Source organism: Patella vulgata, chromosome 3 (genome assembly GCF_932274485.2).
Source record: "Patella vulgata chromosome 3, xgPatVulg1.2, whole genome shotgun sequence".
NCBI classification, from domain to species: Eukaryota; Metazoa; Mollusca; class Gastropoda; family Patellidae; genus Patella; species Patella vulgata.
In genome coordinates, this window is record NC_065881.2 from 41,587,114 (window position 1) to 41,648,061 (window position 60,948).

Sequence of the window (60,948 nt, forward strand, 5' to 3'; positions counted from 1 at the left end):
ATATCCTTTGCCTTGGATTAAGAATTATTATAATACTATAAGACTATTCAAATACAAACATGCAACAAACAAATTAACAATCATCATTTGACCATATCAAAATCTTGATACCTATTAGGCATTCTTCTCAATCTAGTAGGACGTAAATTACATTCACGTTCTGACTTATGTAAATCGGTAGAAGATTGATTACTATCTTGATTAGGTATACTATCTTGATGTACATTTTCACTAACATCACTCTGATCTAACACAGTATTACTGCTATCATTTTGACCAGTTGTCTTTTCAACAATAATATCATCAAAATCAAACACTCTATTATTTTTAGACTCAGAGCTTGTAGAACTTTCACCATTATTGAAATCATTAGTACTTTGATTCAACTTATCAATAAACTTTTTAACATGCGTAGAATTTCTCTTATACCTCACACCTTGTTCATTTTCTACAGTTACATTATTACCATGTTTAGATATGACATGATATGGATTAGCTTCAAAGTTTGCCATTAACTTATTCTCAGGCTTTTGTTTCAATAAAACTAAATCACCCTCTTTAACATTACTTTCACAAGCTTTTCTCTTACAGTCAGTATATATTTTCCCTTTCCCTTTACGCTCGGAATCATAATCCCTAACGGCTAAATCATCAGGGGAATAATCAAAATCATCCAATGCTGGCAATTTTGTTCTAAGTTTACGTTTAAACATTAATTCTGCAGGGCTAACACCAGTAGTACTATGAGGTGTGGTTCTATACATCATAAGATATTTACTTAATTCCTCATGCCACTCTCGCTGTTCAATTTGTGCAATTTTCAATCGCTTAAGCAATGAACGATTCTGTCGCTCAACCTCGCCATTTGCCTGAGGCCATATTGGTGTGGTGCGCCTATGCTTAATATCATTACATTCTAAATAATCCTTAAATTGGTCACTAATAAATTGAGGACCGTTATCAGTGGTAATAGATAATGGTAACCCATGCATAAGAAACATTCTCTTAAGACTAGCGATAATTTTATCAGATGTTGTGGACTTAATCCATTCCACTTCAATATAACGACTATAATAATCTACAACAACAAATAAATGATCACCTGAAGGTAAAGATGGGGTCATCAAATCTGCTGCTATATGTTGCCAAGGTCCATTAGGTAAATCAGTAGTTTTCAATGGTTCCGGAGATTGTGTTACGCTAACAATTAGACATGACTTACATGATTTACAAAAATTATCTACATCTTGATCTAGACCTGGCCACCAAACCTTAGATCTTAAATGTCTCTTCATGACAACAATACCAGGATGCCCTTCGTGTGATAATGCTAAGACAGTATCTCTTAATTTGTTAGGAACAAGAATTCTAGTACCTCTTAATATTAAATATCCTATTACACAAAGTTCATTTCTAATTGCTAAATAAGATTTATTCTTAAGCTTATGCCATTCACCAGTTTTAATACAATCTCTTAAATTTAACAATTCTTCGTCCTTAGAAGCAATGCGTTCAATTTCACGAGTAGATAGTGCTTTTGGTGTAGACATTTCTGCAACAAATTTAACATAATAATGATCTTCAGTTGAGCTATTCTTAGAATTATGGTTTTGAGTTAACCTTGATAGACAATCAGCAATATTGTCTGAGCCCTTAATATAATGAACATTATATGTATAAGATTGGAGTCTTAATACCCAACGTTCTATCCTTGCGCTTGGCTTATATCGCTTGGAATAAATAAATTCAAGAGGCTTATGATCAGTTAGCAAATCAAAATTGGTACCATATAAATACATATGAAAACGTTCACATGCCCAAACTATACCCAACGCTTCTTTCTCAGTTTGTGAATATTTCTTTTAGACTTCGGTAAGTGATCTACTTGCATAACAAATAACCCTATGTTCACCTTGCTGTTCTTGAATCAAAATTCCGCCTAAACCCACAGGACTAGCATCAGTAATAACAAAAGTTCTATCATGCCTATTAAAATAACCTAATGTACATGCACATGCCAAAGATTGCTTTAAATTATTAAACGAATCTTCCTGTTCATATTCCAAAACAAAAGGTTCATTTCTCTTAGTTAATTTTCTCAAAGGTTCTGCAATAATTGATAAGTTTTTAATGTAACAGGCACTATAATTAACAAGACCTAAGAATGAACGCACCTCTGAAGCACTCTGAGGTCGTCTCGCTTCAGTCACAGCTTCAATTTTAGATTTTGTAGGGCCTACACCTCGCGCTGATAACAAATGTCCCATAAATTCTAATTGTGGCATATTAAATTTACATTTCCCTTTATTCAAGGTAAGTCCCAGTTCCTCGATTCTTTGTAGAAGTTTTTCAAGTCTCTCGTTGTGTTCTTTTTCTGTTTTACCATGCACAATAATATCGTCAAAAATGTTCCTAACTCCTTCCATGCCTTGGAGAGCTTGTTGAATAACCCGTTGATACATTTCTGGAGCACACGATATCCCAAACATTAATCTTTTGTATCTATAAAGTCCCATATGTGTTACAAACGTCGTTATCGGCCTTGAATCCTTGTGTAATTCTATCTGGTGGAACGCAGATAAAATATCAAGCTTACTAAATACAGTACTTACTAAATCGTGTAAAATTTCGTCCACCGACAGTATCAGGTATCTCTCTCTAATAATTGCGGTGTTTGCCTGTCTCATGTCAATACACAATCTAATTTCTCCATTAGATTTAGGTACAACGATACATGGAGAAATCCACGGTGTTGGGCCTTGAACTTTTTCGATAACGTCTAAACGGTCGAGTTCTTTTATTTTAGCTTCCAGTTTCGGACTAATGTTAAATCCCTCTCTTCTCAACGGTTGTGCCACAGGTTTCACTGTGTTATCAATTGGTAACATTAACTGAAAGTTTTTAAGTTTGCCCAAAACCCCAAAACATGACTTGTATTTATCAAAAATGTCAACCTTTCCCCTCACAGAGTGAACATAATTAAGTTGTAACACATTCAGTTCTATGGCTGTGTCTCTTCCCAATAAAGTCTGACCCTTTTCTTTTATTACATAAATTGTTGCTTCGGTTGATTTATTTCCAACTCTCAACAAAGTTGTAAAACACCCAATCACTGTCAATGGTTGGTCACTTTCAAACGGATAAAGTTTCTTATTTGAAAATGATTCTCGACACTTAATCTTCTTATGTTTTAATTGCTCCCAATGTTCTTGATCCATAACATTACAACTAGCACCTGAATCCGGAATCATTTCAACACTTGGAACGTTGCCAATATCAACTAAAACTTTCGGCTGTTTATTATCCTCAAAACTAAATATATAATTATCTTCTTCGCATACTCTTAAATATCGAAATTCGTCTGCCATTCTATCTTCTCTGTCTCTTTCTTTTTCCGACTGAACGAATTTTAATCGGTATTTGTTTTTCGTGTCTTCGGAATGATTCCTGTATTTATAGTTGCAACAACCTTGACCTGAAAAATTGGGTCTTGCACCAGATTGCTGGTAGCGTGGTCGTCCACGTGTCGGCGGTGGGGTCGATTTTGACCTAGTTTTACAACAGCTAGCATAATGACCATAGTCATGGCACTTATCACATTTACAGTGTATCGCTGGACAAGTTCCATCACTCTGTTTGTGTCCCATATTACCGCATCTGTAACACTTCATTTCAAAATTATTAGGTCTATAGTTCGATCCAAGTGGACGTCTTCCAAAATTCCCTCTAGATCTATACAAAATTCGATTTATTTCGGTCTTTCCGCCATTTGCAGGTTTATCAAAATTTTCCACTTGTCTCTGGGTTGCTTCCATTGTGCTGGCAAGTGTTTGTAGGTCAGTCAAACGTAAGCCTTGCCCTCGTTCCAAACATTTCCTCCATAAATCGTGCGACGTGCACATTGGAATAACTTGATCCCGAATTTCTTCTTCAACGTGGTCGAAGCCACAGGCGTCGCCACGCAAACGTAATCGAGTTACAAATTGGTCCACGGTTTTGTTAGGAAATTGATAAAGTTTCCTAAACAAATGTCTTTCATACGGCATGTTTATTTGTGGAGTAAAATAGCCATCCAATAATCTCAAAGCCACGGCGTATACGTTGTCGTCTTCTCCTGGATCGGGAACATCAAAGGTGAAAAAAATGTCTTGCATCTGTATACCACCACAGTGCAATAATAACAATTTCTTCTGTGCATTGCTACGAATTCCTTTCCCATCAATAAAAAGTTCAAAAGCACGCTTCCACTTGCGCCATCTTGTCCCCACGGACGTTGGATCCCCCGAACAATCAAAATTTGGAATTCCACCAATTTCTGTGGGAATATAGTCTGCCATACTTCGTCTTTTCCGTGAAAATTTACCTCGTCGCCAATTGTTATATCTCCCCGGTCATATATCTCAAGGATTGCATCGGATTTAACTCAGATTAAAATACACACATACGAATCTAATCAAATGAAATGAAATGAAATGGGGTTTAACGTCCTACTGTTCTGCTCCTAACCTGGGCTAATGAAGACGGGACGAATCTAATCAAACACGTTTTATTAATCTCTTGTATACACGCAACTCTAATTAACAATAGAGGGGTACAACAATTGAATTAGTGATCACGTGATTAATAAGTAACCTTATAAAGAATACATACATATTCATCAGACACTACAGGCAGTTTCGTTTTAATTTTTCTAGTCTCTATCTATCATCCAGAAAAATATTCACCCAGACCCCAGTTGACGATTTAAAATGCGGGCCAAGCCAACAGTGAGTCTGATGTCCCCCGCCGAAATCCCAAAATAAATAGATGACACATATTAATTAATCGCACATTTATTTCTTTCAAAAGTATCGAGCAATCAAACTATACACTTTCTATCCGACAGAATCAAGATTATCTTGTCCCAAAGCATCGGCCAACGGAATTGATTAGTTCTGCTTAGCTTTAGCTCGAAATGTTAATCATTGAACTCAGTCAAGACATTCACCTAATGAACATCTACACAAAGTTTAAACATTCTACCACAATTAAAAGCAGAGTTGTTATGTTCCAAAGTCTTGACCAATCAAATTGCTTATTGCTCCTTAGCCTAAGCAGAAAATTCTCATTATCGAACTTAGTTAAGGTAATGATATAATGAATCTATACTTGGAGTTTCATCACTCTCACTTAATTATAACCAAAGTTATCGTGCCCCAAAGCATCAACCAATCAAATTGCTTATCTCTGCTTACCCTAAGCAGAAAATGTTCATTTTCGAACTCCATCAAGGTATTGACCTACTAAACACCTACACCAAGTTTGAACATTCTAGCTCAATTAAAAAAAAGAGAATTTATTGTGTCCCAAAAAGTGTGACAGACAGACAGATGGACGGACAAACAGACAGGCAGATGGACGAGCCCAATTGAATAGTCCCCTGCTTTCTTCGAAAGGCAGAGGACAAAAAGTAAATACATCTAGATTGCAAATACTGTCAAAAGTTAAAAGAATGACAAAGTGGAGGAGTTTGAATTTCTCAATATACATGTAAGCTTACTGTTAATCTGATTACAATTATATCATATAGTATAGAAAGTGTATCAAGTGTATCTATACTAAAAGGAGAATCAAATCAAATGTGACAGATATTTAAACATTTACCGAAGTTAATATTGATTAACATAAAAATATGCCACTTCTTCTTGTATTTATATTTGATTAGATATTAAGAAATCTCTTCTTTCGTAACCCATCATATCAGAAATATGGATATTACAAGATATGTCCATATTCAAAATTAGTTTCAAGATGCCAAACAAATGATGAGATCAATATTTCAAAGGCAACAGGGTTAATTTACATGATGTGTTTATTGAGACATTGATGACCATTGAACAGACCTAATGACATTAGAAACACCTATCTTATTTCTTACATGTATTCTATGACATTCATTTGAAGGCCATAGGCAGATAGTCATGGAAACATAGTACATCGCTTGTAGACTAATTATAAGAATTGCCAGAATGAAATATAATATTTTTACTACATAAAATTCAACAAGCCAATTAATCATTCTAACATATTTAAACAGATGTTTCCGGGAGTACCATTGACATTTTTCGCTAAAATATCAAATTTCTGACGGCTTAATCCACCGCTACTCAGACTGATAATTCAAAAACCAAAATACCAACACTAGAAAATTTCCAAGCCCATTAATAAATTTTTGCCAACAACTGCACAAGTGGTTGCCACGCAAGATATGCCCACATTTTAAAAGAGATGGACAGAGAACAAGCAAAAAAAAGCAAGAACATGTTTTGAAAAAAAAAAGCGATTTTTCGTACAATCAGGGACCATAACCCAGAAGTTACTGTCTGTTATGCATATATATCGAAAGTAACCAAGATCTATGCATGGGATATATACATACATCTTAAGTTTCATCAAAATCAGATAAGTTACTGTCTGTTATGCATATATATCGAAAGTAACCAAGATCTATGCATGGGATATATACATACATCTTAAGTTTCATCAAAATCAGATAAACGTTAATTGTGACCTCTGAAAGGTTCACAACCTTGGTATTATATACTTTGACACTATTTGCGTACAAGGAGTAGCCACTTTGTCAGGCAGTTTTGTTTTGATTTTCCCGAAATTCATACTTCGAAACCTTCCTTATGGTGTAACAGTGATATTTTAAATGTTTTTTAAAATTGGATAAAAATTGTGACCTCTAAAGGGTCCACAAGCTTATTGCATACGTTAATTACGTTATAATGTCCAAACTTGATAATCTTTAATCTATGAAGTCGTTGACTAGAGAAAAATGCTAAAAACTTAAGGTAGGTGGAAGTAATCTGTGTAAAAACTGTTTTCTCGAGGATGTAAAGATGCTAGGCGGATCAGTGAGTAATCATGAATAAATTTAAGTCACTTATTTGTTCAATCTTTAAACTACTGTTTACACAATGTCATTTTAAAAGTACTTGTTACCATAATATTAAGTAATTTAAACTCCTCTACCTTTTCGAATTATCCCTGTACGTACGCTAAGACAACATGTCTGCGATATCACCCTCGGTGGAAGCGGATATGTTAAATACTAATAGAGAAAGAAGAAGATTTGGTCAGCTGAAAAACTACATGAATTGAATAATGTCTTTTAAAATTACCCATGATCAATTGCATAATTGCAAGATCCCAAATTTGAGCAATCTGATTAAAATACAGATCTTTATTTCGTTTTGTTTTTTTATACTTTCGATGGCCTACAATACATGAAGATCTGACAAGTTATATTTAATAAATAGATCCATGGAGTCCAACCACATCTACGTTGGCAGAATGTTTGCAAATGTAGTAGGGTATATTTGGTTGTCAATTATATATATAGTATTTAGAAGTAGCCTCTTTCATCCTGTGTTTGATCTTAATTTATTTAGTCATTCAGTTAATTCAGTTCTTTAATAGTCTTGTTCAACTAGACACTTCACATAGCTTGTAGTCTTGCTTTTCCATGTCATCTGTAGTTTCTACCTTATTTGGAGTGAGTATAGTACTCTGTAACTTAGCTACTGTCCTAACATCCTGTTTCACTGTTAGTCACTTTTTCTTACATCTCCATCTTGGACATAGGCGTACGTGGCCGAACTTGTTTGGGGGGGGCCAGCATATTTTCCTGACAAATATATTTCTTTTGAGTCCGTGGAGCTGCAGACGGGTTTTTCAGGCATTTCGAATACTTTCTAGTAATTTGGAGTGGGTAGTAAATTATGTCAGTTGCAGCATAAAAACTGGTAAAAAGTCATCTTTAAAATACAAGCTCTATTACTACGAAAACAAGAACAAGTCGAACAATTTACTTTTGCCACATTTTTCATTTTATGAGACTTCACATTTTTTATCCAGATCTCAGATGTATAGAAAACTTGTATATACTACAACTTTACAATTAACAACTTAATTAAATCCAATGTGAATATATCAATATAATATCCTAACGGTCTGAATAAGTCCAAAATATATATTGTCAATATTAATATAGCGTCCAAATCTTGTGTAGATGAATAATTCAACAGCCTCAACATTCAACAGTGAGTGAATTTAAGACAATGCGCCCTTGTCTTTCTTGAAATCTCACGTACCATGGCGCTCGGACCATACGCCATTCTTCGGAAAAGATTGAGAAATTGTTGAAAATTTGAAAAATGATTTTTTTTTTAGTTACTAGAAAAAAATAGTATACTAAGTTACTAAAAATGATATATATCATATTATGATTTTAAACGCAATTGCGCGAAAATAAAAAAACGCCATGGAGTGGTTTCAATTAGTACCGATTATCAACTGGTATTGGCCAGAAAGTGCAATGCACTACTATCTATAAGTGGGGGGTTTCAGTGGTATCTATCAATATCTATATCTCCTCCTCTGGCATCGACAGGTAGCATATGAAGTGTATATGGATAGGGAAGGCATAAACAGAGGGTTTATACTGCTTTTCAGCTGCTCACTTCTATCACTGGGCTCGTCCAGTGCATGGAGTTGGGTGCCAGTACACAGGAACACAGTACTCAAGAACTGAGAAAGGCCATGTGTACGTGCTACTTCTATTCAGATGGCGTATGTGTTCACCATTGACTGGACTGCTTTCTTTCCGCTTCCATATTATTAAAAATATTCAAAACCCGACAGACGGCGCGACGCTTCCCGACAAACTGAGCATTCATTACCAACAAGACCATAGCCTTCCCCGACAAGGCCATACCCCTATCCCCACCCCATTTTCAAAAACTCCTCGGCTAATGACCAGTCTCACAATTCTGAGCTCTTTTCAGATTTCTATTTTTTTTCATGAAAATATTTTGGGGGGCTATATCCTTTTGTATATATATTTGCTAATTTAGTCATTTTATTATTTCAGTGCTCTTCTACTTGTTCTTCTTTTGTAAATAATTACCTGTTTTGTTCCTGTGTGCGTGTTCTGTGTATTGTAAATAAACTGTTCAGCTGTGTTCCTGTCCTGTCTCTTTTGGTTTAACCCATGACCTGGAAAGGTGGATATTCTGTCCGTCAATCCTGTTACTTCAGAATATTATGATGGTAAATGATACCATGAGATTTCATATTAAAGATTGTAGAGTTTATTTCCAGAATATCATTATGGCAAACTCTGAACTCCAGTTGGGAATGGCATCACCGTAAAAGTCCTGGCCCCGAGTTCACTAAACATTCTCAGACTTACAGTAGCTAAGTCTCTAACTCAATATCATCCAAAGTCTTACACGTTGAAAACACGAATTATTTGTCAATTCAAATCAACATTGATGTTGTTATCTTACCGGGAAAAGGTAGGCTTCTGATATCCAATATTTAAGACAAAATAAACATTTTACCATTGGTACATGAATCATGTACCATAGTGTGTTTAATCATCATTTGTAACAAGTGACCAGAAAGAGCGAGGCTAGACATATTCCACAACTTTTGTCATACGGCGACGAAATAACTTATCTGGAGAGCATGCGTAATAGACTGGAATAACCAGACGCTAGAAATTTCTATTCGAAATTAGAGTCAAAACGGAAACAATTGAATGTAAATCAGTTCATATACAATCAGATTACATTATTATTTGCGTTGCGACCCATTTTGGTAAATTTCTAGGTCCCAAATATTAGCGATTTTACAAGATATGGATAGAGAAGAAGCTAAAAACAAACGTGATTTTTTACAATCAGGGGCAATAATCCAGAAAGTTATGGCCTGAAATGTGCTAATATCAAAAGGGACAGAGATCTTTGGGATATAAAGATATGTTTTAAGTTTTATCAAAATCAGATAAAAATTGTGACCTCAAGAGTGTCCACAATCTTCATATTACACACTTCTAAACAATTTGCGTACAAAGAGCGGCCATTTTGTCGGTCAGTTTCATTACGATTTTCCTGAAATACGAATTCAACCATCATTATGATGGAATGGTGATGTATTTAAACGGTTTCAAAATCAGAAAAAAATTGACCTCTAGAGAATCCGCAAGCTAAAAATGCGATTTTTCGAACAATCAAGGGCCATATTCAAGGAAGTTATGTTCTGGTATCCGCGATTATCAAAAGGAACCAAGATCTTAGTGTGTAATGGTGATATATTCACACATTTTTTTTTTTTAAATCAGATAAACTAAAAACGTGATTTGTTGTTCAATCAAGAGCCATAATTCAGGAAGTTATGATCCGATATGCGCGAATATAGAAAGCAACCAATATCTTTGGGTTATTAACATGTATTTCAAGTTTCATCGAAATCAGATCAAAATTGTGACCTCTAGAGGGTCCACAACCTTGATTTACCAGATGTTTACACTATTTGCATATGAGGGACAGCCATTTTGTCCGGCAGTTTTAGCCTGATTTTCACTCAACAAACATTACAGAGTAACGGTGATATATTCGAACGCTTTTTTTAAATCAAATAATAATTGTGACCTCTAGAGGGACAACAAGCTAAAAACGCGATTCTGCATACAATCAGAGGCCATAATTCAGGAAGTTACGATTCGATATGCGTGAATATTGAAAGGAACCAAGATCTTTGGGTTATAAACTTGCATTTTAAGTTTCATCAAAATCGGATAATAGAGCGACCACAAGCTGAAAACGCAATTTTTCATACAATCAGGAGCCATAATTCGGGAAGTTATGATTCGATATGTACGAAAATAGAAAGGAACCAAGATATTTGGGCTATAAATATGCAGTTCTAGTTTCATCAAAATCAGATGAAAATTGTGACCTCCAGAGAGTCCACAACCCTGATACACAATATTGTGACACTATTTGCGAACGAGGGGCGGCCATTTTGTCCGTGAGTTTCCGTCCGATTTTTACGAAATTCGAACTCAACCACCCTTAGGGTGTAACAGTGATTTATTGTAATGTTTTTTTAAATCGGATAAAAACTGTGACCTCTATGGGATCCACAAGCTAAAAACGTGATTTTTCGTACAATCAGGGGCCGTAATTCAGGAAGTTATGGTACGATATGCGTGAATATCAATAGGAACCGAGATCTGTGGGTTATAAACATATATTTCAAGTTTAAACCAAATCGGATAAAAATTGTGACCTCTACAGTGTTCACAAGCTAAAATCTTGATTTTTCTTACAAGTTACAGTCTGATACATGCCAATATCGAAAGGAACCAAGATCTTAGGGTGATAAACCTATATTTCAAGTTTCTTTGAAATCGGATCAAAATTGTGACCTGTAGAGTGTTCACAAACAATTGTGGAGGGACGGACAGGGGCGACGACAATATACGTCCACATGAAAATGTGGGTGTATAAAAACAAAGTACTTGATTGATTAAGCGCTCCCCACAGCGAAGCGAGAAGTAGATAAAAATTATACTATTTTTCCCCAAATCAGAATTATTATCTAAGAGTAAGAAATGCGCTCAAACAATCTAGCCCAAATATGAAAGAAATGAAAATCAACACAATCTGTTTGATATGAGGCGATTATCGACTCTGTCAACCAGCCGGTGTCTTACTTATGATAAGGTTACCTTACCTAGGGAGTTACTAACTGAAACTTCCCCGATGAATGATACGCGCCCAGTTTTATAGTCGATGCATGCAAGCAAGTAGACAAATTGATGAGTTTGGGTGACTGGTATGAAATCCTTTATGCACATCGGGCGACACTATCACATCAACAATTGAACATATCATTAGTATCTTTTATTTAATGCTGTATTTCTGATTTCTTAAGGTCTGCAGAATACTGATCATCCTAAGATGCTCAAAGCTTTTACAATCATAATATCAAATTCCCAGACATAATATGTCAAATCACAAGTCTTAAAAAATTTATGTTTCTGGTAACACATTCCATGATTTCATTGTGGATACAGAAAAGGCTTGATCTCCACCATGTTTCAGTTTTGAGTGTTTTTTCTGCAAGAAGATTAAGTGAAGCTAATCTCAGATTTCAATTTGAATTATAGTTTGTGATCATCTCGTTGATGTAATATGGTGCTTGGTTGTGGAGTGCCTTGTATGTCATCATTTTAATTTTGAATATGATCCGATATTTACCTGGCAACAAATGCAGGCTCCTTAGAAATGGTTTCACATGGTCATATTTCTTCTTTCTCGCCACTAGTTTTGGTGCACAGTTTAGGACAGTTAGGAGTTTGTTTAGAAGAGAATCAGGAAGACCATAACAGGCATCAGCATAGTCCAGCTTGGACAATATTAAACGTCTCACTATTGACAAGGTTGCCGCCCCAGTTATGTAAGTTCAAATGTGATGATCAATCTGGCTTAATTTTTTTTTTTTAAACCATATTTTTTATTCAGGTTGACTGAATGGGATTGATGGCTTAATTGATGATAGCATGAATGTGTTACCGTATTAATATGTTCAGATAAAGTCAGAGAATTGTCCAATATGAGACAAATATTCCAAGCTGAAGTTATTTCAGTTATGGTCTCGGATCCAATTTTGATAGACAACAAATGTCTTGGTCAATTATTTCACACCACAAAAAATTTTAATCAATTATTTTTGATGAAATACGTGAACAGTCCGACAATGGTTGACAACTGCTTTGTTCAATCTACAAGTGTTTTATTATTATTATTTTGTTGTTTACTCATTTCTTCCAATGCATTGTCTTGCAGGATACATTTTTCTTTGCTCATTACAATGTTTAAGAAAGATAACAACATCAATATTGATTGAAATGAACCAATGTTGAATTCTAATTCGTGTTTTGAACTAAAAATTTATGGGAAATATTGAGTTGGAGGTTCTTGATTGAGAAGCATTTATATAACATTGCTTTGTTAACAGTTCGATGTATTGTAAACATAAACTCTTTGTCACTGTCTTTACCTCTGGCTCCAAAAACAGGATATGCTACTGCGTATGTACACATATAATTCTGAGATTATTTCCTCAAATCTTTGTTTTGTCTGGCCAGTATAATACTTTAAAACATTTTAACTCTCAAATCTAATTTAGTAACCAATATATTTCTAAAGTACTCAAATTTCAAAGTGTCTGTTGTCTGGAGATATTCATTAAAACAGACACATACAAAATACATTAGCATGGTACGAAATTGTCCCCCTTCTTCAGTTTAATTGTACCAATTGTTATGGATAGTCAGACTCTAAATATTGAGTAAATAAATATCCATGTCCCTGAGGAATTTATTTGAAAATGAAAGAGCCTATAACTAATATTTAACCTAATTAAGAAAATTGAGAATATAAAATGTCAAATAATATTAAAAGAGCATTCTCACTAAGAAAATATTGCAAGTTGGGTAATGTAGTAAATGTACTGTCTTTGGCAATAACAATGGAACTATATGTTTGTGTTCTTATTAAATATATACAGTTTGTATGTATTTGAGAAAATTTTGCGAAAATTGTTCAGAAACTGTACTCTTAAACATACATTATGCAAGAGCTAAATCTGCCTATTACAGGTCTTTCTTTAGGCCTGAAATGTTATCTAAATTATTAATAAGACATTAATTAACTTATCCAGACCATAATCAACTTTCGATGTGATCGCTAGCCTGCAATGTTTAATGGATTAATGTTTTTTATTGTACCGACTTTAGTAATGATGATCCAGGATAAACCGAAAATTCAATCGCTAAAATCTTGGTTCAGAGTGGATCAATTTGACTGAAATTTTCAGCAAATTCCATTTACCTTATCTAGTTTTTAACTATTATAGTGAGAATTGCCAGCTCTTTATCTAATCTCCCATAATGTATCTTTAAGTGTTGCGCAAGTGGTTTTTGAAACCTGTCAAAAAGCTTTACTTGGTCTCAGTGACACAGATGTGAGAAACAACACTATGTCAGTATTTACGCTACATTTAAAGTTACAATAAGATAAATTATTTGTCAATTATTCTTAATACTTGATTTCCCGTTTAATCCCTTTTATTGTTTATTCAAAATACAAAATGGAACTCCAGTTGTATTAAATCAATTACATGACATGATAATACTTAATTGTTTCTTTGTGAATCGATAGCTTTCGATGTGACAAAACATCGCTTCCTATCCTTTTTTGATTTTCAATCAAAAGCCTTTCCATGGTTAAAAATACACTTCAATCCACAGTTTCAACTCCTGAAGAACAATTGATCATCTACTTCCTGTCATTTATACAATGCATTTTACATTTGGCAATCAGTCTAGGTCTTCCATCAATTTGAATGTCAACTTAGTGCACTTCTAGGGTTAAGGAAGAAAGAATATCGTAAAACATAACCTGAACAGTATGTTTTTTTGGAAGTAGAGTTTCAAGTTTCAGCCTTTTTACAGATTCACATAAAATGAAATGAAATGGGGTTTAAAGTCTTACTTTTCTGCACCGACTGGGCTAATGAAGATGGAATACACATGCAGTGTTCTATGAGGGAAATTTTGCTCAGGCAGTGGCACTACAGTCTACTCTTATCAAAGTCCAACTGTCAAGGGTTCTTTTATGTTCACGCCAATGTGAATATGGGACCTCAATTTTTTTGTCCCAATACTGAAATCGAACGCAGGAGCTCCAGGTTAGCAAGTCAATGTCTTACTCACAGAGCAACCACAGCTCTGTACAGATTCACATAAAATTATTAAAAGGTTTTTTTGCACTCCGTCTTGGAGAACACAACCCCAAAACAAATCAAAATATAATTAGATTGCATTAAAGATATGTGCTTATTAGAACTATCAAACAAGTACTCGAAGAACTTCATGCTTTTGAGGATGAAATAATCGTTGAGCTGAATCAAAACCCATCTATCTGGCCAGACACAGATCCAATCGAGCCCCAACTGAGCTTTTGTGGATTTATTGAGTGATGTCTTCTCTCCGGACTTTAGGGATGTGATACCATGGATCAATCATGTGTATACTGTTAGTACCTTGTTTAATTGGTGCCAATAAAGGTTAATATTTGACATGCCCACGTTTTCTTCCGGGATACTAGAAATCCTGATTTTCAGATAATGCTTACCGGGAACAAAACTAATTGCTATTCATTAACTCTATTTTTTTTATAGAACTTGTCTTTAGGTGGTATGTTAATAGGATTGACATGTCAAGTTACTGACTGAATTCAACTTCAGCTGCTATCTATAACTGACAATTTAATCCATCTTAATCTTTAGGTGGTTATTATTATATACTGTAGAATTGTATGAAAATACTATATAACTTGAATATATTTGGGATGAAGACATTGATCAATTAACAGTTGTACAGGATATAATGCTATATAAATTATCTTTAATTCTTGTCCTACTGTCTTGTACAAGGAAATAAAATAAATAACTTGAAAATCCCCCTCTCATCCTAGCGCCCGATGGGCGTGATGGATGAGAAGGTTTATATGAATATATAGTCTGAGGGCTCGAGGATTTATATTGCATATTTCTCATTATTCTTTCAAACCATGCACACTCATTCAAACTTTAAAGGCTAAAAATAGCTCACCGAATCAGTGTGTATAAACACGTGACCACGCTCTATATAAACGATCACAACACTTTCAGTATTGTCTTTTTTAAAGATTTGTTGACAGCCGAATATAGCACAGGGAGGGCTCAAGGGAGGGAAGATAAATCCTCGAGCCCTCAGGCTATATATTCATAAAATCCTTCTCATCCATCACGTCCTTCGGGCGCTAGGATGAGAGGGGGATTATATTCCATATATGCCCTTTGGGCATCTCGGATTTATATTGCATAGTTTAAAGGGTTGTCAACAAAGGAAATAACAACTAAAACAAATTAGTAGTTCATTTATTATTTATTCCGCAGCCAGCATACAAGATAAACAATTTTCGCACATACTGGTGGTAAAACCTGGCAAATATATATCCATATTTCCTGTTTGCAGCCTTCAAAATGTCTGAATGTGAACAACCACCATTAAATGTCGAAGAAGTTGATGCCCCTCTAATTGAGTGGGCTTTAAAAATAGAAGTATCAACACCAGTTAACTTTAATATTTGTCTTAAACACCTAGCAGAAGTTCCTGGAGCTACAGCCTTCTTCGTATAAAAGGAAAACAAATCCTTGACTGGATTTACGGTATTCTGCTGTTGTACGGATAAACTGTCTCGAAGTAAAACAAGGACAGATTCTGACATCTTAAAAACTTGGAATTTTAACCCTGAATAACGGTGTTAAAGGTTGAGAAGTTTTCGAAACCTTATTTACTCTCAAGGTTATAACAGAGCCTGAATCATATAAAGCATTAAGGTAAAAGTCTGTTAAAATTTGACATCTCTGAGCTGTAGCTAAAGCCAACAAACCAACTGGTTTTATATGTCAGTATTCTCAAAGATAAATTTTTCAATGGATACAGCATACCCAAATAATTTACTAATATTGAAACATTCCAAGTAAACAGATATTTATGGAGTTACAGAGAATCAAATAATGTTTTTTACCCTATAAGGAAATTGTTTAGACATATCTCCTAAGAAATTTATAAAACTACAGATGGTTGAAATGAATTAATTTGTTGTCCACAACACCAAAAATTCCATCTTCTCCAGCTAGGCCAATGCATACTGTTCGTAGTAGATGGCCGGCAAGAATTAAGGATGATATTAGCAGATTGCTTTGATATTCCTCTATTATAGAAGGATTGCCAGGTATCCTGCATCCTGTTAGATATAGATTCTTCCCTCGAGGGAATGTAAAGCACCATTGTGGCTTAAACATAAAAAGGTTCTTGCGAACAGGTAACCGAACTGGGTCGGCTGTGAGCATTGATAGTAAAATTGGATACCATACAGGAGTTGACCAGCCTGGAATGATTATGGCTGCTTGATCTACTGTTTTGAAATACCTTTGCCAGAACCATTGATACATAAATAGAAAAAGCATTGCATGCTAGAAAAAAGGTCTGGATGTCAAGAAACATTTTTTGTAAATGTCTATTAAGTCTGGAAGCAAACAGATCAACATCATGTATGAAAAAATGATTACAAATCTTTGTAAAGATATATTCGTTTAGCTTAATTCCGTTGATCTAGAAAATATTCTAGACAAAATGTCCATCAATACCTTAGATTTACCAACAACATGTTTGGCTGACAAAAAGATTCCTTTTTTCAAAGACCACAGTCAAACTTCTTTAGACAATTCAAAAAGATTACCAATATAACCACCCTGATTATTTATATAAGTAATACAAAAGTATTATCAGACTGGATACAAATGTGAATAAAAAAACAAATATGACCACAGACAGAACATTGAATATTACTCAAACTTCTAAATAATTTATATAGTTTCCTTGCTCTTAAAGATTTCAACGGCCATTGCTTTGGAAATTACCCCTGTGGGCACCCCATCCATATGGGAAAGCATCTGATGTTATGAACCATTTATACATGTATACTAGGTGGATGAATATAAAACCCATTATATATATAAACCTTAGATATCCACCATTCTATTTCCAAAAACATTGCCTGAATATGAATGATATCATTATCATAGCTGAAGATACAGTGTGACAGAAATATATTTTTCTGTTTGTCTAAATAATTAATAAAAATTATGCAAGTATAATAGCAGTTCTACTAAAGGAACACTGACCAATAAATGATGGCTCATATGAATTAACAAATTTGAACTAAACAAAATTTCCTCAGCCATTATTATTTATTTTAGAAACTCTCTCATATGTCAACAAGCTTGATAACTTTCTGTATTAATTATGAAGCCTAAAATACTTTCTGTATTAATTATGAAGCCAAAACTAAAAAAGCCTGTAGCAGATAAAGAATCATCTATAAAGTATGTACATAATGTTCTGTTTCCTGAGCCAAGCAAACAAAGGTTTGAGAATTTTTGTAAAGATACATGTATGTGTAACCGTAGAAAGACCAAAAGGTAAACATGTAAACACATAAACTTGATCTCGCCATTTGAAACGTAGATAAATTCGATGATCAAGACAAACAGGAATTGAAAAATAAGTCTCTTTAATATCAATGGATGTTAAAAAATCGTTTAATAGCCTTAGGGCAATTGCCAGTGTTTCCTGCTTAAAAATTATTATTTTTTTTTTATAATAATAATAATAATATAACTGTATGCTAATGATACAGAATCGATGGCTTTCTTACATATCATTTAAATGACTTCCTCATCCATTAAAGACATCTGTTTATGATTAAAAGGCAGGCTATTTGGAATAGCCTTCTGAATATATGAGCTGAAATAAAGTCAATCTTATAACCACTAATGATATTCACTGATCTGAGGTTATAGTGGCCCAGTAATATATAAATTTGAAATTTGTCCAGTATAAAATATTTATTACTTTTCAATGTCTAGTGGTAGTTTTGGCGAGGTAATCTGCCTCTCGCCCTGCCCCAGTTGGAGATGACAGCCCCTGAAGGGCCTGCCGGAACATTCCAACGGACAAAGTGTCACCAACAGGCCTTGTTGTTAAATATATTGGGTGCTACCTTTTGCTGCGATATTTCCCAAGAAATAATCTATGCTTCAGAGACAACTCTAAATGGGCCTTACCTAAGGTTATGATAGAATCTACAATAGAGGACTACCTCAGGGTCAATATTTTTATTTAAAAGATGTATCAGTGGGCATAAACCCAGACATAACTGTTTTAGAACCTCCTGAAGATAACAATCCTGAGCTGCTTAGGGCAGGGCATGACAAATATCCTGGTCCAACAAAGGTGGTAACAATCTCTTGCATTTACCGGTAACTGATAGAGGATAGTAGAATGTCAATTACTTTTTCTCAACCCTTTTTATTGGTAGCTTGGTTGATCACAGAATCATTAAAGACATCATCACCCTAAAAGATTTTGGGGATGTCAAACTTAGTTTCTTGTGTTTACTCCATGAATTCATCATACAAACTTTGAGGATCCATGATATCTAAACCTGATCCATTATTAGTTACTTAAAAATGTTATTGTATACTTTTTATCTTCATGATGTACTGATACCGCATCTTCAAAACCATGTGATGCAGGTCTATTAGCCGACCTAACAGACTGATGAACATCAATTACCATCAAGACTTTGATTTTAAGATGGATTGTTATATTAAATCAGTGAAGATTGGACGTCAAGGAAACCTGGTTTTGAAGAAACTCAAATTCATTTTTATCTACTAAAATGCCACCACCTGAAAATATTGCTTGCATTATGATTTAAGACAGCAGGGGCTGTAACGGCTCATTTTGTCGTAACGACATTATTTGTTGCAGGCTTATTAATAACACCCTTTTTATTAGATCTACTTATATACTTATTATTACTACTAGTATAAGGGTAATCCTGTTTACTATTGTTAATATTATGTTAATAATTAGTACCGGTAATAATGCAAAATAATATTACTTGCACTATGAATATGATTCAAGCCTATAGCAGGGGCCGTAACGGCTCATTTGTCGTAACGACATTATTTGTTGCAGGCTTATTAATAACAACCTTTTTATTAGATCTACTTATATACTTTTTATTACTACTAGTATAAGGGTAACCCTCTTTATTATTGTTAATATTAGGTTAATAATCAGTGCCGGAAATAATGCAAATTAATATTACTTTCACTATGATTCAAGCTTATACTATAGCAGGGGCCGTAACGGCTTATTTTGTCGTAGATCTACTTATATACTTATTATTACTACTATTATAAGGGTAACCCTCTTTATTATTGTTAATATTAGGTTAATAATCAGTGCCGGAAATAATGCAAATTAATATTACTTTCACTATGATTCAAGCCTATACTATAGCAGGGGCCGTAACGGCTTATTTTGTCGTGACGACATTATTTGTTGCAGGCTTATTAATAACAACTTTTTTATTTGATCTACTTATATACTTATTATTACTACTAATATAAGGGTAACCCTTTTTATTATTGTTAATATTATGTTAATAATCAGTACCGGTAATATAATGTTAACATTACGATAATCATTATCATTATGAATATGATCATATATCAATCAAATTCTGTTGACTCAACACAATTGGTCAATTGAATTGGATAAAGTTACAAACCAACTATATTATTGGCGTTTAATTCTCGTTTATGAGATTTAAAGGCCTTAACATTACGATCATCATTATCATTATGAATATGATCATATATCAATCAAATTCTGTTGACTCAACACAATTGGTGAATTGAATTGGATAATGTCCGTTATTACGCTCGTTTTTACCTATGGGTATGTTAAAAATGTTATTATCGAGTTCGGAATCGGAAGTAGGCCTATACCTCCATCATCGGACTGCTGTTGTAAACATCCGGTTTATTCTCGATTGTCCCACTCACGGGGAATATATTATAATCTCTTGTCTAAAAAAGCTGTATAATTACGACATTTAAATCTAGCAAGTTTGCGGTTACATTATGATCATTTAAAAGATCTGTCTTGCAGAATCCCTCAAAATCGCTTTCCTCCATATAAAGAGTGAAATAAAGTCAACACTTCGTGATGACCGCGACTAAAAACAAACAAACAACCGGTGAATCAGCGATTCTACCTCATGTCATACCTGTCGATGAAAACGAAGGTAGATAATATAAATGGACCTTAAAACTATTAAAGATTGCTACAAAAAAAACGAAAACACCCGTTCATTATTTTCCATATTTAATGTGGCTTAAAGTTTATGTCACTAACATTCCTCAATAATTACCCATTGTTTTTCAAATAAACGAAATCAGGTAATTAAAATTACCTGTCTTCGTTTATGTAAAAAATAATGATAGCAAAATGTCTATGATAAAGTTTAAAGATTCTGAACCATATGTGCAGAACATATCCTATACAAGTTGGCTAATGTCCAACCGGTAATCTGTCTTGATTGACTTCTTTAATCTACGCGGTTTCTTTTATATCTTAATCCTGAAAAAAATTAACAAATATCGTTGTATTCTTATTACGGACATTTTGCTTTCACTTTCTGTCGTATAAACGAAGACGTAATTGTTTAAGAATATTACTGATGTGAATTTGAAGCAGTTACAGTACGCTTTCAATGTATTTTTTTAGGAATATTACTGATAATGAAAATGAATATGAAAAATAGCGAGGTGCACCTATCTTCGTTATTGTTTTTGTATTCAGAACACGATATGCTATATAAGATATAAAATATTTGTAGTTGAAGTTACAGTACGCTTTCAATGTAATTTTTTAGGGATATTACTGATAATAAAAATGAATATGAAAAATAGCAAGGTGCACCTATTTTAATTGTTTTTTTTTGTATTCAGAACATGATATGCTACATTACATATAAAATATTTGTAGTTGAAGTATATTAAAGGGAAAGTAAGCTTATTGATCCGATAGTCTGAAGCTGATAAACTATGGAAGGATAACATTGCCAATATTATTTCAATGTTCATGGTGCAAAATACATATGTCAGCAGTTCAAAATACGTATTTTAGTTTTACAATTTACAATTTCCATTGCTCCACAATAGCAATATCACGGTGTTAAAATATAGAGTACACTTTTCAATAATACAAAATAGACCTACAGTTTAATAGTTACTTTGCATTATAGAAAAATTCATAACACAACTTAGGCTATTAGAACATATACTGTTACGTATCATTTCTCTTTTCAAATATTTAAATAATTTTCTGGCACATTTATATTTGTGTTCCCCATCCCAATAGCAACTAAAAATCACAATGCCATCGTATCGGTGTGAAAATGTCATTTATTAAATGAATATATAAATGACGTCAAAGTTATAGAATAACATTATATACAAGAATTTACATTAAATAACAAAATGAATCACATATCAACTAATTGCTGGGGTAAATAATCCGCCGGAGGTGTACTGAGTGGGGGAGGGTGAAAATCGTAACAATACACAGCATTTATCAATTTTAAACTATATCTTCCACAACAAATTACATATACGTCTAGGTGGTTGGCAGAGCGTTGAAACAATGATTAAAAAGGAGGGAAATCTTAATCAGCTCATTAACATAATAACAATTCTGCAGTAATTAAAATAAAACATTATGATTGGATAAAAACACAAAATACATTATTTACAATAATGATCATTTGTGTTCCCCATTCTAATAGCCACTAAAAATCACAATGCCATCAAATCGGTGTGAAAATGTCATTTATTAAATGAATATATAAATGACGTCAAAAATTATAGAATAACATACACGAATTTACATTAAATAACAAAATAAATCACATATCAACTAATTGTTGGGCTAAATAATCCACCAAAAATCCGCCAAACAGAGACCAGTCTGAGATGACATCACAGTCTAGGATATCTGGGAATAAATATGCAAAGTTCCAAAGATGAACCATTCAGAATTGCAGTCTGTAGACGATAAATACAAAAAATGGGATGTTCCTTAGGATAGAAGGAATAAGTATGCAAAGTTTCAAGGTGATACGTTAAGAAATGCTGTCCATAGAGGACACATAAATACAAGAAATGGACGTGGCTCTGCCATGCGGGGTCCTGCATGCACCAAAAACAATAGAGATCATCCTTAGGGTATAAGGAATTCATATGAAATTTTTTCAAGACGATCGATTAAGAATTGTGGCCTGTAGGCGACACACAGACACACAAAAAGAAAATGGGTGTGGCTCTGCCCTTGGGGGTTGGGCATGCACCCTAAATGATAGGGATCTTTCTTAGGGTACAAAAAATAAGTATGCAAAGTTTTGAGATGATACGTTGAGAAATGCTGCCTGTAGACGACAAACAAACAAATACAAGAAATGGGCGTGGATCTGCCCCTGGGGATCGGGCATGCACCAAAAACAATAGGGATCTATTAGTTGGAAGGTAGTAGAATCACCTGGAAGAAAGCCACTTTGAAGTGCTGTTAGTATTGAATTGTACTTGGGTCCTAAATCCTAAAGCATCAACCAATCAAATTGCTTATCTCTGCTTACCCGACGCAGAAAATGCCCATCCTCGAACTTCATCAAGGCACTGGCCAAATAAACTCCTACAGCAAGTTTGAATGTTTTAGCTCAATTAGATGGAGAGTTTATATATTGTGCTCCAAAGTCTTGGCCAATCAAATTGCTTATTGCTCTGCTTACCTCTGAGCAAAAAAAATGCTCATTATCAAACTTAGTCATGGTATTGATGTAATAAAACTATACACCACTTTTCATCACTCTCACTTAATTAGAACTAAAGTTATCGTGTCCCAAAGCATTAACCAACCAAATTGCTTATCTCTGCTTACACTAAGCAGAAAATGCTCATCTTTGAACTCCATCAAGGCATTGACCTAATAAACACCTACACCAAGTTTGAACATTCTAGCTCAATTAGAAGGAGTATTATTGTGTCCCAAAAAGTGTTACGGACAGACAGACAGACAGATGAACGGACGGACGGACGGACAGACACATTTTTATAGTCCCCTGGTTTCTTTGAAAGGCGGGGGACAATAATAATTGTGACCTCTAGTGGGACCACAAGCTAAAAACGTGATTTTTCGTACAATCCGAGGACATAATTCAGGAGGTTTACGATCCGATATGCGAGAATATCTAAAAGAACCAAGATCCTTAGGTTAAAAACATGCATTTCCCGCTTAATCAAAATTGGGTGAAAATTGTGACCTCTAGCATGTCCACAAGCTAAAAATATGATTTTTCATACAATCAGGTGCCATAATCAATGAAGTTATGGTCCGATAGATGCCAATATCGAAAGGAACCAAGATCTTTGTGAGATAGACCTATATTTTAAAGTTTTGTCAAAATCGGGTAAAAATTGTGACCTGTAGAGTGTCCACAGGGGCGACGGCATAATACATCCACATGAAAATGTGATTTTTCATACAATCAGGGGTCATATTTCAAGAAGGATATCAAATGTAAATATCAAATGTGAGGGATTAGACAATGAAAGGGTCTGCTACAGCAAGTCTTTGACTTGAGTTGCATGGAACAGTGGGTAACCAACTATAGAAACATCAACGCTGATTGGTTAATCAAATGTCTGATATCAAAAGCCGCTTATATGACCTCTGATTGTCATGTAGTATAGGCCATCGAAAGTATAAAAAACGAAACGAAATATAGATCTGTACTGTAATCAGATTGCAAGATCTTAGGATTAAAAACATACTTTTCAAGTTTCATCAAAATCAGATAAGAATTTTGACTTCTAGAGTGTCCACTACCTTGGTATTACATACTTTTACACTATTTGCATACAAGGAGTCTACAAGCTAAAAATGCAATATTTCGAACAATCAGGGGTCATAATCCAGGAAGCTACATTCGGATATGCACGATCATCGATATAAATGATCAAAATTGTGGCCTCTAGTGGGTCCACAACCTTGATATACCATATTTTTTACACTATTTGCGTACAAGCAGGGGCCATTTTGTCTGGCAGTTTTGGTCTAATTTTCATGAAATTAAAACGTTTTTTTTTAAATAGGATAAAAATTGTGACCTCTGGAGGGACCACAAGCTAAAAACGAGATTTTTCATACACTCCTGGGCCATAATCCAGGAAGTTATAGTCCAATATCCGCTAATATCGAAAGGAACTGAGATTTTTGGGTTATAGACATACATTTCAAGTGTCATAAAAATTGGATAATCCATGAAGTAACGGTCCGATCCATGCCAATTTCGAAAAGGAACCGAGATCTTTGGGAGATACACCTATATTTCAAGTTTCAATAAAATTGTATAAAAATTGTGACCTGTAGAGTGTCCAGAAACAAAATACGGACAGACGGACGGGGCAACAACAATATACATCCACGTGAAAATGTGGCCGTATAAAAACATGCCACGATGCGTAAATTGTGCATCTTACCTTCAATAGCAATATTCATAAAATAGAAATTTCCATATTGTTAAATAATACGACACAACCAAACGAAGAGTGGTAATTCACACACAAATGATATATACTATTCAAAAAAAGTAGGGGATATTTGATTTTGGGGGCATAATACTAAAATATGCAAATGACTACGAAAAAAGTCACTATAGAACCTAACAGAAGAAACATTTCCAGTTACATGTGACGCCCAAACGCACCAATAGCTACCGCATGGAATGCAGGTGATGCTTGGGATCATCATGGGGGTCCAACCCAAGATTTGCACGACTCTGACTTTGAATGTTACAGTCATTGTGGCATTGAATTCCAGGGTGGAAACATCAGTTTAATTGTTTTAGTGACCAGAAAACAAATTTTGATATGCGTCGGCTTACCCAAAATGAAAGGTTACGTGCCCTTGGCATGCTACAGATCGGCACAACACAGGCGGTTGTGGCGCGGACGATGAATGTTTCTCAGTCTGTCATAAGCAGGCTATGGTCCAGATACCGTAATACACAATCTGTACAGGACAGACCACGCTCAGGTCGACCAAGGGCGACAACTCAAGCCCAGGATCGATTTATCCGTACCTTGGCCTTGAGAAATCGTGTCATCACAGCAAATCAGATCAGCGCTCGTCTTCAAACCAACACTGGTGTGAGAGTGAGTGGCCAGACGATTCGGAATCGACTGCATAGGGGTCACCTTCGCGCCCGACGTCCTCGCGTGATCCCTTGTTTGAGAGATCATCACATTCAGGCAAGACGTCGTTGGTGTAGGGATCGTCAACACTGGGATAATCGACGCTGGAGCAATGTGATGTTTTCAGATGAGTCCAAGGTTCACTGTTGATTTTTTGGACAGACGTAGGAGGGTGTGGCGTCGTCGAAACGAGCGCTTCCAAGACGTTAACGTCATCAGACATGATCGATTTGGGGGTGGTTCTGTTATGGTGTGGGGAGGCATCACTGTTGCTGGAAGAACGGCTTTACATGTTGTTGCAGGGCGTGTTACAGGCCAGTACTACCGGGACAACATCTTGGCAGTCCATGTTGTGCCGTTCACACGACGTCATGGCCGCCGTTTCATCTTCCAGGATGACAACGCAAGATGTCACAGGGCCAGGATCGTTACAGGTTACCTCCAACAACAGAACATCACCACATTACCTTGGCCAGCACTGAGTCCCGACCTCTCCCCCATCGAGCATGTCTGGGACATGCTTGGACAGAGGTTACGTCAACATCAACGTCAACAACGTCCTGCCAATGTCCAAGAACTTGCTGCTGCGTTGCAACAGGAATGGGACAATCTGGACCAAAATGACCTTAGACGTCTCATTAGGAGTATGCCACGTCGGATCAATGCTTGTTTGGCAAACAGAGGAGGATTTACCCGTTACTGACTTGGTTGTGATGCTGTGGTAACTTTGCTGTTTGACCCCGGGTATCATTTTACCCTTATAATGGTCAGTCTGTGCCTTACTTAGTCTAACGATCATTTGGAATAAATCGATGAATGTGAACTTCATTTCATTTTGTCATTTGTTTCTTCGTCAGTTTCATTAGGTGACTTTAATAACACTTAAAAATCAAATATCCCCTACTTTTTTTGAATAGTATATTTAAACTACCAGCGGCTGCCAGTCAGGATACGCCCACATTTTGCAAGAGATGGATAAAGAACAAGCTAAAAACAAAAAAGATTTTTTGTACAATCAGTGGCCATAATTCAGAAAGTTATGGTCTGAAATACGCAAATATCAAAAGGGACTCAGATTTTTTGAATATAATGATATGTTTTAAGTTTCATCGGATAAAAATTGTAATCTCTAGAGGGGCCATAAACTTTGTATTATATACTTATACACAATTTGCGTACAAAGAGTGGCCATTTTGTCGGGCACTTTCATTTCGATTTTCCCGAAATTCAAATTCAACCTTCATTATGGTGGAATGGTGATAAATCTAAACGGTTTTTAAAATCAAAAAAAAAATTGTGACCTCTAGAGAATCCACAAGTTAAAAATGCGATTTTTCGACCAATCTGGGACCATAATCCAGGAGGTTACGTTCGGATATGTGTGATTATCAATGTATTGTTTACATTGTCTCCATGTTGATAGCCACGTTTGTCACACAATTAGTTTTTCTGCAATATTCTGCTATGCACTGGTTAATTGGGAATAATAAAATCGTGAGTCATGACATAATGTTATGTAAACATATTCGGTCCAATTTGGAGCTCTGTTTAAAGCATAATGATATTGTTACGCAGTTAGGTATTGGTTGTTAATCGGAGTATTGACCAGTGATAATTTGGAACAGAAATTTGCTTCCATTACAGCAGCGTTAAGTGGGATTAGTTCTAATCAAACGAAACACTGCGAGGAGTATGGGTTATATAATACCAATCTGAAGACACAAATATTTACGAGAATAAGTATATTTACATACAGCAAATTTGGCTTATTCGCTATGTACCTAGGGATATTCAAGCCCTACCTGTTCGATATTTATAAATGACGACATTGCATTTCGTTCAATAGATAAGGTCAATATTCTTATTTTATTAAATGTACTTTTATCTATAAGAAGAGTGACACCAATTAAATAATCAACAACAGCGAATTTTAGCCCTATTTTTACGCTCACAATTATACATAGAAGAACTAATTTTTGTTTTGTAATGCCTGTTTCGTATGTAACTAATATGTAACTTTATTCAAGACTTCATAAAGTATATGTCTTTGTCTATTGTACCCTTGGCCCTCCATTTGAAAGCAGAAATCACTACTTGAGAAGAAAAACGAAGTAAATATACACATACAGAAAATTTAGCTTGCTCGCTATATATCCAGGGATATTCAAATTGCGGTCTCGGTGGGGGATATTTATATATGACGACATTGTGTTCACCTTTCCATACGATAGACCAAAGGCCACATTTTTATTCTATTAAATGCAAATTTATATATAAGTAGTGTGGCAGTATAAAATGTGTATAGGTCTTATACAAATAGAAAAGATGCATGAGAGAAATGTCGATCATATAGCGAGCACACATCCATATATAAAGTCCTGTTAAAAGCCTGTGTAAAACACACATTCGAATGATAAACCGCACGGTAAAACAGTTTTACTTTCCGGATTTTGGTCCTTGATTATACTCCTTTTGGTCCAGTTATTGCAAGAAAACAGGCCAATTAAACAATACAAAACATTGACATTCATTTTTTACCAGTTGGTTACCAGTTGCTAATGAAGACAGAAAATGGATTCAAATAAACAATATAACATGTTAAATAATAATTTACTATTCACCAATCATATGCCATCAACAACTGCAGCAAAGATTCCCTCAAAACAGAACTTGACCACATTGAAGAAGTCCTCACAAATACAACAGCTATATATCCAAACCAATTAGCGCAGAAAACCACAAAGACTACCACTAACAGTGCCACAGAAACCACTAAACCCAAACCTGACAAACCACCAATAAGAATCACCATACCATTTCAAGGGAAGTTATCTCCTCACCTTAGGAGATCTCAGCCCAACAGGGATCCAAGTCACATTCTCTAAAGGACGAACCCTACAAGACATCCTAAAGGCAAATGGTAAGCTTTCTCCGAACAAACCACCACCTCCAAAAGACTGTTTATGAAATTGCCTGTTCCTGTAATAGTAAAAACATAGGAGAAACTAGACAGTCCCTGGACAAAAGAATGAGTCAACATAAGTATAAATCCTCTACTACTAACTCAGTTGAAGCCCAACATCTCCACTCTAACCAAGGACATAGAATAGAGTCATACAAAACCCTGGCAGTTAATCTCCCCGTAGAAAAGACATGCAAACTAATTGAGGCGATACATATCAGAAGAAGCACACCAGATCTTAACCGCGACATGGGGATATTTTTGTCGAGCGCGTACGATCAAATAATTAATTCATAAATATGCAATATTTTATTCCTAATTACTACACACTTGTAATATTACTTTGTCATTTTTATTTTGTTTACTCTCCACTTGTTTTTAGTCCATTTATTTAATATGATGTGCAGTTCAATCAGATGCCTATACCAGCCTAAACCTTTGGAATTAACACTGCAATTTTTATCTGGCTTTATCAATACATTAGCCCCTATCCTTAATCAGTTGTGCCTTTTTTTTTCTTTTTTTTAAAAAGTAGGTGTATATATTATTGTGTAAACACCAATAATCCCTATCACCAACACTTAGATTAGATTTTAGAAAGTTAATTAGTCCCTTTTTTCTTGTTTTTGTATATCATAACCCCACTGTGTCATAGGCTTTTGATCTTGTTGTTGCAATGTATGGTTACAACCTTGTTGTTGTAATTTTGTCTATGTATGTTGCTTCAAATTTTGTTATATTGTATTAGCTTGAAAACATTGAGAGAATACTCTTTGAAATGTCGCCTAAATAAATCAGTAGCTGTTTTCCATAAGTATGTAAATAGTTTATATAGTAGAGCGTCTGTATCAAAATGCCTCCTCTGAATTCATGTCCTAACCCAAATGTCTCATTCTATGTAGATATAAGCCTTCCTTCCACTCCAGCACCACTGACACTGACAACTGGGACCCAGGCTGGAAAATCCTGAGTAACACACCAATCGAACAATGGATCTCCTGAAGCTACGTATATGGCTCAACTTGAGTAAAAGAACCTGGTCAATTTCTTGAAGTTTACTGCCCGCTGTCATTTTGAAACCATTTTCTGTTTCTAATTTGAGAGTAGTATATATATGATAATCTCGAAATGATAGCTACACAAAGCTGTGTTTGTTTTTTCAATTGATGTGCATCTGGCTTAACAATAAAATGTCATTATTCCTTAATGTAGCAATCATTTTTTTCCTTATAGCAATTGTTTGTTATAATAAAATCTGTATAAAATTGGATCTTTCAATCAATACCGATAAATTTGTTTTCATACCACAATCATCTTTGTAAAGGATTTAAAATTGGAATCCCCTCTAACTACCAATCAGAGAGCAAGCTGTTCCACTCTACTTTAGCTCTCATAACATCAGCACACTATAGACTTCACCTGCAGTCAATAGATCACATAGATTCTTCTTTTATTTAAAGATGTTTGAACAGGAAATACTATTTATTGTTTAAGGATTTTTCTGTTTAGTAAGAAGTATTAAATGATGCTATTTTAAAAGGTGATAACTTTAATACCAGCAGTGGACAGTTATATAATATAGCAACCATAGTGTCTCTTTATATAATGGAACCATTTATAGAGATTAGCCTGGGTAAGTAATTTATTGATTGTAATATTCCTTAGTTGCAGTATATCTATTTCTTTATACTTTTGTTTGATCTGGATTATGATAAAAATTTGGTGTAAGCTATATATAACAGCTATATTTTCAGACCTGGTTAATAATGAAATAACTATAAAGTCTATGTTTTAAATTGTTTACACATGTCACACATAAATTTTCAATGTTAATGAAAAATAAGATTAATATTCCATTCCCTTGCTATAGACATTGTTTTGACTATGCAGCTACCTCATCATCACCATCATAAATGCATTACACAGATTTAACTTAACTAGATATTTTACATAATCAATATACTTTCAACAAGAGTAATGATATTAAAGATAATGTTAAAATTGATTCATTCTATACCTAAATTCCATAAAAACCCAGTAAAATTCAGGTACATATATATATAAAATCCTCCAGCAACTGCCAAACAAAACAACTGGATAAAACAATAACCAAAGGACTTAAATGTTGCCAAACCCAACATGCCATTTGGTGCAGAATGCTTTACAGTTACACTGGCATTAATAGTTTTTTCATAATTAATAAAAATAAACCCATCATAGAAACTTTAGATAAAATCAATCAAAAACTTATGCTAAATCAATAGAAAAGTTTGACTTTTATACTTTGTACACTATGCTTCAACATTCTGATCTTAAAGATAATTTAGATTGTTTTGTGGATAAAGCTTTAAATAGAGCTTTCAGGAAACTTGATGGCCATTTACTCAGAAGATGCTAAATGGATTATAAACCGTCGCAATGCCGACACTGTGGTTTTTGATAAAGAAAAGTTTCAAAACATTATACATTTTCTCATTGCCAATGCCATATTTGATGTTGGGGATCAGATAATACAGCAAACAATCGGTTTACCAATGGGAACTGACCCCACCCCATTTATGGCAAATGGACATTTATATGAATATGAATTCTGCTTTCAGGATCATAAACGAAAAACTGATTACAAAGTAGCTAAAAGTCTAAACAATACCTTCCGATACATTAATGACATTACACCTATCAATGATAACAGAACTTTCAACAAATAAAAGTGAAATATATCCTTCAGAACTAATATTAAATAAAGAAAATTCTGGCACTATTAATGTATCTGTTCTTGACCTGGATATTAATATAATTAACAGTAAATTTAATGTCGATATTTTCAACAAAACGGACAAATTTGGCTTTAAAGTAGTAAAATACCTGTCAATTTATAGTAACATACTAGATGTCACGCTATATAGTGTTTTCTATTCACAGGCATTACGATTTTTGACAATATGTAACGATAAAGAACTATTTCTTTCTAGAAGTCGGTATACAATTGCGCATTTAAAAAGAAATTTCGAAACATTCAGTCAGCAGACGGCTCTCTTTCGAGATAGTTTACATTTTCTCAGTTGGCTTCTTTGTATTCAGTACTGTTTTTGGCCCTAACTTTGTAGTCAATATACCTCAATTCTTTTGAATACTTAAAATGTTCCTCACTTTAACATGGACCATTTAGTTTTAGACTACCTGGTTTTTTAAACCGGGTTACTTATATAGGTAATTTTTACTTCAATATGCTTACTTTCATATTTCATGTGGCATATAGCAGATCATGACTCGTACTGGTATTACAAAAAGGTTTTCTCTGGGTTGTATTCCTGATTGATTGTATCACTACAGGCCCGCAACTGTACAGCGCAGTGGATGCTTACGGCTAGCCCCCCGAATCCATTCACTTATTTTAATATGTATGTTTGTTTGTGATTTCTGTCTATTAATTTGTGGCTTGTCTGTAGATTTGTTTCGTGTAAATTATGTGTGGTACAAACATGTTTATGTAACTGGATTTACAATTGGCAAGGGCTAATGAATTTAATTTCACAAATTAGTTCAACAGGCCAAAAGTGAAGTCGACGTACCCGGCCCCAATCCCAAAATATTTAGAGAACACATTATTTAATCTCATATTTATCTTATTGTAAAGCATCGGGCAATGAAACTTCTTATTTATTCTTAGAAGAAAAAGCTCATGATCAAAGTTATAGTGTCCCAAAGCATATCAATCAAATTGCTTATTTCTGTTTACCCTTAGGAGAAAATGCTAGTTATCAAACTCAGTCATTCACCCAAGACATTCATCTAATGAACACCTACACCAAGTCTGAACTCTTAACTCAAAGTTTTTCCAATCAATTTGCTTATCACTAATTACCCTAAGCAGTAAATGCTCTTAATTGAGCATTCACTTTTATCATTGCAAAGAAACTGGCAAGTGGAGCATTACTGACTAATAACTCAACAAGTAGGCCTATCTTATAATAACTGGTTGGAGACCACTACACACTTTCATAACTAACATAAATCCCAATTAATGTTTCTGATAAATATGGACAAATTATCTTCCTTACAATAAATTGTGTAACTACCATATGATCTGTTTCATAGCCTGGTAGTTAATATCATTAATAGTACATGTGCTGTATTCTATTTCTAATATGTTTAAAGAGGCCTTATCACTTTCACCAAGAAAATAAATACTGGTAAAACTGATTTTGCATTTTGCATACAATCTAATTTAAATGTGCACAATGGAATTGTTTTGTTTAATCACATGAAATCGATGCATCTTTAAAGGAGTGGAATGAAATGAGGTTTACCATCTCTGTAAAAACAATATTTCTGCTATTGTGTGAGAAAAATACTAATTGTTACTTGGGCAAGGAAAGTGGGGACATTTTTTAAATATTTAAAATCAGCAATTTACATTAATTAATTTTAGAGTTATGGCTCTTGTTTCACTTTGTTGAACCCTCTAATGACAGTATTTATCATCCGATCTGTATTACAGTTATATTTCTATGCATTTATTTAGTTAGTAAAACGAAGAAGCCAATTGAATTTCAGCAATTTCTGTTAAATACTTATAAAGTTATGGCCGTTTTACCACTTTGTTGTACCCCTTGTAAATGCTTGACTGCTCGGACGATTAGCTGCTGTGGGTGTATGTTTTGTTGCCTAGCTACCTATCTTTACTTCTCTTATCAATCACTGACAAATAGCAAAAGAGTCTTAAAAAGCGGACGTAAAATACAACTAACCCATCATAAAAATCCTGAAAACTAATAAAACAAAATGTTAACTATAACAAAAGAAATGTACCGGTAATAGGACTTTAATAAGATTATTTTCTATGTGTTTCTGGGTAGATTAGATACTGGATGTGAGCCTTTTACAAAGACAACAATTTATAAAAGCATGGAAATACACCCACACAGCAGAAATGTCTCAACAATAGATTATCCGAAAAGAAGGGGAGGGAGCGAATGGTTTAAAACAGGCACTTTAATTCATAACGTCTGTCATTCAGTCAAATGAAATCTCAATTTCCCGCTTATACTATTTTGTTATTGGTAAAAACTCCTCAGAATTGCCGAGAATGCATATTTAGACACCATTTTGTAACAAAAATTTAAAAAATTGTAAAAGCTCCCCCCCCACCAACCTCTAGCAGCTCACGCCAGCGGCGTTGGTTATATTTCGTATCATTTGCTGCCAGAAAATGATGTTGAAAATACCCACAGAGTGCGTTTTCAAAAAAATTCGGGGGAGGACCCCCCAACACCCCTCTTTACCAATAGTCGTCCGCGCATGGACTGTCCCCACCACTAATTTTTGGCGATCTGCGCCCCTGATCATGATATACTTATTATAGCAGCTTATATATAATCCTATTAAATAATAATGCTGTTGAGTAATTACATTATTTACAGAAGTAGATCTCATACGTTTCCAGATATTTATTGTTTGTTTTTTAGGATTAGAAAGCTGGAGCAATGAGAAATATTTAGTACATGTGGCTTCCCCATTTCCATTTGTGTGATAAATTTCCCATTTCCATGGTAAATTAAATTCCCCCAAAAGCACTGCTTAGCCATATTTTGGCTATTTGAACAATTCCTGCAAATTTCTGAATGATAGCACTATTAGAAGTGAGTTATTTCAAAATGCATATTGTTGAGTAGTGCCTTTCCTTAAACATTCCATTTCCTATATCTATTCTTTTGTACACAGCCCCTTGACACCAATAATTCTTACGCTGGTTACCCATAATTATGAGTATTGTGTCACTTTGTTGTACAAATGGAGTTGTTTCCCTTTAAGTAGAGCTACTCCAAACTCTGCAAGAAGGAATATAAACCCAGGAATAACTAGAAATGAAATGAAATGAAATGAAATGGGGTTTAATGTCCTACTCCTATACTGGGCTAATGAAGACAGGCATACGCCATACAGTGTGCTATGAGGGAAATTTTGCCCGGACAGCGGCACTATCGCCTACTCTTATATCGAATTCCAACTGCCAGGGGATCTTTTACGTGCATTCCAATATATACACGGGACCTCCGTTTTTTATCTCATCCGAAGGACAAGACAGCTGTCTGTAACTAGAGCATGAAATAACATTGTACAGTGAATATACGCTCGTAGCTATACAACATGTAAAACGACAAATAATTTGTCATCATTTGTCAACTAAAAGAGAAACATTGGCTTAATATTCTGACATCAAATGGAATTTATCAAGAAAATAATCTTTAAGTAATACCAAAGATAATACAATATAATCAAATTAACATAATAATTCTGAAGCCGAATCTTTGAAAGAATTTAATCTAGGAATTGAAATTAAATTTACTTGTAAAAAAAATCATTTTGTAACACAATTAATTAGTTTTGATTTTTATATAATGATCTGGAAGTGCTTCGGACACAGTAACACAAACTAGTACGAGCAGAATTGTCACCTTTTACACCTCTGTGTACAATTTTTTGTTCCCATTTACACTAAAATATGAACAAGCGGTAACACCCCAGTGAATATTTACATGAACTTTTTCCATAAAATAGGGGGTGGTGTTAAACTTAAACATTAATTTTTTCGGGGCCCCCTCCAAAAGTTGTAGTTACCCTACCCATGTATGAACATATTATTTTTATTTTTTTCTGAACCCCCTAACCCCCCTGTACACACCCCCTTAAGATTGTTAGGGTTAAACTGAGAGTGATTGTTAGGGTTAAACTGAGAGTGATAATTTAGATTTCATTAAAAATCATCATTATTTTTCCCTGTATAAACCTCATCTTGACTCTATATTAGGGTTTCCATGGTCGCCGAGTTCATTGGTGACATTAAATTCAAGATTTGAAAATCCAAAATGGGGGAAATCCAAGATGGCGGTAATATTTCCACAAATTCCATATGTGTTGATATTTTCTCAGTGTGTAACAACCTGTCTAACATTTTACTGTTGCATTTTCTTGTCTATAAAACTTTTTATGTATACTTATCTATATTTGTCTATACACTCACCTATGTTTGTCTATATTCTCAAATATCTGTGCTTATTGTGTGCTTGCAAACTAAAGTAATAGGGGAGATGTGAAAACAGTTAGGGGAAGAATTGTATATACAATGTGGGTGTATAATAAAAATTGTGACCTCTTAGAGGGTCCACTCGACACAAGCTAGATCATTTCGGGACATTTCTATAGCAGTAGGAAGAAACCAGAAGATCCGGAGAAAACCAATGTGGTTGGACAGGTGATCCTTCTCCTTGTAACATACATCTAAAAATTTTATGTCTCAGCTAGGCTTATTACAAAACAATTACCGATATACAATACAACATACAACTACTTTAAAAATCTGTCTTTACATAATAGTTTGGATTTTATAAGATCAGATTTTATTTTTGGGGACTTAAGTCTATTTGAACACCGTACTGCACAATATATTTTCAGTATTTACACGTCAAATCTCATCCAAGGATTGCCAATTTTCTATAAATTTATGTGTTGTGTGTACAATGGGCCTATTGTTATTTTCAGGTACCGTAAAGGTATCAGAATCTGAATCCCTGATAGACTGATATAAATTTCAATTATATTTGTAAGAGATGCTCACAATTATACCTTTGTTCACTTTTAGAGCATTTTGGCGACGGTAATATTATACAAATGGCGAACTGTTTTCTTGCTCAAGAATCGTCACTATTATCGACCATTGCTGATAATATAATTTGAAATAATGATATTCGTTAGGCATGCATGTATATTTCACATGCCGTTTATGAAGCCACTGTAAACGGAATTCAACTATCAAAATATTTAATTCTATTCGAAAGGAACTATCAGCCATTTTGATTACATGTATTACATCGAAATAATCACCGCCTGAATTAACTATTAGGAGTAAATAATGACTTGAGATAGACTCTAAGACTCTAATATATATCTTTGGCAATTATCAATCAACTAATCATTAATCCAAGACAACTTATTAGTATCACTCATTGACACGGTCAGGACGATTATCAGCCAGTTGATTAATTTATAGTATCCCGCCATGTGATTGACACTCAATAATGGTTAATCCAGGATAAATACGATTAGAATTTTACGATTTTTTTCCGCCAGCTCTCAAAAAGAATCGCCAGTATGGCAAAATATTATCGCCAAAATCAAATTTTAATTGCCATTTTCATATTTTTATCGCAAATTGTGACTTTGGCGACCGACAGTGTGAGCCCTGACGGGGACACAAATATTCAAAGATTGATCTTCGCTGTGCTTATCAACAATTGATATTAGACAAAGCTTCACAGGAAATAGTTACAAAAAACATGTATAAAGGATTATTTCGGTACACAAGATTACCATTTGGTGTGTCATCCAGTCCTGCAATTTGGCAGCATTTTATAGATCAAGTACTTATAGGATTAGACAAAACATGTGCTATTATGGATGATGTATTGGTAACTGGAGAAGACGACAAGGAACATTTAGAAAATCTTGAGAAACTTTTCAAACGTTTTCAAAAATACCAACTACGTGTTAAGTTGAACAAATGTCGATTCTTACAAAACCATGTAATTTACATGGGACGAGAGTTATCTGCAAATGGTATGCAACCAACAGATTCCAAAGTTGATGCAATACGTCAAGCCCCAGTTCCAATTAATGTTACAGAACTATGATCCTGACTTGGGATGGTGAATTTTCAAGCTCAGTTTTTACCAAATTTAACAAAGAAATTACATCCACTGAATGAATTATTAGGAAATCGTGAGTGACAATGGACAAAAGATTGTCAACATTCTTTTGACTTAGTGAAAAGATTCATTAGTTCAGATCAGTTAGTAGTGCATTAAAACACCAAATTACCTATAGAAATTGCCACAGACGCCTCACCTTATGGGATAGGTGCAGTGATGTTTCACATAATCGATGGAGTGCGACGACCCATTGCTTACGCATCAAGAACATTGCATAAACATGAACGTAATTATGCGCAACTTGATAAAGAGGCATTATCAATTATCTTTGGTATACGACGCTTCAGGAATTTTCTCTATGGGCGACATTTTGTGATTCTAAATGATCATAAACCATTGGAACAAATTTTAGGCGCTAAAACGGCAGTACCAACATTAGCGGCGCAACGGCTACAGAGATGGGCGATAGAACTTTCAGCACTAGATTACGAATTAAAGTACATATCTTCAAAGGAGAACTTTTTCGCTGATGCTCTATCACGTTTACCCTTACTGTGTAAGCATTTTAAACGTTTAAGGATCTGATGAACTTTACAATATTTAAGACAAAATATTAGACAGATTTCCTATCACGGATATTACAGTTTACGAAAACTGGATGGTCAGACAAAGTGGATGATGAAGGATTAAAACCATATTTCCAGCATAGATTTGACTTAACAGTGGAGCAGAATGTTATTCTGTGGGGATTGCGAGTTGTGTTGCCTTCGAAATTTATCTCAGAAATTTTAGCAGAATTACATTCATCACATCCAGGAATTGTGAGAATGAAAGAGATTGCGCGAAATCATGTTTGGTGGCCAAATATAGATCAAAACATTTCTGATATTGTAAAAAGTTGTACCTCATGTCAACAAACCAGAAGTTTACCAGCAGCAGCTCTATTAATGCCATGGTTATGGCCAGGTTTGGCTTGGACAAAAGTTCACATAGATTATGCGGAAAAAGATGGTAAAAACTATTTGATCATAATGGACAGTTACTCAAAATGTCCGGAATGCATTTTGATGAGAAGTACGACATCTCAAGCAACAATCACTGTGTTGAGAGACTTGTTTAGTAAATACGGTATTCCTTGTCAGTTGGTTAGTGACAACGGTCCGCAATTTGTCAGTGATGAATTTAAGACATTCTTAAAAGATAATGGTACCAACAAATTTTAGTTGCACCATGTCATGCTGCAAGCAACGGAGCTGCAGAACAGATGGTTCAATCATTTAAGAGGTCATTAAGTGCTAGTTGTAATATGGACATATCTCTACAACAACGTATAGACTCTTTTCTTCTTATGTACAGATCTACGAAACATCCAACAACCAGATGTACTCCAGTTAAATTATTTCTTTGACAAGAGGTCAGAACCTGATCAAAAGTCTAATCATGATACTCAGTTTTGATCAAAGACTTTAGACAAAAAGGTACCTGGTGGCCTAGAACAATTGCTGAATGAACTGCTCCAAAATCATATGTAGTAGTTGTACGTGATGGACGTGTTTGGAAGAGACACATTGATCAAATCAGGAAAGGCGATAATAGTCTTGAGGAAAATGTTATTGTTGAAAATAGTGAGGGATAGAATAATAATTTCATACCAGCTCAACCTCGTGGCAATATTCAACAACAACCTATAGCAGTTAGATGAGAGATAACATTATTTCAGACCAGTGGTTGCCAGGCAGGATACGCCCACATTTTGCAAGAGATGGATAGAGAACAAGCTAAAAACAAAAACGATTTTTTGTACAATCAGGGGCAACAATCCAGAAAGTTATGGTCTGAAATGCGCAAATATCAAAAGGGACTGAGATCTTTGGGATATAGAGATATGTTTTAAGTTTCATCAGAATCGGATAGAAATTGTGACCTCTAGAGGGTCCACAACCTTTGTATTGCATACTTTTACACAATTTGCGTACAAAGAGCGGCCATTTTGTCGGGCAGTTTCATTTCAAGTTTCCCGAAATTTGAATTCAACCTTCATTATGGTGGAATGGTGAAATATTTAAACGCTTTTTAAAATCGGATAAAAATTGTGACCTCTAGAGGGTCCACAAGCTAATCTAGGAAGTCACGGACCGATATGCGCATATATGAAAAGTAAGCAAGATCTTTGGATTATAATTTATAAATTAAACGAGACTTACCTGTAAGGTGAAGTTTGATTGTAATTCTATACCGTCATCTTCTTCAGTAGGGATCACATGAGATAAGCTCTAAGTCACGTGGTCGTCAGGTTTTAAAGTAATTGTACATATGCCAAAAAACATTCCCAGAAAAAACAAGGGAGGGAGTTTAAAAAACAGTTCTATTAGCAACCCAGGGAGGGCATGTGATCCCTACTGAAGAAGATGACGGTATAGAATTACAATCAAACTTCACCTTACAGGTAAGTCTCGTTTAATTTATAAATTCTATCCCGTCATCCTTCAGTAGGAATCCCATGAGATTTCAAAGCTTGGCATGTGTACAAAACATTCCAAACAAAAAATAATGAATAAACACCATAATCTAAAGTAATAAATGATGTTTATTATAAAGGATGCAATGTAAGCAAAACAAAAGAACAAGCTTCTCAGCTCTTATACCGGTACTGTAACCCCAGTAAAACACCAACTCTTGGCCAATTCAAAAAATCTAAACATAATAAACAATACTTATTATACATAGTTATAACATCAAAGTTATCACTCCAGCCTGCAACATAAATCTAATCCTTATGACTAGACAAAACAGACAATGCAAAATCTGCATTGTGAGCTACTGTGTCATTTACAGTATCTACAGACAAATCATAAAACTTCTGAAACGTCCTACAAGATGCCCAACCTGCCACTTTCAATAAAGCTGTTAAAGATATGTTTCTACTAGCTGCACTAGTGGATGCTGCCCTAGTACTGTGTGCACTAAAAACCTTAGTGTTAATGCCTGCCTGTCTGAGTGTAGATTTTACCCATCGTGCTATTGTGGATTTAGACGCAATAGAATATGGTTTAACTGTTGTAATAAAAAGGTTACAAATATTACCCCTTAAATTGGTTGTGCGTGAAATGTATTCATTTAGTGTTCTAACTACACAAAGATTTTCATTTGAATATAAAGGTAAGACAAGGACTGGCTGTGCCCTATTAGGCTTTGACTGTTTTATAACAGAGGTAATTGGTATAGTTACTCCCTCTGGCTCCCATATAAAATCATTCATATTTAAAGAATGCAAAGATTGACATCTTTGTCCAGACAAAAGACAAAGTAAAGTTACTAATTTAATAGTTAACTGTGATAAAGTCAAAGAAACAAGAGGTGAAAGTTTTTCTAAAAAATTCAACACAGTTTCCACATTCCACACATGATTATATCGTGGTAAAGCTGGGCGCTGTTCAAACACACCTTTTAAAAAACGAGACACTAAAGGGTGCTGTCCAACTGAGAATACACTGTCATGAAGAACAATAGTCGAAGACAATGCAGATCTGGCCGTATTTAAGGCACTATATTTTAAACCCATGTTAAATAATTCCACAAGAAAATCTAATATGTCAGTCACAAAGGCAAACACTGTATCAACTTTTCTTCTACAACAAAACTGTTCCCATCTCTTGAGGTAGGTATCATATTGTTTTGAGGTTCCCAATCGCCATGATTTACAGATAATGTCTTGAGCTGCTTTCGATACTCCTTGCATCGCAAGGTTATTCCGGACAATGGACAGACTAGAAGAATTAACTTCCTCCATAATTTGTGTTCCACCTGTGGGTTGAAGGGTAGGAACAAAGTTGACTTGTTTAACTTGACTTCCCTTGGAGAATCGATTAACATCTTCAACATTGTTGAAAACCAGGGTTGAGTAGGCCACATTGGGAGGATCAAGATTATGTGAGATATCTCTTCTATTTTTATCTTTTTCAAGACCTTGGATACAACACTGAAAGGTGAAAAACCATATGGTAAATGAAAAGATTTCCAACATATAGAAAAAGCATCAATTGCTATAGCCTTAGGATCTGGTTTCCAGGAAACATAACAGTTTACTTTATTATTTAATCTAGAGGCGAACAAATCAACATCAGGTTCCCCAAATGTATTTATGATCTTATCAAAAATGGCCTTATCAAGTGTCCATTCAGTGTTATCGTCAAAATTACGTGACTCTCTATCAGCCACCACATTATTTATTCCAGCTACATGACTAGCAGTTAAATTAATGTCTTGCTGTAAGCAAAATTCAAATATCGTTTTAGTAATGGAATTACATTGAGGTGATTTGCTGCCCCCCTTGTTGTTAATGTAGCAAACTGCTGTTGTATTGTCGAGCTCAATACGAACAGATGTATTGCGATGTATAGCACATAAGGATTTTAGACCAAATAGCGCAGCCTGCAACTCTAAGCAGTTAATATGCCATTGACTCTCATCAACATTCCACCTACCTCCAGTCGTAATATTGTCACATACTGCCCCCCAGCCTAATAAAGAGGCATCAGTCCTGATAAACACTGTTGGGGGTTCTATGATAAGTGGCTTGTAGGCTTTGACAAGATTATTAGACCACCAATAAATGTCTTTTTTAGCTTCGATGGATAAAGTCATACATTGTTCATAATTACCATGTGCCAATTTAAGTGCAGATATTTTTTCCATCTCAATATTCCTATAAAAAAGTTCTCCATGCTCAACTGCTGGTAGACAGGAAATATAAATACCTAATAGTTTTGCAACAGTACGTATCTTGGGTTTCTTCATTAACAACAATTCATTTGCAAACTTAATGGCATAATCAACTTTCCTTGCAGGAAGTCTAATGTTCATTTGTTCTGAATTAAGAACAAAACCTAAATGTTCAAGCTTTTTTGTAGGGGTCAATACAGACTTATCTTTATGCACAACAAAACCTAAGGATTTAAATAAAGTAACAGTTATGTTAATGTTTCTACAGCAATTCTCATAAGAATCACTCATTAAAAATACATCATCAATATAGCCACTTGATGTAAGAGCTTGTTGTCTGAGAAAAGCAAAAATAGGTTTCAAAAGCTTAGTAAAATAGCGCGGTGCTGAAGCTAAACCATTTGGGAGTACTCGAAACTGATAAAGTTCGCTATTCCATTGAAATTTCAGATACTTCCTGTAATTTCTCGCAATTGGTACAGAATAGTAGGCATCCTTCAAATCTAGTGATGCCATAAAACATGAAGGCTCTATTAAATCAATAATTGTTTGAATCGTGTCCATTTTGAAATGATGATACACAATATATTCATTGAGATTTTTAAGATTTAAAATCATTCGATGAGGACCATCCTTTTTTGGCCTAATAAATATTGTGGATAAAAATTCTCCATTCTCATGAGATGTTAATTCTATAACACCTTTATCAAGAAATTTGCTTAATTCATGTGAGATGATCTCCTGCTCAGTTTTATTAAAAACATGCTGATTGGGTTTACTTAACTGAACCGGTATTTCTGTAAATTCGAGTTCAACCCCCTGTATAGCGTTGAGAATCCAAGGATCGGATGTGTATTTTTCCCAAACATGGGTAAAATTTTCCAGTTGTCCACCTTGAAACATTTGAAAATCATACTGTAACTCAGACAACAAACTGCTTCCATCATGAAAAGTGGATAAAGACACACAAGTATCTAGTGGTAAGGGATAATGAGACTGACACTCACCTACCTCTGTGTTATCAGACAATAAATCATGCTCACTGGTACTTAGACTTTGGGTTTCTTCGTTTTGGTGGCGGCACACTTCGTTTGTCTAAAAAACGATTTCCACCTGGCCTTCCATAGTTTCTGCTATTTGATTTATAAGCGTATCTTCTATTCTTGGCTTCCATTTTATTGTAGGGGCTATATCTTGTGGATTCCCTGCTGTAACTTGAACGATCTCGATTCACTTTCTGTACAACCCTGTTGGTTTCAGAAATCTCTCGTAGTCGATCAGTTAAATCAGCACCAAACAGCAAGGCACCGTTCGGTCCTTTAATTGTACATAATGAACGGTAATTAGTGTTAACGTCTGTTTTCATCAGAACTCGGCGTCTGCCATTTACTTCTGCATTAACTGCAGCCAAAAGTGCCATGGAATCGGTGAGGAATTGGTGTCCATGTTTGTTTACATTGACAGTGTCAATGGCCGTAGCGCCCCCTGTAGACGTCATAAGTAACTCTGCCAACTTTGTAAGCGGGATAAACGCCTTCATAATGATGTTCTGAATTTTTTGAAGTTTAATGTCGGTTGAGCGTGTTTCCCCGCTCAGCGACTCCCAAATTGGCGGATTAACTTTAGTTTGAGTCAAATTTTGACAATTTTGTGGGCGTGTATAGCGGTTGAGTAATTCATTCGTCTTTTCTTCGGACAACCCATGTTTGATCATGTTATTTACCGCTTCTGCCAGACTGGCTTCAATATTCGGCCCACATACTTCATCAATATTATTATATTGAGAAAAATAGTTCGTTAAACAAACGGGATTTGAAACTTCTTGTTCGCTTTGACCAGAATGTGACCTGGGGGGCTCTTTCTTCCCACTACCAGAAACAAGTAATTGTTGCAATGCCGTTGTGCCGTCAACTACTTCAGTATTATTTACATTTTCTTCGTCGCTTTCATCTTGCTCGTCGTAATGAGACGAACAGTGCGAACTGATTTCATCTTCCTTGTCAAAATAATAGTTAAAGAATTCCTGTTGATTTTTCTTCAACTGTTCAATATTTTCTGTTTGAGATTTTCTAAAATCATCCATCATTAATTTCATCGAAGACGAAATAGAAGACGATATTGCAGCTGCAAACGAATTTTCGTTCGAAATATTCAAATTCCTGTTAGGAAAAACTGCTGGTTTATTCAGTTGCTCAATAGAGCCCGCTGCGGCACTAATACTAGAAGTAGGCCTAGCTGCACTCGACCGGCTGTGATTTGACTTTTTCTGCGAAGGTTTCCCTTTCGAAGAAGGGGGTGTCGGGATCAAACTTTTCCCCCCAACAGCATTTGGATGCTTTGTAAGTAAGTTAGGTTTACTTGTCAAAAAATTATCAGATCCATCAGTGATTACACTGGTTTTATCCGAGCTACTTTTATTATCACACTCAGGCGACGCCATGACAGGTCGTGCTTCGCTCATCAAGACAAATGAGCGATAAAATAAAAAGATCTAAACCACAAAAAATAAGTTTTGTTCTAGCGGGTTTCCGCCGAAACCAGGTTCACCAAGCAAAGCAAAAGGTGAGAGTGGTAACTAAACCGTAAAAATGACAAATTATTGTCATTAAAACAAAGATCAAATAGACAGAATTGTCTGCTATGTGACCACGCTCTCGAGACCAAACGAGCTACTGACGACCACGTGACTTAGAGCTTATCTCATGGGATTCCTACTGAAGGATGACGGGATAGAATCATACATTTCAAGTTTCATCAGAATCGGATAAAAATTGTGACCTCTAGAGGGTCCACATCCTTCGTATTGCATACTTTTACACAATTTGTGTACAAAGAGCGGCCCTTTCGTCTGGCAGTTTCATTTCAATTTTCACGAAATTCGAATTCAACCTTCATTATGGTGGAATGGTGAAATATTTAAACGGTTTTTAAAATCGGAAAAAAAAAAATTGTGACCTCTAGAGAATCCACAAGCTAAAAATGTGATTTTTCGAACAATCAGGAGCCATAATCCAGGAAGTTACGTTCGGATGTACACGACTATCAAAAGGAACCAAGATCTTAGTGTGTAATGATGATATATTCACGTTTTTTTTTAAATCAGATTAAAATTGTGACCTCTACATGGACGGCAAGCTAAAAACATGATTTTTGGTACATTCAAGGGCCATAATTCAGTTAGTTATGATCCGATACGCGCGAATATCGACAGGGACCAAGATCTTTGGGTTATAAACATGTATTTCGACTCTCATCAAAATCGGATAAAAATTGTGACCTCTAGAGGGTCCAAAAGCTTGATATACCAGATGCTATACACTATTTGCGTACGAGGGGCAGCCATTTTGTCCGGCAGTTTTGGCACGATTTTCACAAAATTTGAACTCAATAAACAGTGATATATTCAAATGTTTTTTAAATCAGATAATAATTGTGACCTCTAGATTTGAGGGACAACAAGCTAAAAACATGATTTTTCATACAATCAGGGGCCATAATTCAGGAAGTTACTATCCGATATGCCCGAATATCGAAAGGAACCAAGAATTTTTGGTTATGAACTTACATTTCAAGTTTCAACAAAATCGGATAAAAATTGTGGCCTCTATAGGGTCCACAAGCTAAAAACGTGATTTTTCGTACAATCCATGAAGTTTCGGTCCGATGCCAATATCCAAAGCAACCGAGATCTGTTGGAGATAAACCTATATTTCAAGTTTCGTCAAAATCGGACAAGAATTGTGACCTGTAAAGTGTGCACAAACAATTGTGGACGGATGGACATACAGACAGAGGCGACGACAATATACGTCCACATGAAAATGTGGGCGTATAATAAAACGGCAAGTTATAAACATGTAGGTCATGATCTGAATACATCAATAATAGATATGCCAGTTGATACTTCAAGTACAAGAGATTTAAACACAAGCAATAATCTAAGAACCAGAGGAACGACCACAATATCCAAGTGAGATGAATAGTTCTACAGAGTTGAATGTCAGACGGTCTTCAAGAATCGTGAATAAAACTCAAAGACTGATTGAAAAGTGTTAATTTTATTTCTACAGTAGTGATTACAAGTGAATGAATGACATGATAGTAAAATTCTTGATGTGATTTATCAGGTTGATAAAGATATGTTGCCAGGCAATAAAACATATGCCCATAGCAGCTAAATTGTCCGAGTGGTCGACAAGGGTTAACGCATATTTATTCTTTTATAGGTAATTGGGGGCATTTACAAGACAGTTTCATACAGATCAGATTATAATTTTTGTCGTTTGAGGGTTCACAAGGTTCTATAACAAACTGAAACAAGGGCCTTAACTTTGGAAGTAATTTACAGAAAATTTTGAAATTTGACAGGCTTTTTCGTTTTACTAATTTAAATAATGCATATAAATTTCATACAGATTGGATGATAACTTTTGTCATTCGAACGTTCACAAGGTTCACAAAGTAAAACAAACAAACTTTAGACATAATTGACGGGAATTGCTAAAATTCAATAGACCTTTGTTTCACAAATTAAATGATGCATATAAATTTCATACAGCATTAACATGATTAAACAAAGTGAAACAAGGACCATAACTCTATAAGTAATTATTGTAAATTACTGAAATTCAATAGTCTTTGTGGTTTCACTAATCTAAATGATGCATATACATTTCATATGGTTCAGATGATAACTTTTGGTGTTGGGGTTTTCACAAGGTTCAACAAAGTGAAACAAGGACCATAACTATAGAATAATAAACGGAAATTGCTGAAATTCGATAGGATGATCGGATGATAACTTTTGGCGTTAGAGTGTTTACAAGGTTCAATAAAGTGAAACAAGGGCCATAACTGTAGAATAAAAAACAGATATTGCTGAAATTCAATAGGCTTCTTTGTTTCACTAATTGAAATAATGCACATAAATTTCACAAAGATCGGATGATAACTTTTGGCGTTAGAGCGTTCACAAGGTCCAACAAAGTGATACAAGGGCCTTAATTCTAGACGTAATAAACAGAAATTATTGAAATTAAATAGGATTCTTCATCTCACTAATGTGAACAACATATATCAATTTTAAAACAATCAGATCATAACTGTGGCGTTCACAAGAAATTGTGGACGACGGACGGACAGACAGACGGATAGGGGCTACGGCAATATACGTCCACATTTCTGTGTGAGCGTATAAAAGAGAGAGAGAGAAATGGGGTTTAACGTCCACTCGACACAAACTAGGTCATTTCGGGACTAACATATGGTTTAATTTTATTTACATAATTTGCTTGCGCGTAGGGGTCTTTAGCAGTGGGAGGAAACTGGAGGACCCGGAGAAAACCCACGAGGTTGGACAGGCGACCCTACTCCTTGCCACGTATAACTGGGGATTCGAAACCACGCCAGTCGACTCAATGACAGACTTTATGATACAGCGCGCGCGCACGCTGGAAGATGTGGTGTAGCAGGGCAGTTCAAAGTTATTTTTTTATGTCCAGTCAGTAATTCACACTTTATTCAAGCAGCAAAACTAATCTGTAATTTGTTAATTGCAGTAAAGGGTTTGAAGTGCCACAGGAAATACATTAACTAAATATCTGTATGTAAACAATAACAAATCAGATGAGCTTCGCATAAAACTTATTATTAAATAATTTTCTGCTCTCTGCCAACAGAGAATACAACCCCAAAACAAATAAACACAAGAAGATTGGTGTGAAATGATGACTGAAGCATGGGTTCTCGCAGTAAGTTTAAATGTAATCAGATTGCATTAAAGCAACTACCCGAAGAGTCTTGTGCTTCTTAGTAGGATCAAATAATCATTTGGCTGAATCGAAACCCATCTATCCAGCAAGATACAGCTCCAATCGAGCCCCGATTGAGGTGTCATGCCCAACAGCAAACATCACACCAACCCAAAGTTCTGAAAATCATTACTAAAACAACCAGCAACATATGATTCATGTTCTGTGCATGATCTGCTAACAATTATTAGGGGTCAATAATTCTTTCACGGAGAATCATTATAATGTAAGTAAATTAAACATAAAACTTTCAAAGAAAACCTAATAATGTGAAAAATAGACCTACACAAGATTCAGCATTTTATTATCTGGCTATGTATGTCTATTAGAAAATTGATAATTTTTTCATTGAGAATGATAATTTTGTAAGTAAATTAAACAAAACTTTCTAAGAAAACCTAATTATATGGAAAATTAACCTACATATGTTTCAGCATTTTTTTATCTGGTCTAGAAACCATACTTTTGATTGGATCTTCCGGTGAAGTTTGTCATATGATCTGTAGACCTTGTATTGAAATTGAGGCATGTTAAATAAACATTATTGGTATACATGGCCATGTGCGTTAACTATTCTTCACATTTGACAGTATTTTCTATCTAAATCTATATCCATTTCACATCACAATGACTGAAATAAATGCACCTTTAATAAGATATTTATAGAAAATTAATTTTGGTATACCATGCATGTTGATCATGTTGTAGTTTCAAGCATGTTAATTTAATTAACTCCTTCCGTTCAGCTATTTTATTAGAGATCGATATTATTTTGCCACTAGTGAAGAGTAATCAACTGTCAGTTATATTCAATTATGTTTTCTTTACTTGCGGCTATATTACCTTTGATCTTTATGAAAACAATACAGCTAGCTACATGTAACAAATTTACTGTTCATAATTACTTGTATTATTATATATAAACCAAGAAAAAAAAAATTCATCTGGACACATGGTGGGTTTACACGCTATTGATGAATAGCATCTCTGGTCTGAAAATGACATTTTTCATCATTAATCATTATCTCAAATTGTGTTCCTGAATCTGCATCTCCATACTTGTTACAGCTACTGTTTTTACACAAAACAATACCTCTGAGGTTTTGTCAAAATCTCGAATTACCATACATCAATTTCAAGATCATGTCATCTTGCAAACCACATTTGTCATATTTGTCTTCTTGCAAACCACATTTATCATAGGTGTCTTTGTGTCTTCTTGCAAACCACATTTGTCATATGTGTCTTCTTTTAAACCACATTAGTTTTTCCGTGGTTATTGTAAAATATACAGAGAGGAGCTTAATTTTTTTTTCTTTGCGAATATATTAGAGATATTATATCCATCAATTCAACTTCTTTTAATTATTATTTTCTGATTAAAAATATTATACAAAAAAGCCAAAATAAACAGCCAAAAGCCAAAATGGCAGATGACAATTTACTCCTTGGAGGCATTTGAGACTAACATACAGTGCTTTTATTTCTTTGTCTGCATGTGCTCTGCTAGAGGAGAATTTTCGCAAAAAGGAGTGTTTCTGATCAGTCTGTTTTTTGAATTCTAACTTCCAATCAATCTTTATGTTCACTAACCCCAATTGTATACAGGACATCAAAAAATGTTGCCACTTTACTTGAGACTAACATACAGTAATTTTGTTGCACTGTAACCGGTAGCCGTAGCTATCTTAATTATTTGTATTTCGTTTTCCGGAAAAGCGCTCCGTAGTTCTATATTTAGACTATGGGTGTAAGTTTTGGTACCTATCACTACTCTAGTAAAATCTATCGTTTTCTCGGCACAGTCATCGCCTGTTTAATATTTTGATATTTTTATATTGTGTAAGAGTATATATTTCTAATTGAGCATGCTGCCTATGTTTTTATTATTGTTAATTGTGTCTGCCGACTGTATTTTCAAGCAAGAACTTTACTATGTATTTATATGTATTTTCACTTAGTTTGTTATAATATTTAGTGGGCAGATTTTGTAAGTAAACATTTTTGATGGGGACTTATATGTATCTGGTAGATAAATTATCTAGCTATCCGTGCCTATCCTTAGTTTTGTGGTGCCTACTTTGTGTCAAAAGTTCTGCATATTTTTTGGATAGTACCCGTGTCTGGATTTTAGATTCCATGCCGACTTGTCCAAGGGAGATAATATTAGCTTCTTGTTTATCAAGAATTTATTAATTAGTAGGCATGTTTAATTTAAGTCTTATTTAGTATATTTTATCCTTTCAAATTATTATTTATGCATGTTGTAAGCCATGTGTCATGTTGGTTTAGTTGAGGCATGGGTTCTTTTATTTATTTTGTGTCTGTTAGTTTAGGATTTCACCCCACCTTTTATTACTAGGTGGATGAATAAGTTGAGTCTCATTGCCTCCATGCATTAGCCTTTTGTCTTCTAGACTGGATAGTAATATCCTGGCCCAAGGAAGTGTTTTGACAGCGTTTGAACACAGTGTTTTATTTTTAGTCTTTATGTCTGGTAGTATAAAGTGTTTTTTAGAAGTGTCTTTTCCTTCTGTTTCAGTGTCTATTAATTTATTAGACTAACAGTGTGCGGGTAACACTAAAGTTTAATTGGTGGCTGGAGTGGGATAGTTTTGTGAAGAATTGGGAAGAAGTTGATGTTTGGAGTTATACTATGTTTTATCGCTGTGGAGATGTCATCAATTGTCAACATGAATAGACTTGATAACTTGAGTCTTGGAGAGTTGGAGGCTGCTATTGCAGAACTTACGGATTCGTATAACAGCGACATAGCAACGCTTGGGAGGATGTTATCCCAAACAAGGGTTGATGCTGTTCCTCCATCATTCATGAGTCAGAGATCGACAGTTCCTGTTAATTCACCATCTTTATTTTCTGACATGAGCATATCTCCTGTTCAATGTCAGAATCAAAGTCAATCCAGTGTTCGTTTCAGTTCATCTACTTCAGGTTTGGAGAGAGCTGCAGATTATTACAGAGATTCGAATCCTGTTAGAACAAGGACGTCTACGCCAGTAGATACTCAACGACAGAGAGATAATATGTATGGACCTGTGTCTAATATCTCAACCTTAGCCAGTGGTTCCAGTCGCTGTTCTCCAGAATCTAGCAGAAGGGCCAGAAAAGCAGACAGTCAAATGTTTGGATTTGACAGAGCTCAGACAGCCGATGCTAGACCATTACAAAGGTTGGCTAAGCCTATCGCGATGCCTCCTAAGTATAATGGTGAAACACGATTGAATGATTATTTGGTTCAATTTGAAGTCACTGCAGAGATCAACTCATGGAGTGAAGGTGATAAAGCAAGATTTTTGGCGATTAGTCTTACAGGTAAGGCAAGTGATATATTTGGTACGTTGAAACCAACTGATGTTCTTAACTACCATTGTTTGGTAGAAGCTTTAAAGCAGAAATTTGATCCTCCGGAGTTAGCAGAGATGCACAAGGTACAGTTACGAGAACGACGAAGAAGGAACAATGAAAGTTTGTCGGAGTTTGCTCAAGCTGTCCACCGCCTGGTGTATTCTGCTTATCCCAGAAGTAGTGAAATAACGAAAGAAGAGATGGCTAAAGACCATTTTATCCAGTATTTTGGAGATAGCCAGATGAGAATGCTTGTAAGCCAAGCACGTCCCCGAGATTTGAATGCCGCACTACACCATGCTATGGAGTTAGAGGCCATCAAACATTCAGATCCCGATGTACGCTCCACTCATGTAGCTAATGCAAAACCCAAGTCTGGAAAGAAGGCAGAATCTGAGAGTTCTGAACTGCATAAAATGATAGCAAGTTTGAAAGAAGAATTAAAAGAAGTGAAAGAGAAGTTAGGAAAAGAAGAGACCTGTCTGAAGTAACATGCTTTAATTGTCTAGAGTTAGGGCATTATTCTACGACATGTCCCTCACCTCGCAAGAGTCCCCCTGTTGGCTCTTGGCGAGATGGGAGGGTACCATTTCAGCAGACTAATCAGAGAGATACACCTGCTGTACCAGTTCCCATGCCAGCACCTTCAAGGTCACATCATTCTAGCTTAGACAGAACTGTTGGTGTTTTGAACCCTTCCAGTTCCGGTATTTTTGTTGAAGGCAAAGTAGAGGGGCTGGACACAGAATTTTTAGTTGATACAGGTGCTAGCCTGTCGATGATTTCAGAAGATTTTTATGATTCGTTTGAAGAGAAAACCGAGTTGTGTCCGGTTAATTGTTAAGCTGTTACAGGCTGATGGCTCGCCTTTAAACGTTAAGGGTCGTGCATCTCTTAAGATCGAAGTTACCGATAAGATTTTTGTTTTCCCATTTGCAGTTGTGACCATGCCAACAAAGGCTATTCTTGGTCTAGATTTTGCAAAAGAGGAAAATGTTATTATTAATGTTCCTTTGTCAGAGATTTATGTTGGTGGTCAGGTGATCCCATGTCAGACTAAGGGTGGAATTGGTGTATGTCGTGTTATCCCCGAATCGGGTACCGAAAACGATGATTTGGTTCGTGGTTCTTTGATTGATACTTTGCTTAAATCTTGTAAGGAAAGCCTAACAAGTCAGCAGTATAATATACTATTCAAAAAAAGTAGGGGATATTTGATTTTTAAGTGTTATTAAAGTCACCTAATGAACCTGACGAAGAAACAAATGACAAAATGAAATGAAGTTCACATTCATCGATTTATTCCAAATGATCGTTAGACTAAGTAAGGCACAGACTGACTATTATAAGGGTAAAATGATACCCGGGGTCAAACAGCAAAGTTACCACAGCCTCACAACCAAGTCAGTAACGGGTAAATCCTCCTCTGTTTGCCAAACAAGCATTGATCCGACGTGGCATACTCCTAATGAGACGTCTAAGGTCATTTTGGTCCAGATTGTCCCATTCCTGTTGCAACGCAGCAGCAAGTTCTTGGACATTGGCAGGACGTTGTTGACGTTGACGTAACCTCTGTCCAAGCATGTCCCAGACATGCTCGATGGGGGAGAGGTCGGGACTCAGTGCTGGCCAAGGTAATGTGGTGATGTTCTGTTGTTGGAGGTAACCTGTAACGATCCTGGCCCTGTGACATCTTGCGTTGTCATCCTGGAAGATGAAACGGCGGCCATGACGTCGTGCGAACGGCACAACATGGACTGCCAAGATGTTGTCCCGGTAGTACTGGCCTGTAACACGCCCTGCAACAACATGTAAAGCCGTTCTTCCAGCAACAGTGATGCCTCCCCACACCATAACAGAACCACCCCCAAATCGATCATGTCTGATGACGTTAACGTCTTGGAAGCGTTTCGACGACGCCACACCCTCCTACGTCTGTCCAAAAAATCAACAGTGAACCTTGACTCATCTGAAAACATCACATTGCTCCAGCGTCGATTATCCCAGTGTTGACGATCCCTACACCAACGACGTCTTGTCTGATGATCTCTCAAACAAGGGATCACGCGAGGACGTCGGGCGCGAAGGTGACCCCTATGCAGTCGATTCCGAATCGTCTGGCCACTCACTCTCACACCAGTGTCTGTTTGAAGACGAGCGCTGATCTGATTTGCTGTGATGACACGATTTCCCAAGGCCAAGGTACGGATAAATCGATCCTGGGCTTGAGTTGTCGCCCTTGGTCGACCTGAGCGTGGTCTGTCCTGTACAGATTGTGTATCATAGTATCTGGACCATAGCCTGCTTATGACAGACTGAGAAACATTCATCGTCCGCGCCACAACCGCCTGTGTTGTGCCGATCTGTAGCATGCCAAGGGCACGTAACCTTTCATTTTGGGTAAGCCGACGCATATCAAAATTTGTTTTCTGGTCACTAAAACAATTAAACTGATGTTTCCACCCTGGAATTCAATGCCACAATGACTGTAACATTCAAAGTCAGAGTCGTGCAAATCTTGGGTTGGACCCCCATGATGATCCCAAGCATCACCTGCATTCCATGCGGTAGCTATTGGTGCGTTTGGGCGTCACATGTAACTGGAAATGTTTCTTCTGTTAGGTTCTATAGTGACTTTTTTCGTAGTCATTTGCATATTTTAGTATTATGCCCCCAAAATCAAATATCCCCTACTTTTTTTGAATAGTATATTACAGTGACTACTTTGTCCAGGCATATAAAGGCTTTTGCGGTTGATAGTGATGACGTTGGTAGAACGGAACTTATGTCTCCTTGTATAGAAATTGGGAGTCATCCACCGATTTGCCAACCATCCAAATTACCGCCAGATGTTTTGTCTTACAATTATCATTGTCATTTTATTGATTGTAAAGAGAGGTTTTGCTCAAAATATTTCTGGAGAAGACATCTAGCTACACATTTGCCGAAGAACGACAATACAGATGATATATATGCTAAGCTTGTCATGGATGAAGTTGCAAAGTCTAAAGGTAATACTTCAAAATCTACACTGAAGACTGTTCCGGTAGCAACAGTAACAAGTAATTCTGTTGGTTCTAGTCCAGCTAGTGTTGTGGATTCGGAGGCTACCAAACGTTTTGTTTGTCAAATTTCTCAGCAGCCCGAATCGACTTTGTCGAACGAAGAGAAGACTGTTGATCTTGAAGTACCTGTTGATATGTCTTTTAGCCCTAAAGAATCTGTTGCAGTTTCATTAAGTCCAAAGAAACTGCCTACAATATCTTTGAGTCCCAGGAAGGATAATTCACCTATGAAATCTGATGCAAGGCCTAAAACTTCCGATGTATCAACATCTCCCCCACCCTTATGGCCCATTGCTATGTCTAACTCAGATGAGCCATTGGGATTTACAATTAAAGAATCCATACACAAAACAACAGAGGCTGGTGGAAAAGAACGCCTTTACCGACTTATACCTAGATGGGGACAGGAAGTTGCAGACTTTGATGGTAACGGGAAACTGAAGGGTTTCAGGACAACGCTACAATGTTTGTATTGGCCCGTCGATGAAGCTCCCCCACCGCCCTTGGAAAAATTAGAAGAAAAGAGATAACGAAAAGTGAACTTTAAGTAATGTTTGCGAGTTTAATCGACAATTATCGTGTTGAACTGATCGTGGTTCATAGTGATATAAAAGTGTGTTGACGGTATACGTTATTTGTATTTGTGTTGTGATGAATATATATATCGCGGGAACAAATCAGTGATTTTCAACTCTAATGACTGTGTTAATTCTTTAAACTGTGATTTTATAGATCATCAGTGTGAACTGATTTCGCGAAAACATCGCGTTTGCGAGCTGTAATTTGGACAATATGTCGCGTGTTGGAGTAAAAGTGACTTGAACTGTGATTTAATGATTTGACATTTTGAACTTTATAAGTTTATTCCAGTTATCAGTGTTTTGAAATGTTTAATTTGTTCATTATGTTTACTATTTCGATCGAGGACGATCGATTTTCGGAGTCGTGGGTAGTGTAACCGGTAGCCGTAGCTATCTTAATTATTTGTATTTCGTTTTCCGGAAAAGCGCTCCGTAGTTCTATATTTAGACTATGGGTGTAAGTTTTGGTACCTATCACTACTCTAGTAAAATCTATCGTTTTCTCGGCACAGTCATCGCCTGTTTAATATTTTGATATTTTTATATTGTGTAAGAGTATATATTTCTAATTGAGCATGCTGCCTATGTTTTTATTATTGTTAATTGTGTCTGCCGACTGTATTTTCAAGCAAGAACTTTACTATGTATTTATATGTATTTTCACTTAGTTTGTTATAATATTTAGTGGGCAGATTTTGTAAGTAAACATTTTTGATGGGGACTTATATGTATCTGGTAGATAAATTATCTAGCTATCCGTGCCTATCCTTAGTTTTGTGGTGCCTACTTTGTGTCAAAAGTTCTGCATATTTTTTGGATAGTACCCGTGTCTGGATTTTAGATTCCATGCCGACTTGTCCAAGGGAGATAATATTAGCTTCTTGTTTATCAAGAATTTATTAATTAGTAGGCATGTTTAATTTAAGTCTTATTTAGTATATTTTATCCTTTCAAATTATTATTTATGCATGTTGTAAGCCATGTGTCATGTTGGTTTAGTTGAGGCATGGGTTCTTTTATTTATTTTGTGTCTGTTAGTTTAGGATTTCACCCCACCTTTTATTACTAGGTGGATGAATAAGTTGAGTCTCATTGCCTCCATGCATTAGCCTTTTGTCTTCTAGACTGGATAGTAATATCCTGGCCCAAGGAAGTGTTTTGACAGCATTTGAACACAGTGTTTTATTTTTAGTCTTTATGTCTGGTAGTAGAAAGTGTTTTTTAGAAGTGTTTTTTCCTGTTGTTTCAGTGTCTATTAATTTATTAGACTAACAGTGTGCGGGTAACAGCACTGATAGCAGTGTTTCTATCTCCTCTTCCTCATTTCGAACTGCCTAGGGTTCTTGTAACTACTAATATAATTACAATGTCTCTCTTTTTTTATCCTTTGTGCGCTAAACACAAAAATTGGGCATGGCACTGCCCCTGGGGGTCGGGCCATGCACCAAAATCAATAGTTGCCGCTCTTACACCCTAAGTTCCATGCTGATCCATTCAGAATTGTGGCCTGTATACGATAAACACAAAAATTGGACATGGCTCTGCCACTGGGAATCGGGACATGCACTAAAATCAATTAGGCTATAAGGAATACATATGCCAAGTTCCAAGACAATCCATTAAGAATCGTGGCCTGTAGGCAACACACAGAGACAAAAAGAGTTGGGCTCTCCTCCTGGGGGTCGGGCATGCACCAATAATAATTGAGGTCATCCTTAGGGTATAAGGAATAAGTATGAACATTTTTCAAGACAACCGATTAAGAATTGTGGCCTGTAGGCGACACACAGACACAAAATAGAAAATGGGGGTGGCTCTGCGCCTGGGGATTGGACATGTACCACAAACAATAGGGATGTTCCTTAGGGTATAAAGAATAATTATGCAAAGTTTCAGGATGATACGTTCAGAAATGTGACCTGTAGATGACAAACAAACAAATACAAGAAATAGGTGTGGCCCTGCCCCTGGGGGTTGGGCATGCACCAAAAACAATAGGAATCATCCTTAGGGTATAAGGAATAAGTATGTAAAGTTTCAAGACGATCACCTAAGAATTGCAACCTGTAGGCGACACACGGACACACACAGAGAGGTGACGCAAATAATGTGGACGAAAATAACAGGAAAAAACAAAACAATACTGAATACAAAGAAGCCAACTGACAAAATCTAAACCATCTTGAAAGACAGCCGTCTGCTGACTGAATGACGTGACGTAAAAGGCTGTAGGTTGCCAAATGACGTCAAAGGCTGAAATGTAATAAAAACCACAATAAAAAGGGCAATAATCCAGATAAGATAACTCCAAAGGTAAAAAACTATCGATTTAGGGACTATACGGAATTATTCAGCTATGTAATTGCACAAAATATAATACATAATACACCTACAAGAAATCCAAAACAAGTATGTTGAAGAAATCGTACCATGAAAGTGTATTTATATAAAGGCATAAAATCCAGATAGTATTAGGAAACTGCAGAAAACTTAAAATGATAATTAAATTAGATCATTATCCAGTATGTAGTCGGTTAGTTATTTAATTATAAGAAGTGTAAGACTTGGTATGTTGAAGAAATTTCTTTTTAAATGCATAATTGTGTACCACCAGTGCACTTAAAGAGATTTTAATCTAGAAAGAAAGAGTTCTTTATAGTTACATATTGTCAAATATTTACATATGTACATGGGTATGGATAACAGTCCTTAAGTTCTAAAGCAAATACTTCATTTTATAATCTTTGCTCGTCTACACTAAATATAACATAGTGTAAACGTTAACATTAAAAACAAAAAAAAAGAAATGAAGAAACAGCCATATTTTAACTGAGACTGTAATAAAGTTCCTGTGGTCTGCCTGCTCAAAATTAATGTTTATACCCTCATTGTTTATAATTTCTCTTATCTCATAACATAATCAATATGTTTCTCAATGGGGAATGTGAGAAATTTGTCCTATATGGAGTAATTATTAAATATTCCCTTTCAAACAGTATCAAAAGTTAAAGAATAAGAGTTATCCAAAGAAATTAAAACTAAGCTAACAGTGAGGCTGATGTACCAAAATAAATAGATGACACATAGTAATTAATTTTACATTTATATTTTTGTAAAGCATCCAGTAATCAAACTTAACCAAAGCAGAAAATGCTCATGATGGAACTTCTGTCAAGCTTTTGATGTAGTGAAACTATGCACCAGGTTTCATCCCTCTCAATCCATTAGAATCAAAATCATCATGATCCAAAGCCTCGATAAATCAGGTATAATGAAACTATACTTGCAAGTTCCTTGAAAGGCGGGGAACAAAAAAGAAGTTTTCTAACAACATCTTTGCTTACAAATGACAAATTAGTACTCATGAGATTTCTGATTTTTGGGGGATTTTTTGCTTTGATTTGTTGTCAGGCAATAACACCGCAATGAAAAATACAGCCAAGTCATCCAAGCAGTCCATAAAGTTTGTCAAAACATGTACCCACAAGTGAGAGAGAGAGAGAGAGAGAGATGGGGTTTAACATCCACTCGACACAAACTAGGTCATTTCGGGACTAACACATGGTTCAATTTTATTTCAATAATTCGCTTGCGCGTAGGGGTCTTTAGCAGCGGGAGGAAACCGGAGGACCCAGAGAAAACCCACGAGGTTGGAGTACCCACAAGTACAAGTTTTTTCAATATGATAAAGGGCCATAGCTCTAAAAGCAACTATCATATAAAATTTCACCATCTGGTTACCCACGAATGTAGTTCTTTCCAATACTTCGAATTTGTTGCTCTAACTGTAGTGAAAAGTGTTCAGCTCAATAAAACCAGAATTACATTGAAGTCAATGTGGAAATTAATGGTGGTCTAGCTACTTCCATACAATAGGATTTTTCATCTTACAGATCATAAATTTTCTGTGTAAATGTCAAGTCAAATAGATAATAACCCCAGCCTCTGTAATGTCCTTGGTAATGTAAGAGATGGGCTTTAACGTCCACTCGACACAAACTAGGTCATTTCGGGACTAACATATGGTTTAATTTTATTTCAATAATTCGCTTGCGCATAGGGGTCTTTAGCAGTGGGAGGAAACCGGAGGACCCGGAGAAAACCAACGAGGTTGGACAGGCGACCCTACACCTTGTCACGTACAACTGGAGACTCGAAGCCATGCCAGTTGACTCAATGACCTGTCTACGAGAATTGCCGATCGTTTGATTGACAGATGATAAGTCCACCCATATATTCTCGATTATCGAGTTACATTCTCAATGTCTATGGTACCCTCTGGTGGTGACGTCAGTAAATGTAAGTTTGGTCAGCCATTTATTGATTTAAATGGACGACTGGAATAGGAAGATTTAGCTCTTGCATAATGTATGTTTTAAATTGAAGGAGTAAATTGAAAGAAAATGACAATATGAAATATTATATGTTGATATACCAGTAGTCTATCTTCTATTGTCTACTAAATCAAATGAATTTGATAAAAGTCAATACTGATGTACCTATTACTATATATTTTGTTATTGTTCACAACATTTTTGTTAATAATCAAATACCTTAAAAGCTTATTGTTGTCACAATGAAATATGAGTGGAGGAGATATTTGGAAATATCACATTAACACTTGGTTGTTTTGAATAACCAGAGTACAAGTCAACAATATTATTATTCTGCTATTGTAACTATAGTTACATATAAGTTAAGCATTCACAGTTACTAGAATTGTTAATGCTGAAATCAATGCTAATGAAAATACCACCATGAAGACATTTTTATATAATAGCTAATATACAATACAAAATTCTACCAATAAAAGACATAAGCATGAAGTGATCAATATCCAATACTGGTTAAATTAACACTTCAAGACTCAATCAGTCACTAAATTACCACATAACCTTTATATTTTTACTTGTCACTGAATATATATAATTCAGATATTAAATATGGACCCGAACCGTTGCCATATTAAGAGACAATATCATGGTTAAAAGGGCAAAATTATCATAGTCAAAACCATAAAAATGGCCATTTTCAAGATTTTTCAGTTGTAAATATTGCATAATACAAAATCACAATATTAGTATCAAAACAAACGCTGCTCGGCACTAAAGAGGTCACAATTTATCGGACCAAAACTGCTAGACAAAATGACCGCCCCTCGTACTGCCAATTTGATGAAACTTTAAATTTATGTTTATATCACAAGAGAGAGAGAGAGAGAGAGAGAGATGGGTTAATGGTTAATGCTCACTTGACACAGACTAGGTCATTTCGGGACTAACACATGATTCAATTTTATTTCAATAATTTGTATGCGTGTATGGGTCTTTAGCAATGGGAGGAAACTGGAGGAGCTGGAGAAAACCCACGAGATTAGACAGACGGCTCTACCCTTTGTCACATCCAACCAGGGAAACGAAACCATGCCAGTTGACTCAATGAAAGACCTCATGATACAGCACTCACATGCTAACCATTCGGCCATCCCACCCCCTGTTTATATCACAAAGATCTTGGTTCCTTTCGATAATCGATCGCGTATATCCGAACGTAACTTCTTGGATTTTGGCCCCTGATTGTTAAAAAAAAATCACATTTTTAGATCGTGGTCCCTCTAAAGGTCACAATTTTATCTGAATTAAAAAATTGTTTGAATATATCACCGTTACACCCTAATGATGTAACTGCTGGACAAAAACTTTTATAAACTTTTGTAATTAACATTGATGCATCACACAATTTTCCTGGTTGCAACTCTGTGCAGCTAATCTATGATATACCAACACAAAGTTCATTTATCTGATAATATGCTATTGGAGATTAGGGATTTGTTCAGTTAGAGAAATACCTACACCTAAGACAATTAGTGGATTATTGTTAATCCTAATATCCTAATAATACTAAATTGCAAATAACTAAAAAAAAAATATTTTCCATACAAAGAAATACCAGCGGCTGCCAGGCAGGATACGCCCACATTTTTTTCAAGAGATGGATAGAGAACAAGCTAAACAAAAAGTGATTTTTCGTAACATCAAGGGCCATAATTCAGGAAGGTACAGGAACCAAGATCTTTGGTTTATAAACATGCATTTCAAGTTCCATTAAAATCGGATC

At 35.5% G+C, this 60,948-nt stretch overlaps 2 protein-coding genes across 3 annotated transcripts; both read right to left on the reverse strand.

Annotated features, from left to right (window-relative positions):
• Positions 1 to 39,856: 39,856 nt before the first annotated feature.
• On the reverse strand, positions 39,857 to 43,069 carry LOC130010303 (uncharacterized). Of its 2 annotated transcripts, none has more exons than XM_056099551.1 (2): positions 43,017 to 43,069; positions 39,857 to 41,266 (listed from the first exon to the last, which is right to left on the reverse strand). In XM_056099551.1, exon 2 carries the CDS (start codon positions 41,075 to 41,077, stop codon positions 40,055 to 40,057), a length of 1,023 nt encoding a protein of 340 aa, XP_055955526.1. In that variant the 5' UTR covers positions 41,078 to 41,266; positions 43,017 to 43,069; the 3' UTR covers positions 39,857 to 40,054. The 2 variants fall into 2 exon arrangements, with proteins under 2 accessions (XP_055955526.1, XP_055955527.1); XM_056099552.1 differs by having other exon boundaries at positions 43,021 to 43,064.
• LOC130012103 (uncharacterized) lies at positions 43,049 to 44,098 on the reverse strand. The gene has a single exon (XM_056099255.1). The coding sequence runs from the start codon at positions 44,093 to 44,095 to the stop codon at positions 43,049 to 43,051; it is 1,047 nt and encodes a 348-aa protein (XP_055955230.1). The 5' UTR covers positions 44,096 to 44,098.
• Between the last annotated feature and the right edge of the window lie 16,850 nt (positions 44,099 to 60,948).

Coding starts and splice junctions, on each gene's coding strand:
- LOC130010303 (XM_056099551.1), bottom strand. CDS start 41,077: ATGGAGGAAGTTAATTCTTCTAGTCTGTCCATTGTCCGGAATAACCTT.
- LOC130012103 (XM_056099255.1), bottom strand. CDS start 44,095: ATGATGGATGATTTTAGAAAATCTCAAACAGAAAATATTGAACAGTTG.